The sequence below is a fragment of the Lotus japonicus genome, chromosome 4 (genome assembly GCF_012489685.1).
Source record: "Lotus japonicus ecotype B-129 chromosome 4, LjGifu_v1.2".
In the NCBI taxonomy this organism is placed as follows: Eukaryota; Viridiplantae; Streptophyta; class Magnoliopsida; order Fabales; family Fabaceae; genus Lotus; species Lotus japonicus.
The window spans coordinates 65471158-65521783 of record NC_080044.1 but is presented as its reverse complement, the minus strand read 5'-3'; the positions used below and the strand labels follow the sequence as shown (position 1 = coordinate 65521783).

Here is a 50626-nt window from a genome sequence, read left to right as displayed (position 1 = left end):
CAAAACTACCATATTTTGCATGGTCCCATGCATCTCATGTGTGAGGGTGTTGCACGAAAACTGCGGAACACAATACACAAAATATTTGACACATTCAATATATTACCTTAAAGCACAGTTGTCTATATTGTTTTCATGCACATCTCGACCAACACATATACCTCTTAGCAGGAGCGGAGGCAGGAATTCATCTCTAGGGGGCTAAGATTGAATATCATAAAAAACGCTAAGCATCACCAATAATGCGTCATGTGTGTGTGGATAAAGGAGATGAAAGACATTTACTTATATTATTATTAAGAATACTTTTAAGTTATGTTTAATGTCTTTTATTAAAAAAAAAAAAACTTTGCAGTATAATTCCTTTTACTAGCTATCAAATTATTTTTCTCTTGTTAGTTTCAAAAAAAATTATTTTTCTCTTGTAACATAAAAAACTAACTATCAATTAAGTATTAATGCATATATATCCACCAATTATATTTTAAAGTTGAGTATTCGATCTTAAATCTTATGAAACCACATCATCAACTCTTTTATGAGAAAGTCTAGTAGCGTAAATATTCATATTAAATAAAAATCAAATTATTATTAATTACTTCTCTACTTAGATATTTAATATTAGTTTTTTTAAAATGTAATCAGACATGTGTTTGTTATAGGTATGTAAAACATTTCCTATTAATGCAAAAGGTTATAAAAAAAAAGATACAGATAGGACCAAGAGCTACAGAGGAGCGAAACAGGGCCTAGGAAACGGAGAGAAGCCAACCACACATACTAGGGGTGAGTGAATGTTAAAAAACAGCTTTTAGTTAAGCCAATCAATTGTAATAAAATAGCCACAAGGGCCCGTGGTAGTTAACAAACAGAAAGAAAGAAGAAAGGGAAGGAGATACAAGGCTAAACCGGAAGGAAAAAAGAAAACAAAGTCTCATCACAGACCCTGATAGTATAAAAGAATGAAATTCTTGGAGCTTGGGGTGACTAAGCCACAGTAAGCACCCCTGTAGCTCCGCCCCTGCGGCTCTTAGGCTCATACATATTGACACCCTTACCTCATGCGCACTCGACATAGGGCCGTGTATAGAGATTTTGGGGCCTTAGGAGAAAATATTAAAGTGATCGATTTTATTTTGACAAGAATCTTAAAGAGACCTAACATATCATATAAATTAATTTTTTATATTAACCTTCTAGTTTTTGAGTTGCAAAATCATTTATAATAGTTTTATGCTGCAAAATAAATAAAAAATTATGAACAATAGAACATGAAACACAATGAATGAATCATTGAGAGATTTTGCAACACTTTAATATCAAATATCTCAAACGTATAGAAAAAATGAAATTTTTCTTTTTTAGAGAAGAAACAATGGTGAAGAGTAAAGTTATACAACACTATATATATATATAAATCATCAAAAAACTAACTGTTACGAGTAACACAATTTGCTTTTTTGAGTTTTGGAAATGTATAAACAACATATATTTTATTTATTAGTTTTTCTGGAAAATGTAAATTTTCTAATACAAAACAATACTACTAAAAACTATCAAAGTTGCACTTCTCATGTTACACTTCTAAGTTCTCACATTGCATTGCACATGTTGTAATTGATGTTACCAAATTTTTCATTGTTTTACCTTCTCAAATCTCAGTAATATATCTTATACACATACTAAATATTTTTTGGGGCCTATATATATTTGGGGGCCTTAGCAGTGGCGGAACTAGAAATTTTAGGAAGCCTAGGCAAATTTTATGATTAAGTCCCTAAAATTTGCATTTCCTTATAAATTTGCCTTTTCTCTAATTTTTTTTTGGGCCAAAAAACCTACCTAGTCCAAAGAAATTTGTATTTTTTTACTTTGAGCCAGGGCATTGGACCTACCAAGCCCTGTGGTAGGTCCGCCACTGGGCCTTAGGTAATTGCCTATTTTATCTAACCTTCTACACGGCTCTGACTCGACAATGTTGCAAGATGCCATCAATGGTGCATTTCATTTGGCGACTTATGAGTTTCATTCCTTATCAACATTTGCATCATCATTGTCCTTGTTCACAATATCACTTATTTAAGTAAACAAATTTGGTACATTAGAAAGATAAATTGCACCCTCCCGTAATTGATCCATGAATCTCCCCGACCCAACCCATATGTCTCATGGCTCTTACCTATTTACTTAATTTACCTATTGAAGTAAATTATTTTAAACATTTTATTTTGGTAAATAGAAAATTTAAATAATATTATGGTAAAATAAACCCAAGCCATTTTTTATTTTTTAAAAACCGCCAACAGATAAAAGTTGCGAAACTAATATGGGTCACAATTTGTGTAATTGATATGGTTCACAACTTCTCAAGTAAATTTTTTATATAAAGTTTCATTTATAATCTCTTAAAATAAAGCATAAAAATAAAAATAATAATATTGCCACTGCAATGTAGCAAATTATCTTTTAATCCCTTTGAATATCCTTTACATGCAAGCCATAACAGATGTGGCTCTCCATTCATCAAGTCAACACATGAGGCACAACCGACATGAACCTTCATTCACCATATCATCATTTAACAAAGTTGGGTTATAGTAAAACCAAAATTTTTAGAAAAGTTGAGGACAAGAACACGAAATTTTTTTGCAAGGATTAAAATTAGAACTTGTTATATTATTTACAAAAACTAAAAGCATATTTAAATCAAATTTTACTGTTTTCTTTTTCCCCTTTAGAGACCAGTGGAGTACTGTAACGTAAACCAATCATATGAACAAAATGTAAAATGAAGTACACCATAAACTTCACAATGCAATTACATTATATCTAACGATGAGTTAAGCAAAAATTGATAAAATTATTATCTATTTTCTCTAGCAACAAGAACAGACATAAAGTAACATAAATTGAACATTTCCAAGGGTCCTCCTGATAAAACTGTTCTCTGCAGAGCTAGTTTGAGTCTTCAATCCAACTTGACTGAAGAGAACAAGTAATGAACGAACCAGAATGAAGACAGGAACCCAACTGTGCCTGTAGCCAACATGATAGCTAGAACCATGAAGAGTGAGTATCCCAGGTAAAGAGTTGCAGAAACAGGTCCACTCAGATTCTTGAGATCAAACACAAGATAGTTTATGGAGTACAAAAAGATGTATATGGCAACCGAACCCGAGGCGAAGAATGATTTCCACCACCATCTCCAATCCTCCACACAGAGGTGCATGTAGGTCAGAACTAGAGATACCTCAGCACAAACCACCACAAGGAGAATCATAACAATAAAGAGAAACCCGAAGACATAGTAAACGCGACCCATCCAAATACTTGACATGATGAAGAAGAGCTCAATGAAAAGGGTACCAAATGGAAGGGTGCCAGCACCTAGAACCAAAAGCCATGAAGGGTACCGCTGCTGGGGAACTTCGCGGGGAATTTGATTGGTCCTAACTGGATACTCAATGTGTGGTGCTCTAGCTCCAAAGTACCCACCAACAAGGGTAAGGGGGACAGAAATGCAGAACCAAAGCAAAATCAGCACAACGAAAAGCGAAAATGGAATGGCTCCTGTGCTGTGGCTTCCCCACAAAAGGAAGTTCAATGATGTCAGGATCAAAAAGGCAATCCCAGGAAAGAAACAAGCAGCCTTCCAAGCAACTGAAACCCATCCCTTGTGATCGCCGCAGCCGAGTGTCCTCCATAGCCGAACTGCAACATAGCCAGCAACAATACCGAGGATCATATAGAAAAACAGCATACCTGTGATGAGTGTTCCGCGAGAGGCAGGTGACATGAATCCAAGTGCGGCAAACAATATTGTCACGACAGCCATCCCAAGAATCTGAACTCCATCCCCAACCATTATACACAACAAAGAAGGATTCGACGGGGCGCGGAAAACATCTCCCACAACAAGCTTCCAACCAGATAACTCTTCATTCATCTGTGCTTGAGCCTCCTTATCAAGCTCCTCATAACGGGTCAGATCCCTCCTAACAGTTCTCAGGAAGATAACAAGAACAATACCAGCAAGAAAAGTGATCACCATAAGCGAATTGAGGATGGAGAACCAATGGACCTTGGCTCCCTCCATCTTCAAGTAGGCATCCCATCTAGATGGCCACTTGATATCACTCTCCTCAAAGGTGACCTCATAAGTAAACACAAGTGGTTGACCTTCTTTAATCGGCATTGCCACGGTGGTCGGATCGCATTTGATCGGCGACGTGTATTTCTCATACATTTTCAAGCTCTGAACCGTATTAGCATTATGCATAATACTACAAGGCACCACCTCAAACCCAACAACCATGTAACCAGGCTTGTCAGATCCCTCCTTACCAATCGGCGGGATCATCTCAGCCGCATCACCGGTTCCCATCACACGAGCCACATTGTTCTCCTCATACTTATGGACAAGAACATTAAACCTCAAATGGTTAAACATGTAATACACATCCTGAATCTTGATACCAACAGGATACCCAGTCCATCTCAGAAAATACTCCTCCTTCTTCGTAAACCGAATAGCAGGCAAATTATCAAGTATCAAATTCACCTGATACATCTCATCAATCCTCTCCTTCAAGAGCTTGAACTGATCTGCAGACAGCTTATCCACTTTGCACAAGAACACCTCAGACTCATTGGTATACATCTTGAACCTGTAAGGTGAGTTCTCGATCCGATCCCCCATGAGGAGTTCACCGAGATTCTCAGCACTATCCTTGACACCACCCAAGGGAGTGCAAAAGGGTAAACTGTAATAGCTAAATGGCATCTCAGTATCAATCGAGGTCAGAGAATTCACCTTCACCGACAACTCATCACCAACAGCATACTTGTGTGGGTAACTACCCGGAAGGTAAAACCCATTCCCAGATTGAAATACCAAACAAAAAGCCAAGACCCACATCATGAATCCATGAAAAGACTCCATTTTTGGAGAATTTTGCGCCAGATCTGAAAGACCCAGATAAGGGTAATGTCAAAAAAAAAAGCAAAGGAAAATGTAAAAGGAATGGCAAACTCTACCTAGTTTCTCAGTTCAATGCCGATGCCAAAAATGAAAACACAGATGCAAACACAACACAGAAACCATGATGATGATGATGATACAGATGCATGCAATGAAGAAGCAAAGGAAATGCGGTATGGCAAAAAAGTGTGAATTAGACTCACCTCAGGGCAGAGACAGGAGATCTGCGAGGGGATTGAGGAGTTTGAGGGTACAGAACGAGATCTTCGAGCTCTGAAATCTGGAATTTGCAGAGAAGAAGAAGAAGAAGAAGAACGGAAACGGTGTAACGAAGGCGTTGAAGAAGGGGATTGCACGTATATATATACTGTCTCTTTCTATCACTGCTCTCACGAGTAGTAGACACGCTCATTTGAAAAAATGACCATAGTGCCCTTCGATTTACTTATTGATTAAGTAGTGTTAGCCAACAACACTATTTTTTAGACATTTTTCAATATTACCTTTTCAATCATATTAGATCCTACGTTAACCCAAAGCGGTTGTTTGAGTGTAGCATGAAAGAGTCACGTACTTGATAGGTTGTAGGTTTGAGCTCTCACTTGTCCCTTTGAGAGTGTTAGTCTTCTCTGTATAAACTAGGACATAATCGCTTCCATTAGCACGAGTAGTAAATAAATGTTAACGTGTACTTTAAAGTAAATTACTAAAAGGTGAACAAAACTCTCATAATGGATCATTTCTTTCCAAAAAAACATTGATATGTACATTTGGTAACTGGCGCGTTACCACGTATTGGGTACATATGACATAAATTACAACGTTGATAAATTTGGCTTTTGCGCTAACGTGTCTTAACCTGTGCGCGCAACGTAGAAATAAAACCCACAAAGCTTCTTCGAATCATTTCTCTATATTTCTCAACATGATTTCTTTCCATAGAAATTAATATTTGTTTGGTGATCGACACGTTGCCATGCATAAGGCACAAATGACACGAATTGCAACGCTGGCAAGCGTGGTTGTTGTGCTAGCGTGTCGCAACATGTGAGTGTAGCGTAGAAACAAAATCCGTGTGGTTGCTTATAATCCTTTACCTCCCTCTCTAGCTCTTTATATCGTTGCTCTAACGAGTAGCACACACCTATTTCGCAAATGATTATAGTGTCCTTCAATTTATTTATTGATACGACGAGTGCATGTTTGGACATAGTATAAAAATCACATTCAACTACAATAATTATGGATGTACTCATTTTAGGGCTTGCCTAGCTTTTGTCCACCATGATTTTGGTTTCACCGTAATTTTTTTTATCATATGTCCACACATGCATCGGGTAGTGTTAGCCAACAACACTCTATTTTAGACTTTTTTCAATGTTACTTTTCCAATATGATTAGGTCCACCATCAAGTCCAAGTTTCATTAGAAGCAGTGTAATAAAGTAAAATGTGAACGAAACTATTATGACAAATTAGGATGAAAGTTTATTATTGTTGCATGTAATTAGTATTCAAGTACACACTAAATCTTTCAGCATCACTTCTTTCTAAAAAAATGTATATAACTTAACGCGTTAACATGTATTAGGCAAAATTCACATAAACTACAATGTTGACAATTTTTGCACTAACGTGCCTTGACGTGTGAGCGCAAGGCAAATACAATACGCACACAATTTTGTTATCACGTATATGAATACTTTACGTAGATTACAATACTGACAGGGGTACGTTTTGCGCTATCGTACACACAACACATAAGCAAAACGCACACAGTTCCGCATAGAATCATTTGTTTCCTATATGAAAACTTATTGAATTTCTAAATATGTATTTTGTTGGTTGAACTAGGTAGATTCCATCAAGTTTTTTTTTTAAACGAACTCATATAATTTAATAAATTACGTATGATATGGATAAAAAGTGTGGTTGAAAGAAAACGTTAAAATGTGTTACAGTAATTTTTATTGAGGTTTATCATTATTGTGTTGATTTTTCTTCAATCAAACACTAAATACAATTTTATTGTGTATATTACACTTGCTTCCTCTAAAATTTATGAACTCCTTTTTTAAATGGAGGGGCTAGCCCCCAAATTTAACAACTACTAAGGCCTACCGCCTACGGCATTCTATTGGCGATTAGCCAGATGAATTATTAAGAGAATAAAGAAGGTTAAACAAGTATGGATGCTATTGAATTTGGAAGTTTACTTGATGATTATTTGTCTTCTTCGTTAAAAGCTAATACATGATGTTATGCTAGTAATGGAGAACTTAAATAATTTAAAATTTTAGATTTATTATGCCGACACTGTACCAAAGTAATAAGCACGAATTAAATCGCTTGTTTGAGATGCTACTGCTATTTAGCATAAAATATGACTAAAAGTTAGCACTAAAATTGTGATTGAAGTTACAGAGCAGGTTAATTTTTTTTGCTTCTCATGGCATCTCACAGTCATCAGTTATGAGACTAATCCTTTAGATGTTTGGAAGTCATGTTAAGTGAATTATCTTCTCTTAACAAATCATTTTCTATATGCTCCGTTCAAGAATCATACTTTGGTCTAGATAGTTATCAGTTGTGCTAGACCTTATTGGTATAAAACCAGATTAATGTTCGTTTCTAAATGATTCTGAATAGCCCTTTATTTTATTTGTATTTGAATTAACACTAACGTAAAGGGTAAGTATAGTGAAGCTTCAGCAATCAGTTTCAGGTACTGTGACTCAATGTGAGAAATAGAATACAAGAAGTTTAGGACATGGAAACAAACGTGACACGCTCCTAACTTGTTTGACCAGCAGTTTAGTGCCCCCATATCGATAAAGGAGAGATCTTAGATCTAACACTTTCCGTACATATTTAAAATTGTTCAATCTTCCTTGTTGAGAAGAGAAGTGATTTTGCAAGAAGCTCCTAAAAGTAGCTTTTATAAGGAGATAAGTAATTTTGAATCCAAACAAGATGTCCATTATAACTACGTAGTTTTAAATGAAATATTGCACCATGCTATTTAAATAATTAAATCCCACATGTGGAATATTGGAGTTTATAGCTGTCTGTTGAGATTGTTGTATCAGATACAGGCACAGGCCGCACAACAAGTACCACCATATACACAATGCCATCTTCTGAAAACGATAATTTAACAGCTGAGTGCTATCATTTTACAGATGAAGTTTTCCTTTCTTCTATCTAATTTAGATATTTAGACAGGTTTAAATTGAAATCTGAAAGACATAAAATCCCCTTTGATAACGAAAGATTGACCAAAGTATTCAAAGTTTTAAAGAGTACGATCCTTAATGACATTATTCTCTTGGTGTCAGATAATTTTCATCACTTGAGAACAATTAATGGCACTCTCCTTAAAGACATTATTCTCTAAACATTCCCCACAATTAAAACCCACAGGCTTCATAAAGAGGGCCACTACTAAAAAAAAAGCAAATTAGCGAGGGGCAAAAACCGTCGCTAAATAAGGAAAATTCCGTCGCAAAAATTTAGCGACGAAACCCCGTCCGCCGTGCAAAGTGACGTCGCTAAATATTTAACGAGGGATTATTAAATCCGTCGCACGAAAATGTGTCGTCCCTAATTTATATATTTCCGTCGCTAAACCGTTTGCTGGATTATCCCATGAATCAGTCGCTAATTCCGACGGGACAATTCGTCGCTATTTACGGCAGAACATAACAAGCCGCTATTTGCGACGGAATTATCCGTCGCTATTTAAGATGAAACATAGCAGCCCGTCGCTGTTTGCGACGGAAGTGTCCGTCGCTAACTGTCTGACATTATTAATTCCATTCCCTCGCTAATAAATTTGTAGGAATTCTTCAGTCACATGCTTCTCACAATCCATCCATTTCCTATTTTCTGGCACATTCATGTTTCTAACACACAAACACAATAAGCAACGTAGTAGTTCAGTAAATGAATCCCCAATTTAAAAGCATATTCAGGCTTAAATCAAAGCATTCATCAATATATAAGTAAATTGACAAAACAAGGAAATTGTACTAAATCTAAAACATAACAAGGATTTCAAGCTAAAATAAACTTTGAAGGTTTGAATCCTCATACTTAACTCATGCAAGCAAGGTTTTAAAGCAACATATGGTAGCAGTTCAGTAAAGATTGTTGCTGAAAATAGTGAGAACCCATAAAGTTAAGTCCGAACAATGATTTTACCCACAAGCACATGTGTCAAACCCTTCAGTAGCTTCAAACTTAAGACAGATAGAGATGTACCTCTTGATTCAAGCAGCTTCACATCCACAGAGAAGGGAAACACAAAGCAGATTGCTCCCTCTATCCTGAGATGTCGAGGCTTATAGAGGAGATAAAATCGCAAGTTCCAACCTAAACCTGTACCTAGGGCAGCAAATCAACATCAAATTCAATGAATCACGAAAGAAATAGGTTTGGGGATTTGAGATCCCAAGGCACAGTAAGAGGCTTCAGATTATGATGATAATTGACAGTGGCGGATCCAGGACCCCGGGGTCAGGGGGTTCAAATTTTTCAAATGAACACATCAGTAAAAACATAATTAAAAACAACTTTAATATGTTTATACATGAGAAATTATTTGTGCAAATATGTGAGTCCAAGATGCAAACATGTGCAAAACTTAGTCTACTAGTATAATTTAAAATTTTTAGGGAGTTCAAAAAAAAAATATAGAAAATTAAGTGCAATTTTGGGGGTTCAGTTGAACCCCTTTGGGGGTTCAGTTGAACCCCTTTGGGGGTTCAGTTGAACCCCCTCAATCCTACATAGATCCGCCCCTGATAATTGATCCTTTTTCCCAATCATACACGATTCAGTAAATGAGTCACTAATGTGATAAAACAACAATTTACTTAATAAACTTCCATGGCTAAGCTAGCATCTTCATACACATGCAACCAAAACAATCATACACCATCCAGTAAATAATTCACTAATGTGATAAAACAATAATTCACTTAATAATTCACTAATGTGATAAAACAATAATTCACTTAATAATTCATTAAATAAATGGAAACAATAGAAAGCTAAAGCAAAATAGCAAATCGTGAAAACTATACATGCTAGTAGTGTTAATTATCTATTTATTGAAGAAATAGAATCAGAAGAGAAACCATTAGTAATAATTATCACAGAGAGGAAGAGGCCAGAAATTGATTTAGAGGATAAAAAGAAGTCCAGAGAAATCTGAGTTATTTAGCCTCTTCATTACTAGCAACAAAAGAGACAGACAAGCATATCCTCCACTCTATGCTTTGTACTACAAGGTAAAGCAGATCCAAGCTAATTCTGTCGCTAAACTTTAAAACATCATTTTGAATTTAAAACTGTGAATCTGTCGCTAAATTCGTTGCATTCCGCTGCTAACAACAAGGGATTTTTGTCCCTCGCTAAATCACAGTTTTTTAGTAGTGGGCCAATATTTTTTTTTGTTACATTTGGAAAAGAATCAATATTTGATTCAGTCTTTAATTTAATAAACAGTATTGTTTTTTAAAATATTTATTACTTTTATTTTATATTTAATAAAATATTACTTTTATTTTGTAATTAGTAAAAAAATAGTCCATAACAATCGATAAAGATACATTCTAAAGGGTAAAGTAGGAAAACAAATGATATTTTTCTAAAAGTTAACAAAATTAATTACACTTCTTAATATGTGTGTTTTTGACAAAGTTGACAGTTATTTTGTAACGGAATGGGTATTTATTTAAAAAAGATATTTAAGAAAAAATCATATATAAATGAAAACTATCATCTTATAAAAAATAAAAACTTATACCTAGAGAGAGAAAAGTGGGAGGAATTTACGGTGCACAATTGAATGCTTGTATAAGGTTACACAAGCTACTTTTGACCTGCAATAGCAGGTTTTTCCAGTTTTTTTTAAAAAATAAAAAATACAGATTTATTAATTACAATAATTAACCTGTGATAATTTTAATTAAGTTAAATGGATCTACTAAACTTGAATTTTCCAGATTCCAGAATACATCATTCATCTTCATCTCTCTTTCTTCCCTCATGACCCACTACGATGAACAACGACCAGGTCTTGCACAACTCCATATTGTCCCTCAACCTCCCCTCCATCTCAACCATGCACCGCCGGACCTCCGTCGTGGATTCCGGTAACAACTATCGTGAAGTTGCAAGAACCAAAAAAAAATTCAGAACCAACCCAGAAAACCCAAAAAAAAATTCAAAAGCCATAGACCCAAACAGATCTGCGAAGGCCTCTTCTACTATAGTCGCCACCTCCTCCATCCCCCACTTGCAACCGAAACCGAGAACCCAGATCTACAAACGAACCCAGGAACCAAACCAAGAACCAAAGGGTGTTGTGGTTGCCAGAAAATGCGCCGACGGAGGAGAAGCAGAGAGGGAAATTTGCTGTGACCCATCACCAACAGATATCAGAAACCCCCATCTCACCCTTCAACAAAACCCCCCAAACCACTATCAAACAGAGAGACAGAGAGGAGATGAAGGAGAAAACCCAACCACCACAGATCCAAGCAAATCCCACCGTCCTCCTATTCCACCGCTCCTCATCGTGTCAAGATCGTGGAGTATCAGACCGACGTTGCTCTCCCCTTTCGTTCTCAATCCACTTCGATTCACAGGGCGAGTTTGGATCTCGTTCAGCAGCCATGGGTCGGATCTAGATTTGGGGTCATCAAAGGTAACACCTTTTCACCTGATTTGGGGTTGTTGGTGCCTATGATTCATATCTGCTTATGAGGATTATGGATGTTGATTTCCAGATCTGAAAAATAGAAGAAGGTTGCAAGATAGAGCTTGGGGAAGAAGAGAGGTTACACACAGAGTTAAATGATAAGAAATAATATATTTTTTTATTTAAATTTCTCATAATCTGGTGCTTGTTGGGTCTGTGGTGGCTATGGAGGCCTTGGCTTGGTGATTCAATTTTGGAATAATAGCAAATGGGTTCCAGGTTGTTCTAGAATAATGAAGATGATAATTAATAATTTGTTTATTTTCAGTTTTTTCTGTTGTGGGAGAATAAAGATGAAGAAAGAGTGATATAATTGATGGTGAATAAATTTAATTAAGGATAAATTTTTTTTTTTGAAATTAATTAAAAATAAATGTTTAATTAAGAAAATATGTTTTTTGATTTTTTTTTTAAAAACCTATTATAATGGGTCAAAAGGCCAATGTGCACCCTTGCACCACTTTTTACTTGTGTAGGTTAAATTTTTCCAGAAAAGTGTGAAGGGTTTTACATGTTGGTTGTTCTGCCATGGCAGTTGTCCACCGGCTGAGAAGAAGCCACTCTTTGACAAACCGTTATCTGCTTCAGTACCCCCGTCTCTTATCCACCTCCAAATCAGAGTTGGTTAGCGACGAGCAAATTGAGAAAAAGTGGAAGCAAATAACTGCGAGTTTATTGAGTTTGAGAGATAGATACACTGTTGATGGTCGACTTTTATCGGAGATGATCAACTCCAGACAAGCTTTTCTCAATGACACAATCAATCATCTTTCAGTGCTGTCCGCGCTGCCGTCATACCCCACCGTGCTGCCCCCGCAGACGCTGACGACGATGAACTTGGGTTATAAGCTGATTATCTTAAAAAGATTGGAGAGATTGATCAAGTTGAAGGATATCCTGGTGAAGGAAGATGAGTTGTCAGCGGAGTTAACCGACTCCAAACTAACTTGTCTCCAAGAGATCATCATGAACTCCATGCCGCCGCCGCAGAATAAACTAAATGATGAGAGGAGGTTTGAATTACATGTGGAACTGTTGAGGTTGAGGGTGAAGGAGGTGCGGCTGTACACCTTCGCCTTCCTGCCGCGGATGCTGATACTCTTGCGTGAGACGATCTTCGGACTAAATAAAGTGGCGAGGATCGAGGAGATGATGCTGGTGAAGCAAGATGAGATGTTAGCGGAGTTGACAAACTCCACACTAACTTGTCTCGAAATCAAAGAGATATTCAATAACTTCTTCAACCACTGGAACTCTGCGCCGCCGCCAAAGGATTGGAAATTAAATGAGATGTGGAATGAATTAAGTCAGAGACAAACGAGGATCATGAGGTTGAGGGAGATGGAGGTGGAGTCTAAGAGGCGGAAGACCAAGATGCTGGTGGTGATGAAGAAGGATGATAAGTTGACCTTGTCTAGACAAAAAACTTCTTTTGTAGAGATCTTGGGTGAGGACCTAAAGACCTTAAACAATCACTTGAGGTTGAAGGAGATGCTGATGAAGGAAGATGAGTTGTCAGCCGAGTTGGCCAACTCCAGACTAACTTCTCTCCAAGAAATCCTCGACAATTTCTTCGAGATTGTGCCGCCCCTGCTTGTTGAGGGCCAGCTAAAGAAGTGGAGTGAATTAAATGAGAAGTGGAATGAATTAAATGAAGGAGTAATGAGATTGACCGTGATGGAATTAGACGATGTTGAGTTGTTACAATCGCTGTTGCGGCCCGGTTGTTTCACAGCTAATGAATGAGATTATTATTTGAATTTTCCTATAGCATGATGTGTTTCTCTGTTGTCTTGGTCCATTTAATATGAACTCCGGTACCTCCTTTACTGGTTTTTCCAATTCTTGTTGTCTAGTTTTTCTTCATAAATTCAAATGATGCTCAACAGTCTCCAAGCAAATGATGGGAAGGAATGAGTCATACTTTTCCTATTTGTGCTACAAGTTAAATGTAATGAGTTTTAACTTTTCACTAATTTTCCTATTCTCAAATTAATTAAAACACACCAATAACTTTCATTTCAGACTTGCCTTGCCTTCCTAAGTACATTAACTTGCGACAACAATTGTCATTCCATTCAGTTGCCCATCCCATTGTAGACAGATCCAAACCCCCCTTCTTACATAAAGTTTTTTGCAGAAAATCCCTGTGCAGCAGTGTAGAGTTTTGTTTGATCTAGTAACTGGGATTGGTTGTTTTGTTTTAGAATTAGATAAAACAAATTCCCCACTAGTTCTCATGCTACCATGTGTGATCTTTGGAGATTGCAGATTAAACTTTTAAAATAAATTTAATCTTTTGTTTAAATTCTTTAATGTTATAAGGGTATACATAGAAAAGAATAATCAATACTTCATACATATTATAAAGTTACTTGTATCTTGGAAAAAACTAAAAAAATAGAGGGAGCAACAATTACCATCTCTGTTCCATAAATATTGTTGTTTAAGGTTATTGTACAAAGAGTTAGACAACAATTAGTGATACAATGGTACTAGTATTTGACTAAATTACATTTATTTATTTCATTTCTAGTAACACGAAATAATACATAATCTTGAGAAAAGAGTAGAATGTACTGAATAGAGAAGAGTTACGGTTGTGGTTGATCCATATAAAAGGTGATATGTGGGATAAAATTTAATTAATGAGAGTATTTTTTTTTTGGTTACAGGAGAAAAATTAACAAGACAAAACTAGCTAAAACGCATCTAAAAACAAAGAGTCATAAACAAAGATAAAGTGTAAAAAAAATGCATTAATTTTCTAAAACAACAAATATTTTAGGAAATATGAAGGAAGCTAAAAGAACAAGAATAATGATTCATAGACATAGGAATAGTAGAAACACCCCAAACACCCCTTTTTCCTGCGGATTTGGCCAAATAATACACTGAACTAACCACCTAAATACACATGATTAACCATACAGCACATAACCGTGTAAACTCAGTTGAAATTCCTAAATTCAATTTTACACGGTTCTGTGCTTTATGGTTAGTCATGTGTATTTAGGTGGTTAGTTCAGTGTATTATTTGGCCAAATCCCTAATTTAGGAATTTCAACTTTACACGGTTCTGTGCTTTATGGTTAGTCATGTGTATTTAGGTGGATAGTTCAGTGTATTATTTGGCCAAATTCCTAATTTATGAATTTCAACTTTACACGGTTATGTGCTTTATGATTAGTCATGTGTATTTAGGTGGTTAGTTCAGTGTATTATTTGGCCAAATCCACAGGAAAAAGGGGTGTTTGGGGTGTTTCTACTATTCCTATGTCTATGAATCATTATTCAAAGAACAATCGTTATAGAACGGATACAGTGCGCCGCATTCGATGCAAATTTTTTTCCAACTGTATTGTTTACAAACAAGTTCTTCCCGGGAGAGAATACCTAAATCCTTCACTACAAATTGAAATCCAAATTGAAATCTTGACAAGCATCTGCTTCTCAAGTAAGAGGAAACGGTGGGGTGGTCTTTGTTTCTGGAAATCAATTTCAATAGCTCAAGATTATCTTGTAATCTATAACAATGAATTAAACCCTTTGTTCCTCTTGACTGTGTTTATGCTCAACGCCCTCTTTATTTAGTTCTTCCAGTTACCGCTTGCAATTGATATTTGATCTTTTGTAGCAGCAAATTTGAGTTCGAGTTCTTCATCAAAGTAAAAAAGATGTTTATCCGTATTTTACAAGTTAAGTTTTATAAAATAAGTCAGGGTCTCAAATCCAATCATTTTAAATTAAAGTTTGATAGACAGTGAAATTAAGATGATTGGTCAAGGACAAATCCATCTGCATTTTGATCTATTACATTAGTTTTCTGTAATTTGGTTTCTTCTTCCTACCTAACAAGTTAATGGAATCCATTAAAAAAAATTTCAACAACTTAAATGGCTTCAGCCGAATGTCAAAATCAAGATGTTATGCCACTCTTGCTATTCCTAATAAACACCTACAGACTACAGTTGAAAATCAATTAATCACAGCTGATACACTTCCATCCTTGCTGTTTGAAAATTTTGATTCAAGTAATTTTTGTGGTGTCATCCTTACTAAGTGACAAAATAAAATAAATATAATATAAGAAACATTAAATTGTATCATTGTATGCCCATCTATAAATCACAATAGCCCAAATGTCAGAAATACTTTTTCACCGACACTAACCTCTTACATTACAAAGGCAAGAACATGTTTTATTGTTGTATTCTGATTTTCTTTTTACCAGGGTGCCCTTCTAGCATATGATATTCAAGTTTTTATCAATCTCCCTAGTTCAATATATATTCATGGTTTCTTTCAGGACATAAATAAACACGTGATTGTGCAATACTACTAAAAAAGCTTAGGCTTTGGTTGTTTAAAATTTACTAATCATGAGCTCAAGTTGACATGTGAAAATATTATCAAATGCTATCCCATTGTTAGCATCACTTCCAGAAAGTAACATGAGTTAAGGAGAGTGGTCCTCCAAACAACGTCATACGGAAAGAGAAATATGGAATCCGAAATAACAAACTGATAGATGACTCAGTATCAAAGAACAAACGAAAAATATCATGGTTAACGGAGACTGGGTAAGTTTTTCCGTTTCATGGAATAATAATCCACATGTTCCAATATACTGCCTTGCTTTCTAGAGTTTCCTGATGACATAAGGAAGTATGCCTTCATTCACCTGTGCAACTTCTTCAGTGGATGGCCAAACATCACTTAAGTAGATATTATTTCCATCCTTCCCTGTCCCTATTGGCTCCGTTTCAAAATTAATGTCAACCTGGAAATTTGACCAAAAGGTGAGTAATTAATGTTAACAACATTTGTAGGTAAGAAATTATCGTTGATGTATTTTGAACTCCAAATTTCATTGAGACCTTGAATAGAGTATTAAATAAAGTATAAGTATGCATACAACCAACTAAAACAAGGTTCTAAGTAAAGTTTATAGACCGGAGAAAATGCCTAATTATTGTGTGACATGAAACTCGATGTCAGAGAAAACAAAACTACCAAAGCCATAGCCATAGCCAAATGTAACTCAAGATCCAGACTTGTGGATGTGAGTATCCAAACAGTCAGGTCTAAGGCAGTGCTTGATAAGAGAAATTGAGAACCCAAAAAGTTAACTAAGAATGCATGAGGACTCAGCATGAGCCCTAATACATTACATGCAGAACGAGGCTGAAAAGATGTAACTGAAGAGGGTGGATATTAAGTAACCAACAGACAAATACCAATACATGTAATTAGCCTCCAGTAATTAACAGTTAACACTTTTGTTTCTTCAGACCAAGTCCTTGGCAGTAATTATCTTAGAATTAGTCTTACAAGAGACATGCAAATAAGACAATATGGAAGAAGCAAGAACCAAAAACCTCTCATATATATATATATATATATATATATATTAGAAACATGAAGAAGGCATACATACCGTCCCAGCAAGCGCATAAGCAACAACCAGTGGAGGTGATACAAGCAAGTTAGTTTGTGTCAAAGGATGCACACGGGGGACACGCCCCTCAACATTACGGTTCCCAGAAAACACAGCAGCCGCTCTGATGTCTGCATGAAACCATAAAGAATGTATTAGTATATGTAATTTAGAGCAGAATATGATCAAGGGGTTATCTAAAAGTCAAGAGAAAAACTGAGAATTGCAAAGAAATCAGCTTCAGTTATAGACATAATATTTAATATGATATTTCAATTACCATTTTCTGAGATAGCAGAAGCAACTGATTTGTCCAAATCCCCTGAATTTCCAATGCCTGTGGTGCAACCAAATCCAACAATTTGGAAACCCTGTTCATTTAGATACTTTTGCAGGCCACTGCAAGAAAGTAAAAAACAAATTTAAATTTGGTACACATTTTTCTAAATTTGTGCCAGGAAAATACGTTATAATACAAATTACAGGATTATATTCTAATAAGTATGAAATACCTCTGAAGTAGATATTCTGTGACAACTCCAGAGCCTGGAGTAAGACTTGTTTTAACCCAAGGCTTAACCTGACAAACAGCGAAAACTTGAACAACTATTATCAAGAAGAGGAGAACATAAACGGAAAACAATTGTCCTTTTTTCCCATTGGTATGAAAAGTGGGACACATCATAGTTAAGATGTCTTGTCTAAAAGGAGCAAAAAGACAGTTCATAACATAATTATATTGATGCCTAACCTGCAAACCTAGCTCATAAGCCTTCTTTGCAACAAGACCAGCCTCAAGCATAACGCTCAGGTTTGACGTATTTGTACAGCTTGTGATTAAAGCAATCACAACGCTTCCATCCTTGAGCTCTGCTGGCTGCCCGTGGAAATCAAATTTTGCAACTTTGTTTTCTACATCTTCTACTATTGAAAGAAATCCCTGTATTCAAAGAAAACATATAGGAAAACTATATTATTGCATGCTTTGTGACTGCAAAATCTCCAAGTTGAAGGTCTACGACTTGGAACAATCAGAATACTAATATTAGAAAAAGGGAGTAACTTGCATTCTAGTTATTATAATGCTGATAGAAAGTGAGAAACAAGGTAGAGATAGAATAGTTTTCTAGAAATAGGATTGAGTTCCAGTAAAATCATCACTTTTTAGGTTCCGTGATTTGATTGTTCACGGTTTCACAAACAAGTTCATTCACTTTTCGTCATAATAAACAAGTTTTGTTAGAGGCAACAATTTCAACTTTGTTCAGTGATGACCATGTCAGGTGCTAGTCATTGAAGTTGTAGACACACAATTGAAAAGTGAGACAAAACTTAATTCAGTCAGCATTTTTATCACAAAACAACCAAATGCGAAGACAGTTGCATTTTTGCTTTGAACAAATGGTTGGGAGCTAATACAATATATAAATAAACCATTAAGTCATCTTTTCTTGAGACAAAAAATATGAGAAAAATATTAGAATATCACAACATTACTAACCTTATACCCCACTTTGCTATCAAGACAAGCATGCCAATCAGTCTTCATTTCTTTCAAAGGCACCCGATCATGAGGTCTGGCCAGGGTATCATTTAGTATGAAAAAACACTTAGTGATAGAAGAGAAATTTAAATACTCACATTAAAATACAAGGCAGCATGCAAAGCAATACAGTCTCTAACTGTCTTACCTCTTTGGCACTGAGATACATGGTTCAACTTCATCAAGGTTCAATTCAAGATAGGATGAATAAACTCTTTCTTGTTGAGGCTGAATTTATTGAAACCCAATTAGCATTATACACCTCTAACATCAGTACGTACTTGTTTTGTTCAAAAGGATTAAAGGAATGTATTCAAGTATTACCTCATCATAGTCCACAAACATTTTGTTTTCCCTGAGGTAGGCCTCTATCATTGCCACCTATGTTCATCCAAATATGAAGGTTAGATAATCCTATAAGCATTTCACGTCATTGGGAAATAATATATAAGGTGATACTCACAGTCTCTTCACTTCTTCCCGTTAACTTGAGGTATTGTAGTGTAACATTATCTACGGGAAAGAAACCCATGCTCGCTCCATACTCAGGAGCCATATTGGCAATAGTGGCCCTGTCAGCTAATGATAATCGGCGCATACCATCACCTATAGAACAAAAACCATTAAAACAGGTCATTATTTGGAACAGACCAGCACAAGCTAAAAATAAGGAGATACGGGAGAACTTAATTACCATAAAACTCAACAAACTTCCCAACAACACCATGTTCACGAAGTATTTGTGTAATAGTTAGAGCCAAATCAGTTGCTGTAATACCGTTGCGCAATTTTCCAGACAACTTGAATCCAACAACACAAGGTAATATCATGTTCATAGGCTGTCATTACCACAACACACAGAATTAGGATCCCCACGGTAAGTAGATAAAGGATACAATCGTGTAATTCAAATGAATAAAACATCAGCTCATTATTTTTTTTATAGAATCAAACATTTCATTATACAAAAATCAAATTCAGAAGGAAACATACCTTGCCATACATTACTGCCTCTGCTTCAATACGCCCAACACCTCATCCAGAAACTCCAAGCCCATTTATCATAGTTGTGTGTGAATCAATCCCAACCACACTGTCAGGATAGAGTAAGCCCTCGGCGTTGAATACAACACTGCTGAGATATTCAAGATTGACCTGGAATTTGAGACATCATAAGCAATATCATCAACAACCAAAAAACAATGAAGAATATACTCCATGACATCTTTTCATATATCTGATTCTGAACTTACTTGATGTGGTCCCGAACCAGGAGGAACTACAAGCATGTTGTGGCAAGATTTTGAAACCCGTCTACGGGAATCACATATCTCCTTGCTTCTCTGGAACTCAAGCTCCAGATTAGCCACATCAACTTCAACTGAATGACCAGTGACGAGATTAACAGAAACCTGAAAACAAGTATTGTGCAGATTCAGAGCCACTTACACTATAGCAAGCATAAAGTAGAATAAAAATATGTGATAGAACCCAGAAAATATGAATGTGTTAAGAACCCTAATTCCCAATTGAGAATAAGGGGAAAGATACAAGGAAGGATACCAAACACCGAGAGAAAAGTGATATATACCAGATCATCTCGTATGCAGGCCAGGATTACATTAGCTGGAACTTGAGTAAAATCCTGGGGAAAGGGAAAACAAATGTTAGGTATTAAATGAAGAACATGTATTACTTAACAACTCCTTATGCACCTAGAATGGAATGAGGTACCTGCAGGAGAACACGAGCTGGAATGAAAGGAATCTCAACTTGCTTCGTTGAAGAGCTTTCCCAGTCAATAATCATCTCAACATCTTCTTTAGTAATATCTTGTCCCCAGTGACAATTACGAATGGCAGATTCCAGCATAATTCTAATTGAGTATGGCAACCTATCTGTCATACACAAAAAAAATAAAATTGATACCATCAGCAACTTAAGCAAATGCAACGAGAATGTGCTATCCCCTTCATCAAACACATGATAAAGGGACAAAACCACACATTTCACCTAAAATTCTAGTAAACCGAACAAGGAAAATAAAATTGAACTATCAAATTACCAATTCTTGGGTCATTGAGAGAAGGAAGGCTGTGGATCAGTCCAAATCTGCGACCACCAGGCTTGCAGAGGATCCTACGGCATCCAGAGAAAGGATTAAAAGAATTCCATCCTGTATAACAATGGCAAACATGTCAGAACCACTCACAAAATTCAAAGGTAAATATTTCTCCAATAACATAAAAACCAAGCCCAAAATAATTATTACTTTAGACATGTAAAATGAAAAATGAGATATTCGGAAACTATAAGAACATAATCAGATATTCGGATACACATTCCTAAGAACATGAAAAATGAGATACATTTCAAGCTTATGCACTTAGGTCATATGCAGTAGACAACAGCAATCAGATTAAGCTCCTAACAAATTTTACAAAGGAAATTTGCAAGCATGCTTAACAAAGAATAGCATCATGGCCAGTAAAAAAGCCAGTGACTTGGTATTTTATAATTAGTGGATTGTGATTAGTTGTTATATGTTACATATAGAACCCAAAAAAAGGCTTAATCATAACTAAAAAAGTGGCATCAAGATGTGTGAATCCCTAATTTCATCAGTTCAAAAGAGCAACACCACTCTGAAAAAAAGAGGGACCTCAGGAGCAGAAACACAATCGAGAGAAGAAGACCCTAGATCCTAAGGAATGAGAGGTGGCACGAGTGAATCAACGGCGGGGCAGCGCCTCTGTCCGAGAGAAAGTGAACGAGAGTTGAGAACCATTTATTTTCCCAAAAATAATAAAACAAAACCACCCGTCGTCGTGTCATCTGAATCCTTCAACCCAACGGCGCCGTGAACGACTTCCTTCCCGTCCAAACAGGGCAGTTTTGGTAGATTGAATAATTAATTAATTTATTTATTTTACTTATTTAAAATAAAACAAATCATTTCTGGAGAGAGATTTGTGTTGGAGAAGCCACAGAATTCAGCAAAATAAATAAATAAAATAATAATTATTACTTGTAACAACAACTCACTTCTTGATTGTTTCAATATCACGCGCCGTATATACTCTTGTCTTTCGGGGTCTAGCTCCAACAATGCATCCTCTGCTTTTCCACATTCAGCATAATATTTCTCAAAATCAAAAAGACCAGTATCAGGGTTCATTTCAAGGTGAATGTCGTCGTCCTTACGCGGATGGGTTCGATCCCACAATGCTTTCTCTTGTGCTCTCCTTTCTTTTTCATCCCATTTAGCATAATATTTGTCATAATCAAAAAGACCAGTATCAGGGTCAACTTCAAGCTCAATGTCGTCCTTATGCCTGGTTTTACTTTTACTTGATTCTCTGGCAACTTGAGGGGCTTTCCTGATCAGATCTAAAATGACATTCCAATCAATAGTATTCCCTTTCTCCTTCTCTGTGCTGCGGGAAGAACCACCTTGGGCAGGAGCATCCGCTTTCTCCTTGTCTGTACTGGCAGGATCATCATCAGTACTATCTACCCTCTTCTCTGAGGTGAGCTTGCCAGAAGAGTCTCTGCCACCTTTTCTTGAAAGGTGCCTCACACTCAAGAAATTTGTGACTTGACTCCTCCTCCAATGTCTTGTCAACAAAAGTGTCATCTGTAACACCCCGATTTCGGTGGCGTCACTTTAGTAACTCAAAATAAAATAAAGCGGAAAAAGCAGGTATTTTTTTTTGTTTTGTTTAAATAAAAAGACTTGTCGAAATAAAGACTCAACCCAATCGCGATTAACAGTGATTAATATACAATACAAGCACAGCCCTCGCTGCAACTAAACATCGTCACGAGTGACCTCCAGAGACGGAAAGGTAGTGCCCGTGGGCAAATATGTACAAACTAAAACAAAGGTTAAGTATTCTGAGTACAGTCCTCCAACGAAAGTAAGTCGGCCCAAAACGGCCTCAAAAGACTTCCTACGTCCGACAAACTCCCTGTGATCCTCATGGAAGGGAATCACATGAAAAGCTAATAGTCGGGGACCTGCCCTGCCCCAAAATAAGGAATGACAATCAGAGCTATGACTCTAACAACCATCTCAAAGACTCTAACCACCCATAACCCACACTACTTTCATCGACCCTTCCTCGATCAGGCCTGAAGTCCGGGTCTTCGTCGAAAGCTTCAGTAATAGTCATTACGCTCCGGGTCTTTCCCGCACAACGAATCATCATGAACCGGCTGACGGACGCCTGGCAGCAGGCCGACCGCCCAAACACAAACATACACACAAAGCCAAGGCGCTAGGGTCAACTCACGGAATAAAATAGATAATACAAACAACATGTGATAAAGGGGGTATATATATATGTTGTATATATACTTATAAGTCATGTATTGCCTACCCTAAGGTTGATACATAGCATGTTTATCAACATAAAATCATCAAGATATATATAACGATGTTTATCAACAACAAATCACAATAACATTCACAAGTATGGTTAGGTGCATGGCGTGCCTGTGCAATGTCATGCTCAAAAGATGATCCGGATAAAATGTCACCATCTCGATGGATGGGACAAGCCAAGCACCTCGCTTCGCTAAAGCATCTCGCTTTTATGAAGCAGCACGCTCCTGGGAAGCAGCACGCTCTTGTGAAGCAGCTAGCTCCATTTGGGGCATCAAGCTCCGTTGAAGTCCGATCTGAGATCGTCCTTCGGAAAGCAGCACACTTTCCAAGAAATGTATGCATGAATGCAATATGGTTAGCCAAACAACGAATCGTCCTCACCAAGGCACGCGTGTCTAGCTAGAGTACATTGTCTCTACAATACTCTAAGGTAAACAAAGAAGTGCTAATCGCATTTGGTAACTTTACTAGTCACTTGGGCTCACCGTCACGATGGCCAAACAAACTGCTCAACGAGCAAAAGAATGCATCTGGCATTCAGTGACTTTTCAAGTTACTTTGACTCACCAGCTCGATGGTCGAATAGACTGTTCAACGAACAAGGAGAATGCTGCTCGCACTCAGTGACTTTTCAATTTACTCAGGCTCATCAGCTCGATGGCCGAAAGGCTGCTCAATGAGCAAAGATGGTGCACTCGCACTTGGGGACTTTCCAATCATCCCAGGCTCATCCTTTGGATGGCTAGATAAACCACTAAAGGAAAAAAAGGTGCTATCGCACTCAAAGTTTTCCTCACACTTAGATTGTCGACCCTTCCCGTTTTCCAAACCATTTTCACATCCTAAGTCTTTTCCAAGAGGTTATCATCATTATTTAAAATGTGTTCTATCTTTGATTAGTGTATTATGAATTTCATTTACAAATCAAGTTCTGATTTCGTTTGTTTCAAAACTCTATAAGTAATAGATCCCAATAAACCCAAGTAATTCCCCGGGAAGGTCTCGATTCCTAAAACAATAAAGGCTCGAACCTTGGTTCGACCTATCAAACATTCCCAAAACAAACCCGTCATTGCCATGACGAAGATAAGTGTAATCCACACTCCGAAAGTCGCATTAAATGCACGAATATAGCCAGCACAATTTAATCTTAAACACAATTACATCAAGCTCTATTGAGCGATGAAACATTAATGCAGTGCTGCAAAACATAACCCTGTCATGTCCACTAGAAAGCGATAAGACAGAAACCAGTAAACGGCCGAAGCCTCTCAGAAAACGGAGACACACATCTCATATAAGTTCATTCGGCCGAAGCCTCCAGAAAACATTTTCTCAATTCCAAGCAATAATCAAAATCAAAGCAATATTCAATATCAACACAATAACCAAGTCGAATTGATCGACGCCTAGTAGCATTAGCTAGCAAGTAAGTTGCCCTAACCTCGAGTTGTTCCAGTCTCGCGGTGTAGGTCTCCCTCACAAGCTTGTTCAGTCAATCCCAAAGTTTCCACAATTGAACCTTTGAGCAAACAAGGCAATAATGAGTCAATCACAAGTCGATACAGTCGAAACAATCCTAACTAATGTTCGACAAAGCTCAAGAAACTTCAGAGTACAACATTTAGGCACGAATGGAAGGGCTTCCCCCGAATGGATGAGTTTTGACTCGATTCAAGTTTTGTACAAAAACACCTTATTCGCTAAAACGTGCCTAACTCGAGCTACAGAACTCGGAATGACACGAAACCGGCGCCAAAATTTCGACAATTGAAAGAGCTACGCAATGGCTCAGGTCATAGAGTCCCAAAAATTATTTTTGGACACGGTACCCAAGCAAATAGGTTTCGGCCACTATAGAAAATAGGGTTTTCGAACTTTTTCTTCGATCTAAAACAATCCCTAGGTATTCTTAGGCGATATCTAGGCCAGGGAAACTCTCAGAAAAATTATCGGGTCGAAAATTGTCGCAGGGGTATTTTGGTCATTATTTTTAGCTCGGAAACTCAAAATCAGAATTTCGAAAAACAAATTTGATGAGCTCGATCCTAACGACATTTATAACAACTAATCCTACTGAAGCTAAGCTCAGTCGAGAGTTTTTGATCCAAAAAGCGGAACCTCTGTCAGAAAATGGGTATTTTCAGAAAACTTGACCTCTGCGACGATTTCGACAGGATTCAGTCGAAAACAACTGGATATTCATGCTCTAGAGCACGTGGGCATTAAGTTTAGACACCAAAATCAGCTTATTTGGACAGTTTTACAAAAAGCTCCAAACTTTGAGCTCAGAAAAACATAGAAAAAGTCGACAGATCTGACGATCAGAAGTGAGGGATAGTAACTATACCTCGATGTCTTCGATTAGCAACGAACGGTGAAGCAATCGGGCAAGAAACGACGAAAATCAACTTCTTCCTTTTTCCTCCTTGCACCCCTCGGCCGTGTGTGTGTGTTTGTGAATTTTTTTGTTTTTTTTTTCATTTTTCATACTATATATAGGAAATGGGAAATGCAGAAAAATGAGAATTTCGCGATTCCGATTTTTCCTACTGATTCCAACGTATTTTAGACACGATATTCTTCCCGCTGAATCTTCTAATTCTCCAAAGAAATATCAGTATGATTTTTGGTTTTCGAGGCTTGTTTTTAATGTTTACCGGCTTAAAAATGCACTTTATGAACTTTATGCTTTTGACCTCGGATGCAGAAACTTCCTTCTGAAGAAAGATTCGGAACGTCGATTAGAGTGGGCGTGCGCGGATGAAATCTTTATTTGAAGCTCCGAATAGAAAAAGTCTTCATCGTCCGTCGATTTTAGGGTTTTTGAACTATCAGGGATTCCGTTTCGGCAAACTTCCGAGAATTGGAATTTGACGTTCGTACATTCCAGGGTTTCGCATCGAAATACTTGTTTACTGACGAATAAGAGAAATTCTAACATTTCTCTGAAGATTTTTGGAATTAGTTTCCATCGCGTCCTAAAGTGTAAATTAGCTATTTACTAGTGTCTTTGACCTAAGATTAGGCGAATGTTAGTCGTGCTATACTTTTATCGGTTTTGATACAATCCTTGAACTTTTCCTGAACCTTCTCCTTCATAAATTTATTTCATCCAATAAACTCTTGTTCAGGTTTCCCTTCACGATACATCGAACTTATTCGTTAATAAGGAATTTCACTAATTTATTCTAAGCTTAAAATCTTGGGTCTCACACCATCATCAGATCAGGTGAACAAAAAAGGTGCAGATGAGAGAAATGAAGGGTCGAAGGTGATGTAAAAAAGGATTGCAAGTTATCAGTAGAAGAAAACCACTGGTATGATCGATAATGTCGATTTGGTAGTGAAGGAGAAAGCTAGAGAGTCTGTGTGTTATATATGTGAAGGGATCAACAAGGACGTTAGAGAGAGAGAAGTTTGTTACACTGCAGTGTGTGTGTAATGGCATGCATGCCTGTGTAGAGGGAAGGGGTCGAATATGTCATGTATGGTATGTATGGATGTGTGGAATATATACGAAAAATTAATATCATATATATCCATGCAGCCTTAATTTTATCTAGAGTCATCATCACTAAAACAAAACCAACAACTCACATTACATGCAATTAGAATAAGTACTAATCACAGATTAGATCATCACTTTTTTTTTCATACCCTTCTTGAATTGTGCACTCCTATGATTCACCAATAAATAATTACTTGCTTACTTACTGTAATTATTCTTCATAGGTAAAAATGAGTTTTAAATTTTAGTGATTAGTAAAGAAATTAAAATAACACAACCCTTTAAATTAAATAGGATATAAGAAATCTCTCCTTAAGATTTTAAATTCAACATCGACGGATCAATTATGGTTGATAGCTCATATGATCGAGGATGAGTTTTGCGAGATTGTACAAATGACTAGTTATTTGGCGTCTCCCATAATTTGAGTACATCTTTTAGCTTATAAGTTTTATTTAGGTTATTCGAGACATTGAAACTATTCTTGCGTTAGGTTTTCCTCATGTAGTAGTTATCAACAGTGATTATGTGAAAGCTCTTATGTTTCCAACCTCGCCCTCACCGCCAACTTGACCTATTGTTATCGTCATTGACATCCTCTAGGTCAAATTTTACACCAACTTATGTTTGTGGGATAATATTTTCACAGCTAAAACCGTAGAACATTTGTCCACAATTTAATTATCAGGGTATTGAAATGTATTTATCACGATTTTTAACAATTTTTTATTCGTTGAAGGAAATAGTGTGGTCTAAAGTAAATATCGAAAGCTCTAAATGCCTCATGCTCTACAGCGCTAAATAGACAGATTCCCTCCATCTTTAATTTCAAATCAACTTCTTCCATTTATTTCAATTATTTCCCGAACTTTTTTTCAAGTTCTCTACTTATTCTGGGCACCTTTAATTGGAACTGTGTATTTTTCTATAATACTACAAGATTGAACTAATCACATGACAGGTTTTGTGTGTACTGAATGTTTGGTAGACTAGCGCATTCTCTCAAGTTTCTTCATCTCTCTTTATGCCTATACTCTTTGAATATTTATAAAGAAAATGATAGATAAAATGTTACACTTTCACAGTGTCACTTTACTTAATAGGATTTTAATTTGGGCATAGACGTACATAAAAAAATTTAAAAGAATGAGAGAAAAAAATAAAAGAGAGACAAATGACATATATTACATAATGTGACACGAATAGCCAAACAAAAGAGGATTTAAGTGTATTTTTAATCCCTTTGATTTTGTTTTAAGGGTGATTTTGATCCTTTAATTTTTAAAAGCTAATTAAGTACCTTATATTAAGCAAATTTGATCAGTCTATTAATTTAAATACACAAAATACTTTAATCTTTATTTTGTTTCGAAATATTTGATGCATTGGATACATAAAATGATTCTAAGGACTAAATGTAAGAAATTTAATTAAATTTGTAAAATACGATGTTAGGGTTTAAAGATAAAAAAAATTGGGGGTTATTAGTTGTTTTTTTGAAAATTAATACTTTTGTTAGTGAGATTAGAAAATGTGAATAAAAAAGAATGGGGTCAATGCTAGAGAAGAGAGAGGGGGGTTGTTGTAAAGCTGTAACACGTACCCTGCAAATACCGGCTCTGCAGTCTGATATTGCTCCCTTCGCCTGTTTGTTTTGTCGCCACCAACTTTAATTTTGTTTTAGTCATGGACAAAATTAAGAGCGATGCATGATGATGGTGTATCATGATCTTCCAACCATGAACATGCATTATTCTTTCTGATAACTAAATTAATTGTACTCCCTATCTTTTGCATTGTCTACTCGAATAATCAGTTTCTTACTAGAAAAGACGAAACCAAACCATTAATCCAATTGTTTTTGTGAATTTATTTAAATTTAAGATTTATTTTCCTTTGAACTAATATAAGAGTTTAATTTTGATCACTAATAGTGTAAATATAATTGAAAACTAAAAACAACCTCTGATTCTAATTTCTACCCACTTTCTTTTTGGCTTGTATACAAGGTCAAACTCTAGTTCTAATAACCCACACAGCTACGCCCCTCAGTCATAAATCATAATCACCATTGATTTTTGTCATTTTGTTGGGAAAGGACCACCACTTTATTCAAAACAGCCATATTCAGGATTTTATTCCTCTTTTGGCCACGCACACACACATGCAGTGCAAAAAGTAGAATAATGTCACCTAAGGATCACAATATTACGCGGACAAGCCTGATATTTCGCCGCTCGCAAACATGGTGACGTTTCTTATTCCCGAACCCTTATTCCCGATAATGCTTTAATCCTATACTCTTTTTATCCATGTATGAAACTCATATTGTCATTACATGCATGCCACATGGTGCTTACAAGCATAAAATACAGGGAAAAACTATTCATATCACCTCCAATAAACACTAATTATTTTAATAATGTAAAAATAACTACTTACTAAAACTAATTCAAAATAATAATATTTATCATTATGGGGTGGTTTTGGACACTAAATATGAGTCTTATATAGGACCCTTATACTTCTATAGTACGTAGTAGTATTGGAAGAAACTTGGCATTGAACCAAAAATAAATGAGGATGGAGGTTACTAAAAGGAGCAACACGTGGAATGAAGAGAATGGAGAATGGTGATTGGTTTGGGAATGGAAGAGAGTGAGAGAAAGAGAGAGAGAATGTGTGTGTCTGCTGTACGTTGTGTCTGCAGGCTGTTGCGCGCGGCTGAACGGAAACCAGCCTGGTGCTGCCTCTTGTCCTTTTTTTGTCTTATTACTATTGCCATGCCACCCAACATCATGATCATGACCATGCTCTATCATCAATGGTCATCAAGTCATATGAACATTATTCTAATAAGGATTATACTACCGTTTCTTCAGTTTAGCTGCACTTTTTTCCTTACATATGCAAATTGCATTCATGGGATAAAATTTAATAGTTACATTAAAGAAAGAAAAATTACTTGGAGTGATGGTATAGAGTGGATGAAGAGATGGTAAAGAATTACTTAAAAGAAAGAAAATTTTAAAAATTATGAACCGCTCCGCGATTTGGACCGGACACGTTACTATCATTGGGTTGGTCAAGCTACTCCAAGGAACACACCCCGACCATTACCATCACTGGGCTGGTCAAGCTACTCCAAGGAATACACCCCGACCATTACCATCACTGGGCTGTTCAAGCTAATCTAAGGGACACATCCGGACCATTTTACGACTTGGGCGCGTGGATATGACACAACCATAAAGACGTTCGGGTTGCTCCAAAGACCCAGGCATAAAGACAGTCGGGTTGCTCCAGAGACCCAACCATCCACACTCACCATAAAGACCTATTTGTACCCCCCATAAAGACGGTCGGGTTGCTCCGGAAACCCAACCATCCGCAGTCACCATAGAGGTCCATCCTTCCACAATCACTTCGGAGCCAACTCAATGGTGAGGTATCCATCCGTAATCACGGGAGAGTCAACATAACAGTCTGATAGGCTGCAATCTCGACAAGGTCAAGGGAAAAGTCAAGACGTCCAGCTTAATCCACGCGGTCTGCTCCCTTTAGTCAGCTGACTATGTAATAGACGGAAGTGTTAGGGTTAGAGGATCCGCCCCCTATAAAAGGGGGCATCCACATGTATAGAGATCCATATTTTCTATGCTTGAGAAATATACCAGTTTCGATTTGATTTTTGGGGTTATCCTAGGTTTTGTTGTCTTTTTGGTGGTTCTTCCCCTTTGTTAAGGGTTATGTATTTATGTCTTATCCATCATATATTTATATATTTGATTTCGAAAAAAAAAATTGAAAGCTGAAAAAAATTCCATTGTCAATAGCTATCCAATTAGCTACATTAAATAAATAACATGTATAAACTTAATTCCTTCCACAAGAATTTTTTACAAAACAACAAATAAAACTAATTACCATTTTTATTGGAGTAATTACAGTCACTTTCCTTGAGGTTTGTCATTATTACATTAACATTCTCTCTACTTTGCAAAATGCATTAACCTCTCATCAATCACATATCATTTAGAACAACACAAGGGTTAGTGCAATGTGAGCATCATGATTTATTCACCAAAAAAATCGCATCATGATATATGATGTTACTGAAAGAAACTACAAACTGCATTTTTAGTTGGTCATGCCGAACCATGGAAGTATCAAGATGCCACCACCATACCCGAGATAACTAGTTACAAGCGAATCAAATACACCAATTTTTTGAAAGTTATACAATTCAGACCAATAAACTTCTCCATATCCATGATTGCATGTCATATGTAAAATGATCAGATACAAATATCCATTAAAATTTGCCACCTTGCCAGTTTAAAATGTCTAGAATGACTCCATTGTATTTCAACATAAAATGCAATTCAGTATCATACAGGCTATAAGGCAAACTAGGTGTAGATCTAGTAATAAGCAAGCTAAAAAAAACACAAATTCAAACTTTAGGAAAGTCATTTGTTGGGGAAAAAGAAAGAACTACAGTTTTTCGTACACTTGAGGACATCTGAGTCAAAGATAAAAAAATAAAATCGGGCTATCAGAGAGAAAATTCAACTTGGTTGCAAGAGTTGGGCAAATAAAACATAGGTACCTTAAATAAAAATAATTACAAGTCCTCTGTAGGACTAAGTTATCTTATTGTTAAAAGGAAAAAAAAAAAACTAAAGCAAGAAAATATAGCATTTTAACATAGTGATTCCATAGATAGTCCTATGTGTGTTTGTATTTTTGTCCGTGCACATTCCAATGCAGTTTGAATGAGTTTTTGAGCAAACAATGTATCGTGCCATTGGAGTGAATGTGCTTTTACCAACTTGAACATAAATACAAACACACAAAAACGCGCCTGGGGGAAGCTAAACTACAAGCTGGATCATAATCTTAAGCCAATATACAATTAGAAGGAACATGGAAAACAAATGAAATCTAAATTAACCTTTGGAGCCTAGTCCCCGTGACTTTGGTCGCCTAACAGCGCTCAATGGTGTAGTAATCCCTTGTGAGTCTCTACCTAATCCAGAGCCATCAACAAAGCCCATCTTAGCCATCATCTTGGACCCAAAACCTTTGGTATGCTTTTCAAAAGCACCAATTCCTGAAGACATGCTCCTAGGTGGCGCAGTTCTTGTATGCTTTTCAGAAGTACCAATTCTTGAAGACTTACTCCTCCTAGCTGGCTCAGTGGCTGGCTCATCAGGGTTACTAGAGAATTCCACACCCAAACCAAGTGATTTAGGCCTTTGTATAACCTCAATGGGCTGTGCCATGCCTTGACCATTTTTCCCTAATCCTTCTCCCTCCACATATCCCATTTTAGCCATCATTTTTGAACCAAAACCAGTTGTGTGCACCTCAAATGAACCTACATTAGCAGAGCTTGTGATACCGATACCCTTCTTATCAGTACCATCAGTCTTATCAACAGCAGTAACCTCTACAGTTTCAGATTGGATTACGCCGCTTGATACAAATGATACAGGCAGATTTGCATATGAACCTTTCTGTCCACTCCCTTTCTTGTCCTTCCTGCTGCCTCTGCTGGCTGACTTTGGTGTCTTGTTCTGGGAAGGTTGAAGTTCTTGCAGTCTAAAGTCATTCCTTTTAGCATTTTTGTTTCCCAGTCTTCTTTCTCTACTCACAGACTTCTTATTCATATAACCAGTGACAGAAAAATCAGCATCCTTATCATCAACTCCCAATAACTGAAATTCATAGAACAGTCATTGTCTCAACCAAAACAGCTTACAGAATATATAATTCCACATATGCAGCACCATGTATGAAAATTAAGAGTAAAATAATATCAAGTTTTAAAGAAATGTCTAACAATCAAAAGATCAAAAGCTTCAAATTAATATGTTAGAGTTTCTGGAAGTAAAAGAAGTACCACATTGTATAGATAAGCAAGTGCACAATAATATATAAGTTAAAGGACCCACTCATCCATTTCCTTAAATGCCTCAACGTTTTGTGGTGATGAGGATGTAACTTAAATTCTAATAGGAAGAGTGGGGATAAATGAGAAAAGGATGTGCTACTCTCTAACTCAAGGTCAGGGATGAAATGAGAAGAAAAAGCATAATTGTTATGCAATGCATAAATAAATGTGAAGATATAATTAGCGACACTATAGAACCTTTTGCAGGCGCTGTCTACGACTTGAAGATGGCATGGATGTAGAATGAGTTCGCATCACAGTCACAAATCTGAAACCACAAATCCAGATAGATATTAAATTTGTGCACGTTAACATTCCTTTCTGTACATATAGGAATATCAGTATCACCTCTTCTTCCCAAAACTTTGGCTGCTACTCTTCAACTGGTAAATCCCTGCTAATCGTTGTACCTGTATTCATTGAGAACTGAGATCAACACAGGACAGACATGGTTCAAAGAAAACAAAGAAAAATCATATCACACTGGATTTAAATTTTCTTTCTCAAGTTAATGTCATCAATAAAACTAAAATCTCTCACAAAATAAAAAAGCCAGAAGGGCTCGTCTTCGATTTTTAGGTTGAGCAGATTTTAGTAATTTTGTAATTCCTTGGAATTGGCAATATTTTGTAATACCATGGAGTTGTCATGTGCAGTTATGATTCTAATTGAAGAAAGGTTTTGAAACAAAAAAAATTAATTAGCTGCAAGCACTAATTCTATGGTCAATTCCAGATACCAGACAGGCAGTCAGGCACCAAGATCAAACTACAATTCAAGCACTGAATCATTCATGTTTACCTTTCTTACAAACCTTGAACTTTTAAATGAAGATTTCTATCTGACATCAACAACTAACTGATGTGAAATAAGCTAACGAGTAATTCTTGGTGTGATTATTCATTTAAATAGCAATACTTTTAGGTCATATCATTTAGGACACTTAGCAATAGAGCCCAGAGTACAGACAGGAAAGGATACACACCTGTGAACAATCCCGAGAATGCATAGGCTGAAAAGAGAAAATATCCACTTCCTCCAAAACAAGTTGTTCTAATTTCTAGCATCCGAAAAAAAAAATGATAGGGTGAGAAACCTCATCAAAGTCGGAGGAGAAGGTACACTCAAACAAAGAAAGATAGGATTTAGAATCCAGCAATAGATCAGAAGACACAATGTGTAAGGAACAAAAAGTAACATTTTGAGATGCACTAACAAAGTAGAAGACAAAGATGGGACACTCATTCAAATTATAGTGGATTAAGAGGGAGGGGGACATGAGTTCTAACTTCTAAATATCACACATTCATCTGTAAGTTTCTAATACAGATAACACAAACACCATCTCAATTCTTTTTAATCTGGTGCCTTACGCAAAGAACAAAACTCAAAGCTAAGTGAACCCTAAATGTCAGCTGTTTCTGATTATAATTATATTATACCACAAAGTGACAATTGTAACAAAACAATAGAGTGAAATTAAGTATTCATACGATTCCTCTTTAGCAATTCTACCTTTGGGCGGGCTCTGAAAGGCATATGTTTCATACAGCCACTATATAGGTAAAATGCTACACACACATACAAACTATTACACACATACATACAATACAGCCACTATATAGGTCCCGCACTCTAAGAGGCATGAGAGATATAAGATAATGCCTAACTAATGAGTTAGCAAATCTTTATCTTATCATATAACTATAACTTTTCAACAATAATTACAACCAGTAAGAGGCCCTCCACCCAGTTACAGAACTTTCTTATTCTACATGATAAGAAAGGAAAGATGCAGGCAACACGCTTAAGTAAAAGATCAAAACATATACGTGAAAAGCTTAATGATGAGCAAAAGATTACATAAAAAAGGAACCAGATTTTGCTACAAGCAACAACAACAACATGGATTTTGCTACAAGCAAACTATAACTAAATCACATCAATCTACACATATATTATATGGAAAATTATAAGTGAGTGTCAAAGATTAAGAGAAGGGGAAGGGAAAACAAAAGAAAACTGCCTTGGATATAGTGTGGCCACTGACAAGGAATAACTACGTATATATCATTGGTTATGAAAGAAAAATTAAATTTGTCTCGTACCGAATTAATTTTCTCGAGATCAACACCACGGTTTTGCATTCTCTCTCTACGCTTGACAGCAATCCTTTCTTCACGAAGCTTCTTTTTTTCACCTGTATAAAAGCTGCATTAGCAAAACGAAGAGGCTGGAATTCCAGACCATCTCATCAGTCTTAAAAATAATGTTTGTGACTGTGTCTTCAATATCTATAATTTATGCCGCTAGAAGTTCGACCAGTTCGGGTAAAATGTTTTATGGAAGTGAAATCCTCAGAACCTTGTTCATGCTTTTATCATCTTGAATATTTTTATAAAGAAGTATGCAATCGTACATAGTATTCATCAAATTCAAAGCTAAGGCATCAAGTTAAAAGATGAAGGCACATCCAAATTAAACATACAACTGCATCCTAACCAGTTATTCACCCACCCCCCAAGCCAAAATAAACAAGGGATTTAAACTGTACAGGTTAGTGATATTAATGCAAGGAGATTTTTTTACTACATCATCATGTTTACTTAAATTAAAAGGCAAGAACTAAGAGAAAAACAATGGATCATAGGAGGATACGAGGAAGTGGTACCATGCATTTTTTTGGAGCTTTTACTCTTTTGAGCATGCAAAGGCCAAGAATGAGGTAACTGAGAAACATGCTTCTTTCTAGCATAGACAGTTCTTGGATCTTTTTCCAGCATTATGTCATCCAGATCTAAAGGTCCAGAATTTACAGAACGTTTCTTCCATGGTTGAGATTTCTTCATGCCATATTCCCTTGAGGCTTCTTGAAGGGAAATTCCACTCAACTTCCCCAAAGCTTCATCATAGCAGCTGCTAGAAGAACTATCATCCTCTGACTCGTCCAAATCAGGTTTTAGCAACCATTTTGCATCTATGATGTTATCACTACCACCAACACCTTCCAAATAATCTTCTGCAACCTCTTCATCAATATCTGAATCACTGTCAGATGTCTCTTCGGAATCACTGCTTTCAGATGATCCAAGTAACTCTTCTGGTTCAGAAGAATATGCAGAGCTGTCATCATGAGCTGAACCTTCATTATCATCATCTTCACTTTCATCATCTGAGATGTCCTGAGTGTACAACTTAAGACCCCCAATTGATAGAAACCCTGAATTTCTCACAGCAGACACCTTTGATGGCAAGTCGTCTGTCATCTGATTGCTTAAATCACAATTGATACCCTCATCAGAGCCAACATCCTTCTCAAAGGACGATGAATCTAAAACTGGAGTTGATTGGGGCATCTGTTCGGATGATGTGCCAATGCCACTTGAGGTTTTATCATGTTCAGAAGGGAAACCTAAACCTCTATGAGAGCTGTCTCCCAAAACAAAATCTGCACCATAGCTATAAGTATATTTCACACTGTTGGGCTTCGAAGGAGGTGTTTGCTCCATATGAGCATTAACTTGATTCTGCTTGGAATCCACGAAAATAAAAGGATATCGCAGCTGATTTAAATAACTATCTTCACTGTTGTTCCCAGTCCCGACAGATGAGACGCCCTGGTACACACCGACAAATCAAGTTACTGTGAAGCAACAATGGTGATAGCTCATCTGATCTTTATGATTAAATGCATGTTTAACCAGATATATCTGATGAAACTATGCTGGTGGATAAGTTAAAAAATAAACAATATATAATTTCCGAATTGCAATTATTCATCAAGTTGTACTGATTTTGACAATATCTTCATCCACACAAACTTGCGCATACACATACTGATCAACTCATAGCAGAGAACAATTTATGCTGAAGCCTTGTGAGTAAGAACTTTTCAGTGATCTATATGATTAAAATTCAACCTTCAGGCATAAGAACCTTCATTAAATTTACACTAGTATGCATAATCAGACCGAAGGCAGAGGGGCTGAAAACAATACTACTTGCATGTTTGATTCACCGTCTGTAACACTTAGAATTGAATCAGTCCCAAAAATTCTCGTGACTAGCTTATGTTTTATAAGACGCCATTTTGCTGTTACTTTCCAATCATGCACTACAGCAGCTATAAAATACATTATGCATGTGCTTCCGCAAAAATCTATCTATCCAAGGCACAAATGAAATTTTAAGATGGAAAATTCATGTTCTGCTAGCAAACTATTGACAGTCTTATACTATTGCTTGAAAGCTTCCAGTCAGGTAAACACACACTTGACATTATACTTTCTTTTGATTATTTCAGTTCTAAATCTCTGAAGCACAAGCCAGCACTCCTATTTCTTCCATTTGGAAAAACAATGAAAACTCCATAAATTTCAAAACTTCATTAGGCATAACAAACCTGAAAATCAGATGAAGGATAGCTGTATCCAACAGTAGCTCCTGAAGATTTTGCAAACTCACTTTTAGAAGCAGAGGCTTCTGCTCTATGCAGACTCCTGGAGCTACCATTTCTACCTACAATTGGGGGAAATTGAAAAAAATCAGATCCAGTTTGATCGCTCAGATATACAGAGAAGTTGAAGAATTAAATACCCAATGAAGCAAAATCCAATACCCAGATATCAAATTTCAATTTTTCTACAGTAAAGGAAATGAAATCAAATCAAATCTCTGAGCAACCAAACAGAGAAAGTGAGGAATGGAGGACCTGAATTGCGATTTGGCGAAGAAGGACGCCAATCAGATAGGAAACCCCCTTCGATGAAGAGTCCTCCAGCTTTACCCTGTGAACCTCTTCTGCGAGTTTTAGGGTTGCCACTGCTGCTGTTTCCTCCGCTGCTTTTGGATTTTGCTTTCACTCTTCCTCTTCCAGATGATGATGATCCTCCTCTTCGGCTTCCACCGCCCATGGTTGTGGTGGAGTAGTGGTGGTGCGATTTGCTGTGAAGCGAGAAGCTTTGTGTGTGTTTCAATGGCGGTGATGATGCGGCAGATAGAGAAGAACGAAGGACCCACAAGTGAATGGACTCGGGTTTTTGTGACCCGACCCGATGGGATATTCCTCATTGAAACCAAATATACCCACATGGTTAAGGTTGGGTCCAATAAACTCTTTCAACCAATTAAATGGGTCAAGTCCAACACCGATATAGTGGTTATAGAAATATTGAAAGAGAATATCCATCCTTTTATTGAGGAAAATTACTCTTGTTAATTAGAATGTTTCCTCCTAGCTATGCTATGACTATTATTTTTTGTTGAGATTATTTTTAGAGATTGAGTAACTCACTCATGAGCAGCTGAAGAAATCGCTCCCTATGAACCACCTCTGCCACTATCGTCGTTGCATCTCCGTCCACCTTCTGCCACCACCATTTGCTACAAATTTGTTGCAGGCTCGGTCGCGCCTTTACCCTCCACCCACAGTTACAAGGCCCTCAATCTCTACTGCCACTACTCTTCCTTTTTAACCTTCTCTTTCATGCCTTTGGAGTTTTAGTTGGTTGATTTTTATTGGTCTTTCTAGTAGTTCTTCATGCATAGCTCTAGCATAACTAGTTAGGCATGGAATGTGAAGAAGCAACATGGAAACAAATTTTTGTCAGACTTTTGTTTCTAGACATCAATGAGCAATTAGAGGCTATGATGGAGCTTTGGTTTGAACAATGCAATTCATTTATTTTAGACGGTTGAGTTAGTGTGCAGAGATTTGAATTGTTTTACGTTGTAGTCCTGTATATCACTATTGGGGGTTTTGCCTTTGCTAGATCCTCTTTTAAGTGTTGTTTGACTGGTCATTATACCTTAACGAAACTTACTGTTGACACACAAAAAAACTCATCATAAATGAAGAATTTAAGATCAGCTTTTAAAAGATTTTTTGAACTTTTTCTTTAATTTTTATAAATGATATTATTAATTCACTACCGTATATAAGATTAAATTGCCCTTATTGAGTGATTAAGACAAATTTTTATGAGATTAATTTTTATGCATGACAGTGTAAATAAGTTTTACACAATCACTCAATCACATCTCTCCATTTTGCTAGTTCATAATTAATTTTGAATTTAATAATATTTAAAATAGGAATATGAACTAGTAAAATGGAGGGATGTGATTGAATGATTGTGTAAAACTTATTTATACTGTGAGTTCATAGAAATTAATCTCTATTTTTTTTTTATGATAAATTCATCTCTATTTTTATAGCTTCGCTCTCATTTTTATTACATCCCATTTGTATCATAAAGTGGATGTAAAACGCAATCACTATACCATTTGTATCACCACTTTTTAGATTAACAAAAAGAAGATATGTAATATGGTTGATCTAATTATAATCTTATGGACACCTAGAATCATTTGAGTATAGAGATAATCGTGTAGTTATCACATATCACAAGCCTAAGTTATCCCATTAAGCCATACCACCATTTGTAGGTGAAAGTTGTTGTTGAACTTAGGGAAAAATTGGAATGTTTTTCTTTCAATGCATCCTTTTTTCTTCATTTTAACTAAACAAATATTTTTCCTGAGAAGTATATATATACCACAGTTCTTTACACTTAAACTCAAGAACTAGTCATAATTCATAACTAGTCATACACTTAATTAAGCAATCAAGTCTATATCCCACTTCTAGTTTGGGATTGGCTCCAACATCTCGAGAATATACTGATAATTCATGGATAAAAAGAAAATGTTGTACTACCGCCACCGTCACTATTATCACTTTTAATAAAATTAATATTTGATAATGTTATTGAATAGTTTTTAAAGATAATATATATATATATAAATATATATATAAATAAAAGGAAGAGAGCAACACTCTCAATCCAATAGTTTTATAAGTTAATCATTGGATAAAGTATTTTTTTAACCTATTAAAATATAATTCTTCAAAACTGTTTTTTCAAGGTTGTTTTGAAGTTTTGATCAAATGATAAATTCTAATTTTTTTTTGCTGAGTTTTTACAAGTTCTTCTAAAAATTATTTTATTTCATTGGAAAATATCTATAACTTAATATGAAATTGATTTTTTTTTGTTACAGGAGGAAGATTAACAGTAAATTAAAACTAAGTAGAGTCATCCAAGAACATAGCAGCAGCAACAAAGGATGGTGGTCTGCTCCATGTTTGAACTGGTGAGCCAAGACGCGTTGCTTCCCGGGCAAGAGTGTCCGCCGGAGTAATGTTTCATCCACACCTCTCTTTTGAGGTGGAGAGGTGGAATGGTGAGAGAGATAGGAAGAAAAAAAAAAGTAAGAGAGAGAAAATATGAGATGTGAAAGATGATAAGATGAGAGAGATAGAAATAAAAAAATGTGGAAATGAAGTGTTTAAAAAATGAGGTGTGTATATATCATTACTCGTGTCCGCCGTGTTATTCCTTTCCAGCGCTATATGAACCACACAGCAGCTCTGAAACGTGGTCATCAAAGCCAGAACCCTCCTTATGCTTTCTCGGTCCCAAAACGTACTGGTATCTCTACCATAACTCAACACCGTGACCAGTCTATCGCAATCCGAGGCACACACAATATTCTTGTAGCCAAGATCAAGCGAGTGTTGCATACCAAGTTCCACAACCGTGATTTCCGCGAGGAACGTCGTGCCATGGTCGAAGCTCACAGAAGTTGTTGATTTCCAATTACTAGAGGCATCCCTCAACACCGCCCCACATCCCATCCGACGCACATGGGGTTCCAACTCCCGTCCACATACAGGCGAATAACCGGGGTTGCCGTAAACTCCATGACTGGTCCTATCATTAAATGAAGCTGCCCCTGTTGCTGGAAAAGAGTTGAACGCCAGAGAGCTTCATCACGTAAAAAATAAATAATAATGGATTTTTAATTATGATAATTTTTTATAATTTTTTAATATTATCTATCATTTTTAAATACGTCACTAAACATGAAATTACATTAATTTAAACATTATGATAAGTTACACAGTATAACCAAACGTTGGATATTAAATATTAATTTTTTATCATGTTTTATCCTATTAGAGTATCAAACATAATACCATCGTAAACCAAAAAGTTCGAAAGTAAACCAAAAAGACATAATACAATCATATCTTATACTAATAAACACACTTATAATCCGATTTCAAAAAAAAAAACACGCTTATAATACACTGAAAGAGAAATCGATTTTGCATTGTTCCTTTAAAAAACAAATAAAGGAATCAAACATTTACACAGAATATTCCAAAAGCGTAACAAAAGCCACTGCCTGTAAATCTCACTTCCACACCAATTTCTTGTGTTATGCTCCCATAATTCTCCAAACAAAACCATCCGATAATTCCAAAGCGTATAAATTGAGTATGTTGTATATGGCCAAACCCAAGACTACAACCCATAGAAAATGCAACCAAAGGATTAACGTATATAACTCAAACACTAAAACTTGGAGAATGAAAACTAAGATTGCTTTTGGAACCATCTATAATTCCATGTTCGTGCAGCCATAAAAATGAAACCAAATTGATTTTTTGTTAACCTAAAACGAAAAGTCAAAATTAAAAATTGTTTCTATATGGGGAAGGCAATAAGAAAAGGAAATGGGTATTGAATAGGTAACCGATGAGTGTCTTGTGGGTCACATTGATTACCCAGCTCATTTCTTTTTCATTTCTACCAACTGTTGCCTGCAAACTAGAAATTCTAACACACGTCCCATCATCATCATCATCATCATCATCATCATCATCATCATCATCATCATCATCATCATCATCATTCATGCATGTACATAGGAGTAATTGTAAAACAGGTAAAGTGCTTTTCAGTTAGTAAGAGGTGGGCAAATAAATGTGATCGGTGCCTGAATTGATTTTAAAAACCTATAATAGAGATTGACTTTTCTAACTTATTCCATGTATAATATCTTCATCCCATAAGGGTCAATAGTGTTTGAATAGGTGAACTATTGAATAAGGATAACACCCATAACACCCACTTTTGACCGTGTTTTTTTATTAAGTAAAAATATTTAAGTGTTTTTAATTTTATAGCCGTTAAAAATTATTATAAAAATAAATGTTATTGGACATCTCTTACTATTTAGTAGTATTGTTCCGATAAATAACTCTTCTATAGAGTTCATTAATATCCGAACTCATTGTATTTGTTATTTTTTTGTCATTAACACTTATTAAAGATGAAGTTAGGCATGGGCCTACACCATTGGGACAAGTTGGGGGTTGAACTCGAACTCCTAAGATCGATTTCTGACATTCTCAAAATGATGTTTGGCCAAGAGTAACCACGCATGGTGAGCGAAATTAGTCAAGGTGAGCGAAAAGGCTGGCTAGTACATCAATGGTGAAAAAAAAAAAATTTAAATCCACTAGCTATAGTGATCTTTTTCATTAGTTTCATACTTATAAGTTATAACAATATGCTCATGATATATAATTATGCTATGTTTGAATATCATTAACATCCATGTCATTCATTCACTTTCACATAAAAATGTGAATAAAACTCTTCTTACCCGTTTACATTCTACTCAACTAATATCAGGATACACAATTAGTCATGTTAACTAGTTCATAAGCTCATAATGATCCACAAGACACGGCTCTCCCTCCCTTCCACAACTAACTTTGTCCATCTGGCCTGCATATATACCTATTTAATTAACTACCAGCACATGTTGTGTTATATAAATGCCCATTGCTTTGGGTTAGACTTAGAGGCCTAAAACATCTTTAAAAGGAGAAGTTGCACACGAACACATTGGTATCATCAAGCTATGATCTAGCTAAGAAAAAAGCTCTCTCACACATAAACACAGACTCAAAAGCTGCAGGTACATATAGATCCTCCTTGGAGAGACAGAGACATGGCCACCGGAGCCGCCGCAGATGGGATGTTCTGGTCAATGTATGAGGGGTGCATATCTTGCTACGATAACAACGTCGAGCGGCGACCTTACCACCGAAACTGTGGCTGTGCACTCCATAACAAATCACTCAAAAGCTACTCGCAGAAGCCGATGACAAGGTGTAACAGTAACAGCCTTTCATACCCTATGAGGAGGGCATGGAGTGAAGGGAATTTGGTCTTTGCAGCTAATTCTGCTCACTCCTCACCTTCTCCTCCTCCTCCTCCTCCACCTACATCTGCAGCTGTCAAAGGGGTTTGGTAAACCTTGAGAAGGAGGAAGATATGATAAGTGTTCTTATTTAATGTTTGAGAGAAGAATTGATCTGTTTTATGATGTATTACTCTCTTCTCTTGGTTTTTGATGATTTGAATCCGGTTAAGGTCTGATAATTTTTGTTTTTTCTTTGAAAATCTTTTTACAATTGATTTTAAAATCAAAATCAATTATGGGAAGTAGCTTATGTGAATAATTTCTGTGTGCCAAAATTGCATTTAAGGAAGTTAGGTGATAAAGTTGGTGTGTTGAAAGGCTGTGGAGTGTTTGTATGGACCAAGCAAGTTTGTTATAGGAAGTGTTCTGTCTGGTCTCTGCTTCTGTATTAGACAACGCTATTTCTTGTAAATTGTAATTATGCTAATCAAATTTCATTCCTATGTTATCAGTCTTTTAAAGTAAATATTTGTGCATGAATATTTCAATTCCAATATTGTTCTTACTATGAATTTTTTTTATGATAAAATGGAACAGTACCCATGAAACCTGAACTAAGTAACAGATTGGCAATTGATGCTTACCAGCTAGAGATTTCTTGATTTGGTTTTGATCTCATTACCACTGGGCAATTAGTGCATTTGAAGGCGTGATCCAAGAAAAATAATAGGAATATTTGTTGGAATCAAGTGTTGGAGTCAAATCTCACATTAGAGAAGTCAAGGTGTGAGGGAGAGTTTATAAGAGATGTGACTCATAAACCTAATGCCTTAAGGTTTTGAGTTAAGATGTGGTGTCCAAGATCTCCTTGGTGTCTCCCCTAGGCCTTGATCTATGGGTTCTTGCCGTAACTCTCCCCAACAAGTGGTATCAGAGCTAATGGTTCGTGGCACCATGATGGCTCCTTGTGTCGAAAGTCTTCCTAGCAGTGTGGCTAGACGGCGGGGTTAATATCAGAGTGACTATACAAGAATATGATAATAATAATTGTCCCATTTAAGAACACCTTTTGCATTGCAAGATGGGTCATAATGATGTGGAACACAACTAATAGAACTATAGTCTTTCCTAATCTTAATCAATTGTTTGTTGCTCAAAAGATTATTCCCCAATTAAGATTTAAGATGGATGCAAAAGTGCTGTTCTTTGTCTAATTTGAAGAATATTCAGGCTGTCAGATTTGCTGATCACATGGGACGGTCAGGTGCTGGCTTGTACTTTCAAATGGAACAATGAGTTAGGAGTAATTGTTTGACCATCTTGTGATTCTCATTGCAACCCATAAAAACTTAAATAATATTAAAACAATTTTAATAATGATTTTGTTATTTTTTAATTACTATTTGAACATTAAGCGTTTTTATCTCATGTTTGTATTTGGATAAACAACTGTTTATTCTCATACTTGTTTCGAAAAACTAATTGAAGTCAAGTTTAAATAAATTGTATTTTTTTTAAGTTGGAAGAACGTGAGTCAAGATTTTAATACCGCTTCACAAAGAAACACATATCCCTGTTTTCCACCTTCCTCCTCCCCAAAGTTGGTGGAGTTTTATCCCATGGGAGTTTCTCTATACTATTAGAAGGGGTTTTTTCGTTAGAGTTCTCTATTCTCTAAGATGATTTTCCTTGTGTTATTTTTTCTTTTTCATTCCTTTCTATCTTCTCTATGTGCGACCAGTTGTTGACTTGTTGTTGTCTTCTCTTCTCCTTTTCGTATTACTACCACCCGCTCTTAGGGTTCTTACGGGTGGCTACATACATGGTTCAAAGAGTTATGTTAAATAGTTTTATTATTAGCCATAAATCGCTAAAAAGTATGGCTTAACCTTCGAGACTATAATTCGTGGAGCAGAATTAGGGATGGAAATTTCCACATGCATATGAGGATCGTGTAGGGACTGTCCTGTTTGGGGTTCCGATCTTGAGAAATTTTTCCCCGTGGGGATGAGGTGAGGGACAAAAATTTCCCCGAGACAAGTTTGGGGATGGCGTGGGGATCACCCTCCCTGCCCCGCGGAATCCCCGCCCTATATACATAGGTAAAAAATCAATAATACCCTTAATAGTAAATTCAATATTAGTTGAACTTCATTATATATTTTCATAGAATTTGATATGTTCCCATTTGTGATTTCTATATTTAACTATTTGTAGTCCAAGTAGAAATTTACGTATTTTTTATATGTAAATTTATTTTTAATGATGTATTAATGGCTTTCATAGGGATCCATGGGGAGGTGGAAATTGAAAATGGGGAGAAAATTCACCCCGCCACGGGGATAGGGAGTGGGGATGGGGACATGGACTCCCTCACTAAGCAGAATAGTCCAACTGACTACAATAATACTAGAGTTTCTCTACCAATATAATTTTTTTTTTATTGAAGGTGAAAAAAATGAGAAAACTGACATACAGTACTTTCAGTATTGTTTGTGTCTATGGCCTAATAAAAAACTCATTTACCCACTATCTTAATACTTAATTAATGAAACTTCCCTTTTTCATAGCCACATGTCATCCTAATGACCGTTATCATTTGTATTGTTTTTGTTCTTTTTCATGACCTGTATAGGGTGTATTCTGTAATTTTAACCCGTGAGAGTGTTGATTTCTTGGGCTTTATTTTATTAATGAAATTTATTTAGTTTTTGAAAAAAAACTAGGCATAGTAAAAATTGCAATTGTACTTAAGTCTTGTCCTTAAAAAACATTATGAATATTTACTATCATTTATGATTTTGAACTCCCAATTTTTCAGTTGTTAAATGTGTAAGCAAACAGGTCTGATTTATATTGTGTCTTTGGTGCTATATTGGATTGTTCTCATTAGGACTTAACCCTTAACTTAAACTCTCTTTACCAAAAAGTAGGATCCTCTCCGATGAGGTTCTTTCTATCATTTTCCCATCAATAATTTTACAAGTCGTTCTTCCAAAATCCATGCTAGTAGATGCTCTTGATCTTCTTTAGTGGTGCACAATCCTGAATGGATTTTTCAGTACGGTAGTGTGGCGTTGACACAACAGTATGGGAGCATGAAGAGAAAAACTCAAGGTCATAAAAGAACAATGAATCAACAAAATGAGTAATGCAAATAAACAGTTAAACTTGTATTTATATGCATGGTGAGAGTCGTACTCGATACCCTAAGTCTTAGCCAAGTTTTTATGTATGACTTTCGAGATGATGACTATACCCTTTAGGCTTAGCACCACTATGTTGATTGTTGGACTCGAGACGAATCCCGCTTTTAGCCTTCCCAGCTAGCCAATATGGTATTTACTTTGTTTGAAACCTTCAAGCCCCCAGGACAATATTGGGCTGGTAACCATTTAGGCCACTTAGAACACAAGCTAATAAATCAATAAAATGTCATTACTAGAATATAATGGTCTAAAAATAAAATTTATTAATGCTAACAACATACACATTTAAGCAAATTTGCAACAAACTCATTATGATCATTATGATATGGTTAGTGATCCAAATTCCAAAGGCTCCTATTCTCTTCAGCAATGGCTAATAATTGATTTATTAGCTTGATTTTCTGTGAGCCATTAAAGAGGATGGTGAGAACCTCCCTTAATAACTTACAACCACCTTAGTCATGGTCCTCAACTCCTCATGTAGACATGGACACGAATAATAGTATCTTAAAAGCAGAACATTAGTTAAGTGCCACATTTTGACTCTGTAAAAGGAGTAAAGTTAAAGATACAGAACCTTTGCTGCTTAGAGAATGTCGCCCACCTCAGTATATAAATTAAGTTAACAAGTTTTCTTCTAGGCGATGAAATGACAAAAGTTCATTCCCAGACAAAATGGGTAGATGGGATTAAAGAACAAAATAAAAGAGAAGCCAAAACCACTACCTTGTTCATACTCCACACTCTCTTTTCTCCTTAAGTCACCAAGATACTTTCCCTAGTTATATATGTTGTGTTAACAGTTCCCTTTAGCTAGAAGCCTCAAGACTAAGGACTCCATCTCGAAATTTACGGGAATTAATAAATACAAAAAATTGCTTTTCTTCCCTTGATTGTTCATTCCAATATCCCATACACTATATATACTATATGCTTGATGAGAAAGATATATAGCAGCATCAACAAACAATTACAGAGTCTAATTAGGAACTAGGAAGAGAGGAAAGAATGGCTAGTGGAGCATTTCAAATGATGTTTGGTGGTGTTTTTGAAGCAAGTATCTCATTGAATGACATGGAGGTTGAAAGGAGACCATACCATAAAAATTGTGGCTGTGCATTGCATAATTTGAAAGGTATTTGCAACAAACCATGTCCTTCCCAAAGATCTGTTTCATTCACCAATAAAACATCATGGACTGAATGCTCCATTTGCAAACAACAACTTCCAAACTCTCTTCCTAAAAGCAGACAATAATGATAATCAAAGGGAGGATGCTGCCTCCACGAGTTCCGAATTGAGGTCCGACCGCGACCGCAATTGAGGCCGCAATATAACGGGTGCATCAGCGCAGCAACCGCAATTTAAAACCTGCCTACATTTGGCTGTGTTTCATTTACCATAGTCCATGGAGTTCTACTATTATGCTTCATGCGGTTAGAAATTAGAAAGAAAAGATTGGTAGGAAGTCAGACGTCATTTTGTTTTTTACTTCTGCTTTCTACATTTCTCATTTGCTTATTTGTGTTCAGTTTCATGAAAATAATGAAAAATTGCAATTCTACTGTTTTTCCCCCTTGTGAATGAAATCAGCAGCAATTACTTTAAACTGATGTAGAGTATTGCAATATTGCCGTTGTCTAGCAGAATCTCTACTTCAAGTTCCAAAACATGAATTGAGAAAGGACATAGACTTCGTCTGAACTATTGAATCTAAAGCTTATAGCTCCACATTCTGTATCAAAATAATTAAAAAGGATAAAGAAAGAAAGATGCAAGTTACTTGTAGCTTTCTCTTTGTGTATTGTGAATTGTGATTAAAGTTTTTCTAAGAGGTGACTCATTTTTTTCTTTTAACCAACATATCACCATAATTAATAGCTGTTAGACTAATTTGCTGTTTCACGATCAGCGTACAAAATTACAGGTAAAACTATCTTAATATACATACACATTTACTTTCTTTCTCATCTCATTTCCACGCATTTTTTCTTCCTATCTTCTCTCTGCATTTCCAGTCACATAACAAATCATAGCAATTATTTCACTCTCATTTCCTATCACATAACAAGTCATAACAATTATTTCTCTTTCTTCTCTTCTCATTTACCTAAGGTAGAGGTAAAAATGAGATGTGGACAACTTTATTCAACGAGAAGATATGTTTTTTTCCTCCCTTCTCAAATCTTAATTATTGATTTCTTTTGAGTCAAAAGTCAATAGTTTTTATAAAGGAGACATCATGAAACCATTTTTTTTGTCAATGGTTCAACCATTTCATAAAACGGCCCGATCGAAAGGTCCAAGAGGTAGAAAGGGTGACATACCCGGTCCAAGGAATCTAAAAGTAAGAGACATAGATACATTTTTTCTTAGACTATTTTGTTGGATTATTTATTTTGATTCTCTATTTTAGTTATGTGGATTATAACTAGTTAATAAATTAAAAAATATTTTACTTTAGTTATTGATACAATGATGTGAATTGTTATTTAATTCTTATACATACATTATGATTGCATTTTGATGAACGGTATATTAGACTTTTGTTATTAGCTTACATATAATGAGTTGAGTCAGTTACATATGTCTAATGATAGAACACTTATCTCATCTGATAGTATATAAGTTGTTACTCAGCTTATGGTAAATGTGTACTAATAAAATAAATAGGTAAAACATAGAGCAATTTTAACTTTTAGGTGTTCCCGTTTCTCCGGAAAAACAAAGAACACATTTATGGATTTTAGGTAGTAGGTACACAACTTCTCATACATTATGACTCATAACATGTTGTATTGCTGTAATTTGTGTCTACATCATAATCTTTTTGGTCTTGTTATATTGTACTTGAAAGTTGAAACCATGATTTTTTTTTCAATAGTTGAAACCATGAATAAGGGACTCAAGAATTATAATTAAATATTACGTTGGGCTTTTGGACAGCTCATACTAGACCCAATCCGTCAGACAAAACAAAAATAATTAGATTTAACCCCCAACAATGTAGCTACTTTGTTTTGTTGCTTTCTTTGATTTACAGGACCACTAAGCAATTGCACGTGAATTGTTTTTCACACTTTTCTTTTCAGCCCTTCATTTAAGAGCTATGATTTTTTCAACTTCTTTTCCAATTCTATTATATTTCAATTTCTCTCATCTTTTTCAATCATATCACATGTTACTAGTGTTTTAATACTTGATTAGATCAACAACCTAACCGACATACAACAATATTTACAAGTGAAACCCAAACCAATCCAACTTGAACATGATTGGGCTGGACTAAGTTGGGTAGTCGGCTTGACAATTGAAGAAAATACTAGAAAATTCGGTTCGTTCTTGGAGCCCTTGGTTTTAGTACTAAAGGCTTTGCTCAAACTTCAACAAAGAATCGAGAGAGCAAGAAAAGTCGTCATTTGGACGATATCACCAACCTTGCACTAGTCTTCAGGCGAGTCTTGATTGGGAGGCAACACCAGGCGATCCACCTCCACTGTGATTCTCTTTTCGTTGGTGGAGGGCCTTCCATTGAATCAACTTCGTGGCTTTGATCGGTGGAAGGAATAATGATGACAAATGAGTGTCGTTGAGATACAGGCAACATGTTTCGAGAGAAGTGAAGCACAAGAAGGGTGTTATTAACAATGAGGACTAGCTGAGAGAAGGAACACACATAGACAAAAGAGTGGGAATGAGATTTTTTTACTAAGTGAACATTTGTGATCTATGCGGCAATGGGGGCACATATTGATAGCAATGTTTTTCTATATATTACATTGAGCCACGCTAGTCCCCGAATGATAACTCAAGTGGTAAGAGCTAAGGAAATAAGGGTTGGGTGAGATGAAGGGTGAAGGGTCCCGGATTCGAATCCGGATGAGGGATTAATTTACTAACATTTCTAATAACTAACATTTACCTATAAAAAAACATTGAGTCACGCTACCATTTTCAATTCTCTTAACCCAATACTAAACCTAATATTAATCTAGTTGTATGATTTAAAAATTGTCAAGACTCATTCAGCCGATCTAACCTATCTTTTAGCTTTGATTTGTATTGAATTATTTGGGTCAATCCAGTTCATGTGCATCCTAAGGTGAATGTGAATACAAAGATAGACACTGTAATATTTATTTTGATACATTAAAAAAATAAATTACACCCATCAGAAGTTGATCCATGAACCTCCTTCATCCAACCCACATTCCCATAACTCTTAAGCTAAGAGCTATGATATCATTTAGGGACGACAATTTAATATCATAACCATTGCTATCACAACATCATGGTTCATTCATTGAAAAAAAAAAAAACTGACATGGTTGCAAATACGTGTCACAAATTGACATATTATAATTTGATTTTGATTGAATTGAGATATGAGATATTTGATTAATATCATTATTATTATTTTTCATTGTAACACGAGAAGGTCGATTTTGTCACTGTTTGTAGACCAGGCCCATCTTCTCTTTCCGGTTTTGGTCCCTGCTTGATTTGATTTTGCTCTCACCCACCAACCAATCCTGATGATGCCAAAGCTGATAATACAATCAATCATGCAGCTACGGGCCCCACGTCCTATTTGCATAGGATGCTCCACGTGTACGAACCTGATTTAGCCTCCTCTACTGGGCCCCGATCTCCTGGATCCCGTAGTAAGCAGGTACTGTGTTTGTGGTCCAAGAAACCTGGGCTTGTCACGTGTCAGCCGTGGGTGCCGACGTCGCTATCGGGTTGGGTAGTGGGCAGCC

At 36.2% G+C, this 50626-nt stretch overlaps 3 protein-coding genes and 1 pseudogene across 4 annotated transcripts; 1 reads left to right on the top strand and 3 right to left on the bottom strand.

Annotated features, from left to right (window-relative positions):
• Positions 1-2773: 2773 nt before the first annotated feature.
• On the bottom strand, positions 2774-5346 carry LOC130711143 (transmembrane 9 superfamily member 11). The gene is made up of 2 exons (XM_057560640.1): positions 5185-5346; positions 2774-4965 (listed from the first exon to the last, which is right to left on the bottom strand). The coding sequence occupies exon 2, from the start codon at positions 4940-4942 to the stop codon at positions 2969-2971; it is 1974 nt and encodes a 657-aa protein (XP_057416623.1). The 5' UTR covers positions 4943-4965; positions 5185-5346; the 3' UTR covers positions 2774-2968.
• Positions 5347-10828: 5482 nt separating this feature from the next.
• LOC130714795 (uncharacterized) lies at positions 10829-12325 on the top strand. Its single transcript, XM_057564743.1, has 2 exons — positions 10829-11695; positions 11778-12325. The coding sequence occupies exons 1-2, from the start codon at positions 11048-11050 to the stop codon at positions 11781-11783; spliced, it is 654 nt and encodes a 217-aa protein (XP_057420726.1). The 5' UTR covers positions 10829-11047; the 3' UTR covers positions 11784-12325.
• A 3831-nt stretch (positions 12326-16156) lies between these two features.
• Positions 16157-21619, bottom strand: LOC130715350 (aconitate hydratase, cytoplasmic-like; annotated as a pseudogene). The gene is made up of 16 exons (XR_009011631.1): positions 21395-21619; positions 20798-20908; positions 20467-20630; positions 20324-20377; positions 19986-20144; positions 19726-19887; positions 19427-19571; positions 19196-19338; positions 19057-19113; positions 18881-18960; positions 18691-18766; positions 17941-18129; positions 17702-17769; positions 17470-17588; positions 17190-17320; positions 16157-16532 (listed from the first exon to the last, which is right to left on the bottom strand). The product of XR_009011631.1 is annotated as an aconitate hydratase, cytoplasmic-like (transcript).
• Positions 21620-31222: 9603 nt separating this feature from the next.
• Positions 31223-37650, bottom strand: LOC130710740 (uncharacterized). Its single transcript, XM_057560091.1, has 8 exons — positions 37304-37650; positions 36995-37110; positions 35264-36209; positions 34701-34792; positions 33578-33652; positions 32941-33002; positions 32791-32860; positions 31223-32356 (listed from the first exon to the last, which is right to left on the bottom strand). Exons 1-8 carry the CDS (start codon positions 37503-37505, stop codon positions 31586-31588), a joined length of 2334 nt encoding a protein of 777 aa, XP_057416074.1. The 5' UTR covers positions 37506-37650; the 3' UTR covers positions 31223-31585.
• Positions 37651-50626: the final 12976 nt, after the last annotated feature.

Coding starts and splice junctions, on each gene's coding strand:
- LOC130711143 (XM_057560640.1), bottom strand. CDS start 4,942: ATGGAGTCTTTTCATGGATTCATGATGTGGGTCTTGGCTTTTTGTTTG.
- LOC130714795 (XM_057564743.1), top strand. CDS start 11,048: ATGAACAACGACCAGGTCTTGCACAACTCCATATTGTCCCTCAACCTC.
- LOC130710740 (XM_057560091.1), bottom strand. CDS start 37,505: ATGGGCGGTGGAAGCCGAAGAGGAGGATCATCATCATCTGGAAGAGGA. Junction 33,003..33,577: donor ATTCTCGGGATTGTTCACAG/GTGTGTATCCTT, acceptor CAATGAATACAG/GTACAACGATTAGCAGGGAT. Junction 32,357..32,790: donor GTAGACAGCGCCTGCAAAAG/GTTCTATAGTGT, acceptor TATGAATTTCAG/TTATTGGGAGTTGATGATAA.